The following is a 72,089-nucleotide window of genomic DNA, read 5'->3' as shown; positions in this document are numbered from 1 at the left end:
TATCACAGTAGACGAAATAGTATTTCCTTCAATAAGATCAGCTGCAAAACAGTTCAATATTCATCCAACTGCAGTCAGATATGACACTAATGGCACCACAAAACCAGCTATCTCATAAACAAGCGGATATATAATCTTCTTTCGATATTCCTTTGTTCTTTAGCATAGCAGCAACATCGCTGTTGCGGAAACAGCAGTTAACATATTTGTTTAGAGCTTCTCTGTTGTATTCGATGCAAGTCTTACAACGGGCGATCAACATCGAAGTTGTTAAGCAAAATAAAATTATTTTTTCTTGTTCTATTCGAAGTGGGCCATCGCATTAACATCGCCACCAAACATGTCTTTGTATAGCTTCCTCAAGTTGATATGTGTTTACAACATCAGCTCGAGTAACAAATCGTTCTATGTTATTCAACTATTAACACAACATTGAGTTTCACTCATACAACAAACTTTATAATATCCTTAAGATTTTCTCGGGTCAAGCAAAAGTGAGTCCATATCATAACAGTTTTCCTGTCATACCTCACAAATATCATTTTATCTTTTTTAATTTCCGATACCTCGGAATCTGTTAACAATACCTTAAATGCCGAGTAAGGATCCAACGATCAGATTAAAACGTTTGAGCTCCACTGTTTTGTGAGTCAAAAAACTTTAACCGCATCAAACGACAGGTTTATATTTAAAATTTTAGCTCTGACAATACTTCTTACTTCGTCTGGCGTTTCTATTATTCATGGTAGATAAAAGTTTAATCTATAATATCGCTGATACAAAATGATGCTTTAAAGATTGTCTATTGTTCTAGCTGATATGGATACAATTGAAGACTAATCAACTGACAATATCGCATCGGCGTGTAGAACAATCACAATTTGATCTTAAAACATATTTGTTTCCTGTACGTGATGATCAATGTTTCAATGAACCACAACACGAACAACTTTTGGTGCAGCGTTATCACGATATAATGTCAAATATCATCTTGCCTAAATGATACAATAATTTGATTTTTCTGTGACAGATCATCAGATATGTTGGACGATGCTCAAGTCGTTTATGTGCTTTGGACAACTTGAGGTTTGAGGCCATCAAAACAAATATAATAATTGATTTGTTTGTAAAGACTTTAAACGTGTTTACAGATTTAGCACAAGATCGAAAACAACATTTAAATGCAAATCTGTTCTGCTAAAATATAAAAAGATCTACGGCGATCTAGTAGGATCTCTAGCAATTTAGTCAAAGATCTTTGATTTCACTAGTTGGAATCCAACTGTTAAAACTATCTCCGTAACCAGGCCATTTAACAAGACTTCGATTACCACGTCTTTTTATCACTCGTTCGATAACAAATATATCTTATGTTGTTCGTTGAAGTTCCTGTTAATAGAAACTTCCTATTACGTTTCCGTTTGCAAGATGTTTTACCTTGTATGCTACCGGTATCGTCATTAGAACCTTGTCAATGACAAATACTTCCTCAGCACAGTTCGGGGTAAAATCTTTTTCAAAACTGTTTTGTTAATGAAATTCTGACACGATCACCTTCGTGAAACTTGTATCTGCGACGTATGTTCTCTTTTGCAAAACTAGGATTTCGTATAGATTCTTTCGGTGACATACTTCGTCCGCGTGCGGATATTATCTTATGTTTAGCATCATTGTAATCTAATATCATTGCTGGTAGATCATCAATATAACTGTTGATGTTGCTCAGTTGTAAGACATTTGTAAATCTTTTTATAATACGATTTACGCGTTCGACAACGACACTCCTTCCTTTCTTACCGGTAACATATGTTTTTATATTATTTCGTTTCAGAAACAAATTATACCGCTTTTTTAAATGGTCTGTACACATTTTATTTGGTTTTCGCTTCCTCTTAACAATAATATCTTCTGACGCATTTCTTATCGTCGATCCAGTTGTTTCAGATACAGGAACACTAAAAAACGTGTTTGCTAAAGTCAGCAATGACGATAAATGGATACCGCTTGTTATCGTTGTACTGTACAATGTCATGCATATCAGCGAGACCTTTTTACGTCTGTGAAGCTTATGCGTTAGCTAAATTGGCGCAAGTTTCTGAGGTACTGTGGATACTTGCATCAGAGTGCTTTGCATCCCAACGCCAAATTTATATTTTGCTCTAAAGATACCTTGTACTGGTTTTCTGTCAAATCGTTATAGCATATTATCCGGTTTCGTATCTCGTAGTTCGTCAAACATGACATTGCAACCTAGTTTGTTGTCGACGTGATAATGATAACACATGTCATGAGGCATCGCAATTGCATTAACGGCGTTATTTTCCCGGTAAGGGAGTATCGTTTCCATCGACTTGCCGATCAACTGGATTCCATAGTCCATTATATTTATATCCTGCCTATGGTAATTTGCCAAGAGGTTACCATATATTCAATCCTGATCCGATGAGAGCTATATGACTGCAAAGCTGGCAATAATCAATTATCTTATTTTGTTCAAGGAACAGATCTTTGTTCACATCTTCGCAATTTCATTTCATTTATTTTTAGTCGCCCACTAAAATAACTTTATCGTAGGACTTTATTCCCGGAGTGCTTGCACTCTGAATTCATATTGCACAACTACCATTATTTTTTATCACCTGATTTATCTTGTTTAAGGAACAAACTCTTCATCTTACCATAGACATCACAGATACGTTTTATCATTTTTCTGTTATCTGCGGTTGTTTCTATGGTTTCATTGATTTTATTGCTTTGGTTCTGCATTGAGACAATACGTTGTCACTTTTTGTACTGGATATCAGACAAAATTAATGTTTAGATTGTTAGCGATCCAAGTACGTCTTTCCGATAGCTACTGATACTTGGAAACGGATCAAATCGCAGAATAAACTGTAAGAAATAAGAACTTGTTGTCTCTAGATTTGCTATCGGATGCCTATTTTTGTATGATAAACATAACGCAATAGTAACCACAAGCTGAAGCTCTAACAGGTTGAAGTTCATTTGAATAGCTAATTGTTTATATTTTTTAAGATGTACTGTTTGATAACATCACTAGGAGGAAGACCGTACGAATCGAAGTAGTTGTTGTTGTAAAGAGCTACCCAATGAGTTTCAGATCCATCTTTGAAATTTTGAATATTGATGACGCAGCTTTGATATGTTTCTATCAGATAACTCATCTTTTGCAAATACTCCGATAAATCCGATACCGTCTTTAAGTTTATCAGCAATTTCAAAATTATTTAACGCGGAAGATTTAATTTTCGCGTTCCTGGTAACATTAATCCTCGTCCTAGACTTCTTGACGTCCGACTTCGATAAGTTCATCTTCGCATTGAGTGTGATTGTAATCCTCGTCCTATCCCTCATAGTTTTGGTAATAAACTTCCTGCTATCCCTGCTTTCAGCGGGCATATAAACTTGCTTCTGACCACGTTGCAGTTCATTCTTGTGGTTCGTCTTTGTTTTAGTCATAGGTGTTTTTTTTTGCTCGTGAAATTGACATTGTTTATAGTCATTCATCAGATAAAACTGCACTACAATATATTTATAATAATTGTTTTATATCGTTTCCTGATACAGCTATTTTGTTGCTCCTGATATCGTACCTGACGTTGCTGCCATACCTAATGATCTAAGAATAGGTAATGTGTTTGGCAATGAAGTTTGCTAAAGTAGCTATCGTTGTTCCGATTGATCCACCAAGGATCGCTTTCGATCTGGCAAATGTTGTTTTTTGTGACACTGAGAGATTAAGTATATATGGTTTATCTTTGTAAAATATTTTGTTTACCTGTGGTTGTGTAAGAAGTAATTTTGTTAATATTTATGAAACGCGCTGAGTTTCGAAATCTACTTTTAGTGAAACAGCTTTCCCTTTGGATGTAGTTCGTGCTAGTGTTTGTCCCTGCGACAAATCAATATCATGCATCATTCAATATTAGTTTTATCATGCATCATTCAATATTACTTTTATCAGACAAAATATGTTTAACACTACACCTGTACAGTCATTCCACCTTTGACGGCATCAAATGCCATGTATCTGTCAGATGTTACAAGAACATAAGCATAATATATGTTATCTGGAGCAACAGGAACCACTTCCAACATCCATGTTACTTTAATGTTAGCTGTTGATCCGTCAGCACGTTCGCTGTGGTTACTAACATCCAGATTAAATATCTGGTAAATATTCGAAACTCTGCGACAGATATTTGAGATCCAGTATCAGCGTCCTCATACTTTTGCGTCGCCACCATCAGATACAAATAAGCTCGATATACATTTATGTTCACATTATTTTCGAAGCTGCATTAAATCGCTCGTTCAGGGTATTGCTTCGAGTTTATTCTAGCAAATATTCGCCTTACGTCAGCGTTATAAACAATCGAGCTGTTTTGTAGTTGATTAGTACTTTTATTTTGTCGCTGAAACACAAAATATATATGTCCTGGCAACTGTTCGCTAGGCGCTGTTTTTATCCGCCATGTGTTCTCAGTTGAATTTGGTACAGCTATTTCATGACCTGTTCGAAATATATTTTTCTGCTATAAAAGGTAACATTGTTTTCCGTTCCATTAATTTTAAAACAGATACAACAACCCGAGAGATCCATAACGCCAATCGTGAAATCACAATCTGACAATCAGCAATACCAGCAGCTTTTATAAGACAGTCGTTTTATCAGCTCGGTCAAGTATAAGAGTATGATTTATACCATGAAAATCTTTAGCATAGTCCCAGCAAAATCCAAATATTGTGCTTAACGGAAGCATCATTACAATTTGACGTGATTCAGCTATATAATTTCTTCATTTATCAACAACAGCGTTGTATTTTCGACGATTGATGACACGAATAATACTTTGAGTTTTTGCTAACAACACAACTGTGTTAGCATCATTGGCTGGTGGACCAGTTCCAATTACATTACAAAGAGATATCAGAGCATTTCCTATATTTATTTCTGCATTATTTGCAGCTGCTGACGTTCAATATTGATTATGAAAACTCAAGCAAAAGTTGTTTATGGTATGCGAGTCTCTGCATCGTTAACACCAGCAACAGGTGTTTCACCGATTCGAGTCAGATCCAGATCAGAATAATTTCCTACTGATGTATTCTTTATCCACATCATATTTATTGTAACGGATCTCGAGTAATCGTTGCTGAACTACACAATATTAAAATTGGTATTTACTATCAGCTGGACCATGGAAATATCTTCTACTGTTTGATTGGCAAGTTGATATCTGGCACCTTGAACAGGCTCCAACCGTTGGTCACTAATGTAATATTTGCACCACCACCAATATCACCATCCGAAGTTGTTCTTATACTACCTTTTCAAGTACGGCTTTATTCGGCAGCAAAACACATCTCTTGTATTAAATTTTCTGATACCCGCCTTGTTAGGCTCATTAGAGTTTTCGTCGAGATATGCAACGTACTCGAACTCTGTTTCAGAGTCATCTACGGTTTTGTTATCAACAAGATCGAAATAATTTTCAATAGACATTTGTATTTTAATCATCAGACAAAATTGTGATTATTTTACAATCAGCTGAAACGCATCAGTATGTTGTTTTGCCCAAGCTCGTGTTGTTAACTTTCTAACAATCTCTTCGCCGGCCGGAGACAACATTTTTGGTGTTGTTATCATCGCACGTGCTGTTTCTGATGATGGATCTTTTTTTTTTTTAAAAAATGTTTTATATCATGGTTGCAGCGAGACACGTGAGACCGCTTTGCAGTCCATCTTTAATTTTATCAGTGATATTTTGTCCGACAGCCGTTCCTCCTCCATATGCGGACATTGTTCAAAAAGCCTTTCACGCGTCTGACGCTATTGGTGCAACTGTGTGAGTTATCCCAGGGAGATTTTCGATTATCTTTGATATTCCCGAAAATTCACATAAAATTTCGGTGATAGATCTTTCTTTGTTTCAGTCTTGTTATACAATATAGTTGGATAAAACTGACTTTGATTAGGTAACTAATTATGGTGTGCTAGCGCACTATGGTCATTTGACCAACCGCACATGCAAATAGTAAGTCATAATTTCGTTGCAAAGATCAATGTGACGACCTGACTGATCGGTAAGTGTCGTTGTGATAGATGATATTTGATTTTTAACACTGACAGGATAGTACATTTTGAGTCTCGGATTTACTTGCATCAGCGAAACAGGTGAAACATCAGGACTAAACGAATTCATTGTCTGTCATTGGCTACCTCGTGCCGCGTATAACTCAGTTGCAATAGAGCAGCTCATCAGCCGTCTACATCTGCGATGTTGACGGCTGATTCCCTGTCATGTGATATTGTCGCAGATGTGTCAGTTTCATATTGTTGTTTATCAAACCCTAACTATGATCCTATTGTGTATTGGCGACTAAGATCTATAAACATTTTGTTTTGTAGTGTTATTCTAACTCGTAACGTGTAATAAGTCGGAATGATCTCGAAAGTATCAGATGATATACCACTACTACCAGTGGTTATAAGATATTTTATTGTTTAGTTGATACATGTTACGTTGTATGCGTCTTGTAGTATCTTTATTGATTTCCACTCGATGACACCATTGGTTTTCACTCTGAACATAAATTCGTCATTGACGTTAGTTTTAACATTTGCTATAGTGCCAGACAGTAGCAAATACTAATCCGATCTCATATTGCTTCAAGTTCAATAACACGATGATAGAACACGGAAAAGTATGCGCTGTTTGATGTTGTCTGAGTTTAATCGAGTAGCAGCAACATAAACGACATTTTTCTTTTGTTATTCGCATATAAAATCATAATGACTGGTTTGCGTTAGCGAATTAATTCGCAGCGAATCAAGTCGTTGTGTAACACATGATACCCGTCCGTCGTTAAAGATACGTTAGATCTTAGATGATCAAGTAAGTAGACTATTGAATTATCGAATTTCGTGCTAGTGTTTCCATCCTCTGTTGATGAAACTAGGAGCATCAGTCGATAAAAAGTATCATCTGCTGAGTTAAAGATCTTTAATCCTTTACCGGATGTTTCTACCCCATTATCATATTCAGAATGTTTCTAAATTGTTTGACATTCGTTTAGTCCGTGATCTTATTTTTCGTGTTTATTCTTTTCAAACGTAACATGTCTCTTGTCAAACTTTAAGCCAAATATTCTGAAATAGTAATTTTTCTGTAAATATATTTCTTTTCCTTTTTTGTTTGTTTGCTTCCTCAAGGATCTTTTGTTTTTCTCGTTGTTCTCTCATCTGGTTATTAAATTACAAATATTTTTCTTTCATTTTGTAAAACCTCAGCTTGTCGTGCATCAGGATCACCAATTCGTGCAACAAGATCTTTAGCAATTTTCTTTTGATCTTCCGCGAGTAGTCCTCGCAAACCTTTTTCTTTTATTTTTTCTAAATGTTCAGGTGATACTTTATCAACACCGCGCTGTTTGTCAAGTACAGACTTGGTGATAGGCAGTTTCTTTTGCTTTCTGTTCTTGTCGAGGACGTTCTCGCTCAACTTTTTTATTAAACGCAGCTCCTGTTTCCACATTTTTATTCAGAAGATTTACCCGCGCCTTTTCCATTATTGTAAAAGAACACATTCATTGTACGCTTCTATACAACTTAAGAATTTGTCATTTCCACATCGAAACATCTACTTGGTATCTCTGAAAAGAATATTGAATAAAAAAAAATCCTGATTCCCTTGATCGGCTTCATGACTCAGTTCAGCAAATTTGTCTATGGAAACATCACCGCATTGTTCTCTGGTTATTTTTTGCACGTCAATATTGTCCAATCGGTTAAACAATATAAAACAACCTGTCCTCCTTCTGATGAAACTATCAACGTCACAAAGACCCGGCGCAAGGTAAATTGCATTACATCTTCGATTTCTTTACAAGAAGTAAGATTTTATCTTTTCCATCTCAGCATAACTCAACGTAATATCATAACCACTATAAGCTTATGTTCGTCTGAGCCTAGCTTGGGAACAGGAACAAGATCTTCACGTGTCCTTATAGTACATACATCTTCGCCAGCACCAAGTTCGTTTTTTAGTTTACCGTTGCAATTCGGAAGTTTCAATTACAAGGACTATTAAATGCTGGTGTCGTCCGCATATACACCTGGAGATGAGAGGGATCAACATATATTACTACACGGAGAACTCTGTACAGCGCAACGGGAATTTACATCTCAACGAGTCAACGGTTTACTATCGCTGATGTTAACACGGTTAACAAATACATTTACTTTCGGATGTATGTTATCAACGCAAAAAGTCCTTACCCAGGTTTGACAATGTTTTAGTTTTACGCTATTGACGATTTATGCAGATATAATTTATAATGTATGTTGATCCTCCGTCGATCAGACTCGTGAAAGACCTTTTTGATGTTATATTAAATCCTAGAACAGAAATGATGGTGGTAGCTAATATTGATCAACTTGACCCAGAGAGTGCAAATAAGGCGCGAGATGCAGGTATAATTGCTAAAATGAAACGTTTAACACTAGAATCACCCTATTTAACAGATAACTAAGACAATTTTGTCAGAGTTTCAGGTATGAGAGGTCAACAACTTAGAAAAGCTATCCGAGAATTTGATATTATTAGTAAATACTGTCATCCAAACGATTGCGAGGATCAGCGACTAAAAGTTGACAAAGAGATTATGTAAAAAATCAATAACTACTAACAGATCTAACCTTATGAAAGCAAAATCTCCTGGTGGTAAAAGCCAGAACAAGATCGAAAAAAAATTTACGAGGAACTTAATGAACTAGCTGCACTAAAAATATCGACTCGCTAAATATCGCAGGATAAGTGACAGCTTTGCTACACGAAGAATGTTTCGCGAGCTAGGTATGTACTATCCTTATAAAAGAACATTACTCAAGGTATTATATTATCATGAAAACTCTAATCCGCTGGCCACATCATATCTGATATTGGTTGACTCGCTAAAAATGTTGATTTTAAACAATATTCTGATGAGCAGAAAAATGCGGTACTGATAGCAGTAGATGCTATTGAGTCAGCGATTGAATCTTCTATAAGATACTTGATGATATAACAAGTATTATCAATTTTATTAAACCCGTTAAACTAGATGTAGCAGCTGGTGATATTCTTCACAAAATGATTTCCCTTCAAGACTAAAAAAGGGTAGCTGGAAGGTTACAAAATGGAAAACAAATATAAACTGCCGGCAAATGACATCAATTTGAACGTTGAAAAACGAGGACTTTTATAGTTTGCATCAGCATATGCAATGCTTAAAAACATATGTTAACTAATACTCTTAGCGACTTTGATTTATTTATATCAACAGGTTATATCGAATTAATAAAAGATGTTTACCATGATATTTTGAATGATGTCAACCAAATACAAACACTTTTTAATCCACCATCTGTACCAATCATAACATTTTTTAATGATCCTAGATATAACGATATATCATTCGCGGTATATGGTGGTTACATAAATTTCTTGCTGATCCTGTTAGTAGTAAATTTACTGATCTGGTTGATAAAGCTGATGCTAAGAAAAAATTTACTTTTGCGCTGTAAAATTTGCTAGTGCAGATCAAAAATGACTAAAAAAGATGTGATCAACCTCAATCTAATATCATCGTGTCTCTCAGACAACGACAGCAACGAGCTGATCAAATATTACAGGTACTATCATAAAAAACACTTTACTGTATCAGACGCACCAGAAAATATTACAGCAGAATCATAATCGTGCTAAGCTATATCCCGATTGTGTTAACAACAGAAGCAACATCATCAGCATGAGGAACAGTGAATCCATTATTGCTGATAGTATCTTGAGTAGGTATTGCGTTGTCAGCGATCATCAAAAAGTAGAGCCAAAATATGAGAACAAGAATGCATCATAGTAGCAGCGACTTGTAATAAAATATTGAATCAACTTCGAGCTTATATTCGAGGAGAAAAGTTTATCATGCTAGCTCTGATACAAGAACTACGGGTCAAAGACGACCTTCTTGTTGATATGATACCAAACAGAGCTTTGAAATATGGGAAACAGTATTCAGCAAATTCTGTGCGAAATATAAAATATAATGGAAGATATTGCAGTGGAAGATACCACATTAAAGATGAAGAGAATTCTCTTTCAGGGTAAGCATATGACGATTATACTTAACAACAAGAAGTATAACACGTACTTCAAAAACAGAAAGCAAGTTTATCAAAATACTCCGAATAATCATTACAAACAAGAGACAACTTTCTGTTTTTGAAGTGAGTGCTATACTTGTCTCTTGTTTGTAATGATCATTCGGAATATTTTTATAAACTTACTATGATCACAAAAAGCTCTTTAAAACTGTTGACAATCTTTATAATCCAATACCGCAAAACAAATACACAAAAAATACTGTAGATCATGACTTAAAAGATGCTACGTGAATAATGCAATAGTTTTTCATGGAAACCTTATCAAAATGTTAGAACCGGTTTCTCTTATCGGTGGCGGAAATAAATGTGTATTTGTTCTTTCATGAAGAAGAGAGGTATATTATAACACAAGCTGAAACTTCAAAAATATTTCGAGAAATATCTAGAGTTTTGTTTGAAATTTATAAGTAGTCTTGGTATATGGGCGTTTCTATATCAAACCCCTATTTTGTTTGACGACGGCGAAGATTCAATGGCATATCCTCGAATTGTAAATGATTATGTAACAAACTGTATTATCTCAACAAATTTTGTTTTCGTATTTGTTTAGACAAACTTGAGGGGACCATGAAGTTGGAAAGAGTCATATTGGCGCAATTTTCAAAAGATGGTTTAAGGCCAGAAACCTCTTTATAAGAGACTACTGGTATTTTTGGATTTTATGAAAGATGCGTGTTAGTTGAAATACTCATGTACCCAAACAAACCATTCCGTAGGTCAGACTATCCAGCTTTTGATATTGGAACTCGTGTGTAGCAAGATCGAAGCAATGAAAATTATACGTTTTACTGTAGGGATTCAAACATGGACGGGCATATGCGGAGCATTCTAGGAAGTCCAACAAAAACTTGTACGCGACGATGAAACATAAAGGGTAGCATCAATAAAGTCGGATTTGTCAACAGCGGCATCATGGCGTTGTCCAGCAGCGCACGTTATCTCATCGATGGAAAGAAAATTGAAGCAATTCCTGACAACGACGACGTTGCTGTAACAATACTTGGATTGCTTGTTACGGTGAAGATTATGCAAGGTCTCCTAATACGTCTATGACGTTCATCAAAGACAAATACCAGTCTTCTGGCTTGTACAACATACCAGGGAGAACGTCAGAACCGCAGCAGGAGATGTAGTAACACGCTCTAGTTGATATCAGTCCAAATTTTAACGACGAATTTGCACATCATTGAGCACGAGCGCGGGTAGTTTTAATGCACGATTCAACTCTCACATAAATGTTGGTTCTGTAGAGACTTTCAAGAGGTCATTTTCTATACCAAACGCACAGTCACTGTAAATAAAGAAGTCAAAAGACATTCATGCAATATCAAATAATGATACAGTTGTCAACGACGGTAAATTGGTGTTATGTAAAGTTACACTTTGGATGTCATCAATAAAGTCCATCGGTGGCCAGTGAAGCGAGTTTAACATTATTTAGGGCGTTAGGTGAAACATATATAATATAATTTCTCGATGACCACAAAGTCACACAAACGCGACACTCGTGGAGACTTCTCATAGAAATCGAGTACTCAATGAGGTACTAGTGCACCACTGCACATGTCTACAGCATTACAAAGCGTGACCCATCTAACAACCAGCTTAAAAGTCGGATGGTATTTACAAAGTTACTGAGGTCTCGCTACGGTTAATCTGTCACCATGAACCCACCGAAAACATTTTGCTCACCTTCAATAACTATCAAATCACTCGTGCGTATCATCCCTGATACCTGGACCTACACCAAAATGTTGACACAGGCCTGCAGATTTCGCAGCACGACTTTCATACTTGTATTATATGTATTACATTTACCTCGAGCACCTTGACCTGATTAAATAGTCAGTGGTAGAAATGTTCTTCGAAACACGTATAGGTTCTGATGATACGGACTAAAGATGCATTACTGTAAATTCTGTAAGACGAAACTCAGTTGTTACTGTGTTTGAGTGGCCGAACGAGGTCTACTGACAAGCCTAAAGAAAAAAAAAATAGTCGAACTTATAACGTTTGCAACAAAATGTTACATCTGCTTACACTTGTTGTGGTGAGGCGAGGTAAGCTCGAAAATATTTTAGTCACGATGAAACAAACAAGAGTTCATTTGAAACATTCCTGAGATAAGTCCGTCAAAGAATTTCGAGGTGTCTTTTTTTTTTGTTTTTTGAGGGATAAACTTGCACCGATGGATTCAACAACAGGACATGGAACGCAATGGCTCGCATAGGTGGTGACTCCAAATTGTCTGGGTTTGTTTTACTCGTATTGATTTGTACCACCAAATGAAGTTGTTGATTATTTCACCCCGGGCGGTGGACGAAAATCGCTGTTTTATTCAACACTGTCGTTGTAGACTCGGCTGGAGAGCCCCCATACGCCATGCGCAATTATTTATTTTATATTAAAGTACACTTAATTTGATGGGGCCCCGAGTGGCCGAGTGGTCTAAGGCGCTCGCCGTTACGGATCATTGCCATCTCACCTCTGTCTGCGTGAGTTCGAGTCTCAGGTTCGGCTAACGTGGGTACGTGAGAAAGCCAGCCAGTAGCTTCTCGTGGGTCGGTGGTTCTTCCCGGGTTTTTCCAGGGTTCTTCCTCCACCAATTATACTGGCCGCCATGTATAGCCTATCTTGTGCTGAAAAATGGCGTTAAACCATACAACAACAACAACAACAACTTAATTTGATAGTAAATGCCGTCTTTAGCCGAAGACGGGACTCTGTCCAGGTGTGTCACCACAATAATACATATGAAGAAAACCCATCAAAAGGGATAGGGAATATAAAAGTCAATAAATAAATAAAAGCAATCCCGTGACTCAGAGCATAACGCAATATAATGACATCCATGTGGCTCAATTAAGACGTTTTAAGGTAGAAAAAAAACTGATTCACTTCTTTAGAATAAGTGTTCATTAATGCGGTCAGTTTTTAACAATCTGGAGGGTGGGTGGTTTTAAAAATAAAAGCAGGATAATGTGGATCAAAAAGAAGCGTTGCTGGTGAATGATTTAAAATATAGAGGATACGAGGGTTTGTGATGATCTAGTGTTTATTTTGTATCTGGTTGGGCGTTTTTATTTTTGGTTGGGTGGGGGTGCACTCGCAGGGAGATAATGGGTTGGGTTGTGCATAATGCCATAAGAAAATGTGTACAAGGGCCACAACGACTTTTGCCTTCTTATTGTTCCCGTACCCTTTTAAAATATCCACGCATCAACTGTTTGCACACGGGTCTGTTGTTCTTCCACTGGGTACTTTTTTTGCTAGCAGTCGTTATGTTACGTTGGTGATAGTTTGGTTATCGTTATCTAGCGGAAGACCGACTAAGGTGTTATTGGCTGGACAGAGGTAGTAATGTTGTTGTTGTTGTATGGTTTAACGCCATTTTTCAGCACAAGATAGGCTATACATGGCGGCCAGTATAATTGGTGGAGGAAGAACCCTGGAAAACCCCGGGAAGAACCACCGACCCACGAGAAGCTACTGGCAGGCTTTCTCACGTACCCACGTTAGCCGAGCCTGAGACTCGAACTCACGCAGACAGAGGTGAGATGGCAGTGATCCGTAACGGTGAGCGCTTTAGACCACTCGGCCACTCGGGGCCCCAGAGGTAGTAATAAAGCAAAATATAAAATTAATGGATGGAATAACATAAATCTAAGCAGTGATATTAAATAGAACAACATGAGCCCCCATATGTAAAATATAACAATTTAATTAATTACATAAACAAAATGAAATTGAACATGACATTTGAATGATACACTTTCCCTTAGAATAAAATTACCAAATTTGTAAGTAATGCTATTAGCCGTTCTTATATACTGATAAAATAGTTTGCATCATGAAATCGACTGAATGATGGAACTCAATTGACCCGGCATGCCTGCATAACATAGTTACTTATGGTCCTTCCAAATTCAGCGTTGGTGACAAATCAGAGTCGCTGTATGTCCTCTCTCTCTCTCTCTCTCTCTCTTCTCACAGACCGTAAATTGCTTGTCTGCTTCTTTTCCACACTGTATGGTACATATATGGAATTACTGTCCCTTTCTGCCCTCTTTAGACTCGCTCTTCCTAAGCAACCGAATTTCCTTGTTTCTTTAAGTTCCGTGTTCCTCAAGCTTCCAGAGGCCCGTCCCTTGGACAATTTAATCGAAAAAATATACTTGCTTGTTTCCCCCATAAGTCAGCTTCTTGACTCTCCGCGGAAACTTTGATTCTCTAATTTCGCTAGGGATATTACTTGTACATTAACTTTCGTCTGGGGAAAAATACACCCATTACTTAGCATAGCCAATCAGAACTAAGTTTATCTAACCAAACATTAACCCACTCATATCCAGGCTTAGTAACATCTCACATTTCTTAATAACTATTTCTGGAAAATTTTATCTTTTGACCATTATTTACAATGGCACATTTTGTCCCAGGATTATTTCAACTTTTACATTTTTCCCGCTAATTAGCCCACATTAACCTGGCCTCCTCTATGTCTCTAACTATTGTCTCAATTAAAAATTGATTATGCCCCAGCAGGGACATAAAAAAAGATCGCAGGCGAGAGATTTATTGCAGGCCTAGCCCTTACTTCAGTCTTAATCGTTATATGTCACACAGCCCGCGACAAGGTTCGATCAGTGATGTGTTCCATCTTTCGAAATTTACGTTTGTACACATTATTTATTCTTTTTGAGAAAAAACTCTGCCAAGCCTGAACCTGTGCTTTGTCATAATATTTTCTATTTTATTTTCCTGAGATCATTATAAGCTTTCTAGTATCAGGTGACTCACACTAACACTATGAAACAAAGCAAAAATATACAGTGATCCCGAAAAGGAACTTCAGTTGTAGCGATAATAGTGGGGGCCATGGGAGTATCTACCATAGAGCAAGAGCATGCAAATCGTGTAGGCCCACAATTATGTTTTGAACTATAGATTATGCAGCGGTCAATCTGTAATGTTGGAATAGGAACCAGCCAAAATTGTCTAGCTACGCCACTGGTGGGGCTACTTAGAGTAACACCATAAAAGTCAGAGACAGTCTAAAAAATACCGCTAAAGACTGAATGGAGGATTTTCGGAGAATACGAATACTCCACAATGATCTTGAGAGGTATGAAGCTACGAGATGAGGCTAAACTTGAATTAAAAAGACCAGCTTGAAACATTATCGGTAGCAGTGTGAAAATAATAATAATAATAAGAAGAAGAAGAAGAAGAAGAAGAAGAGGAATATATGACGCATACTGCGGTGATATTTAATGGGATATTTTACAATAGTCAATGAACTTTCCTTTCGAGAATTAGGGGGAGACAACTCGTACAGCCTTGATCCAAGTACCGTAAACGTGCGATCTACTATGTTTTAACATGAATATATTTATTTTACAACCAGAAATGTAAACGTTAAGAAAGATGACTAATGGACTAATTGGTGTTTAATGGCAAAACTATCAATCCACCATATAAAAAAAATCTAGCTTGCAAGGCAATATAATTAGTGCACTTACTAAAATGATTACTGCGATCATTTAATGTTTCACAAACATCCATTTGATTCTATGACCATTTAGTTGAAAAGAATATGGTCTTAATCAGAATACATTTCCCTTACTCCATTGCCGCCTACATTTATTTTCATTTAGAGATTCAACACAAGTATTTTCCTGAGAATTGCACTGATAACTGTCTGTCTTTTTATAGCTGTACTGTCTTATTCTCGACGCCGCACTTGAACAACGGTCAACATCTGAGTGCTCCAGAGAGAAACATACTGTATGTATGTATGTATGTATGTATGTATGCATGCATGTATGTTAGTAGCTATGTATGCACGTATGTATGTATGTATGTATGTATGTATGTATGTATGTATGTATGTATGCATGTATGTATAGAAAATGCAAGAAAAACCTGCATTCCACGGAGATGCTGACAAAATATGTTTACCTGTAAAAATTTCTTTTAAACTATCTCCATATAATCTTGGTGTAGTTCTTTACAGAACCAATATCGAAATGAACAAATTATTATTATTTTAATTTGTCAAAGCACATATCGATTCTCGTCTACTCATTCTTATGAAAATGCATGATTCAAATATATCACTTAGCCATACCTTACATATTTCAAAATGCGGAATAAGATCACATCATTATATTGAACAATGACGTACTAAAGAAACAAAACGGAGATATTACCTTTTATTTTATATTAAGTAACATAATAAAAACTATAACCCCATGTCCATCTCTGTCCAGCTGACAACTGATTTGAATCAATCGGCTAATATTCAGAATAATTATAATAATTATAATAATTCAGCAGTCATGCTTGTTATTTGTTGCGTTTTCTAATCTTAACAGTGCAGTCAGTATATTTCTTGTGTTGTCTTTTAAATAATTTTTCAGCTCAGTTTAGAAGAAAAAGTTCCAAGTATGTTAGATGACATTGTAACAGGTATATGTGGATTTCTTATTCATGCCCCACCACGATATTTGTAGGGGCACATATTGCTACCTTTGCTAGTCCGTAAAGATATGCACAAGTCAGTCCGTCTCAACATGGTTAAATTCTGTGTTAAGGCAATTTCCAACCCTTTCTTGGAGCTTTTGTATCCCGTAAACATATTTTATAATTATCGTTGGAAATAAACTGTCAGTTGTGTCATACCTGCACGTTTTATTTAGTTTTATGGGGCAACGTTCATGACTTGGACATTACCTGTAGTTATGAAACTCTAATTGATTAAAATGTCACCCCAATCAACTTTGCTCGTCACAATTACCTTTCATGCATTTTTATGATATATTTAAAAAAAAATACGCGACTTACTTTTATCACCCCAAAACATACTGGCTTCAATGTAATGTTGCATTAGCCAAGTATTTTCTTGACCAGTACAACGTTACATTATAGTTCCGACTTGTATGCTTTATGGATCGATATAAATACTTGTGTAAAACCCAGCACTTGTACACACGTTCTTGACAGTATAATTCGAGCATTGTGTACTTCAGAGACATAAAGGTACCTGCAATGATAACTACACTATATTAACATAGCCAATCTTATCAGTGGCATCAGTAGGGTTGGTGTTATCCAGTGCGTTAACTCATGGTGTCATACCCATGGACCCACTTCCTGCACAAAATTTCAAACATTGTATGGACAGTCATGTGCGGTAACTCATGCTGTCACCCCAATGGGCCTTCTTCCTGCGTTGACGTTTGACATAGTTGGTCGTTTGAGGACTGATGACAGCCACGGTGTTTTTAGGTATGAATCTTTGCCGGTACACTAAGGAACACGCTTTGGCAATGGTGCAAGCTTCTTTCAAAGGATCGACCCCTCCGTGTTCCATGAACAGTTCTCGAAATTTTCCACAGCAACGCCGTAAAATGTCCACGTCGGAACGACAATACTTTAGCATTTCTTCCTGAAAGTCAAAAGGGTCGGAGGCGTGAGCCTGGTACCAAGCGTAGAAAGCTTCTCGTTGTTCGGTACGCATGTTGTCGGGGTCGTAATAGTGAGCCTCAGGCAAATGGGGTAGAACGGCATGTTGATTGGCTTCGGTATTGAAAAAGTGTGGAAAATACCCTTTATCCATTTCTGTCATTCCAAACGTTTTAGGCATTCGACTCAAAGGCATGGCCAAGTAACTCACCGAATCTTTAAACTGTACTTGACCCACTTGCATGAAAATGATTTTGGCTCCGTTCAAAATGACCTTAGGACCCTCGGTGCCTTGTTCCGTATAGTAACTGAGAAGAAACTGTCCATCGTATAGGGAGAAATTGTGAGCCATCACTGTGGCATGACGATGACAATCTCGATAACGTTCAATGTCCTCTTGGTTCCACGTCTTGTCGATGGGGTCTATGATCCATTGAGCGAAATCGGCTAGCGTGTTTTTTCACGCCCTCCAGGAATCTTACTGCAGTGAGGGCAATGACTGAAGATAGGTTCTTGAATGCACTTCTCACACGCTCGATGAGCCACGCAGAAATTAGGAATGTGAATGCCAGTCTCTTGCATGCATTCGAAATCGAAAAAGATGAAATTGCCTTTCTTTTTGTGACCATCCTCTTTCTCTTGTTGGGGTTGGTATTTTTGCATGTAGCATTGATGTTCCAAGTCCACGATTTGGTGACAAATGTGACATTTTTTCTTTCCTCGACATACGTGTGTCTTGGCAGTATTGGTACGTAGGCCTTGTCCACACGTGGGGCATAATCTCAGCAGTTGACAAGTACATTTCTGCTGTGAACTTTGCGTCTTCAAATGTTGTTGGTAACAGGTAGGACTGACAAAAGTGCGCAGACAAGCAGGACAATGCACTCGTTCTTGTCCTTGGTCCAGACAGGGTTGAGAAGCCAAACACCCTGAGCATTTCGATCCACAATGCTTGTGTTGCTCTCGATCGTTATAGCCATAGTCACATTTCTTACAGTAATAACTGTATCCCAGGAATTCGGTGATACTGGTAATGGTATCGAAATGTTCATCGTGATGATAGACATGAATGTATTTTCCATCCTTAAAGTCTTGGCCTCGAAACAACAGAGGCCCACACATTTCTTGAGGGTGCACTTTCAAGGTGTAGCGTGGAGCTAGGACATCTTGCAATGTTTGCTTTTCAGGAATGTCACAGTGTGTCTTTGGATAGGTCAGCTTGTTGCAACAGGAGTTCTGCTTCGTTTCGTTGTTTGGCTAGGTCCGATCGTTGAATGTTTTCCAGGTTCTTTTCCATTTTACCGTGTCGTTCTTGTTGGCATAGGTTCGTCCCACCACGATGGCTCGGGCTAAACACACCTGGTCTTGAGGGTTGTTAATTCGGACGAGACTTGTTTTGGTGTTGCGAAGGTCGTTCACCAATAAGACCTTATTGCGTCCAGTCCCTTGAGGAGGAGAGACGTGGGTCATGTCCAGTGTGGCTTTTCCATCGGTGATGTCAAACTGGTCATTGGATTGTTGCACGTGCTGAATCTTGTCCATGACTTTGGAAGCGGTCAATTCTGCAGGGCTGCTAAACTCGATCCAAACAGGGGATTTCAAGCGGTCCTGTTGTATGTAAAGTTTCTTGCGATCGTATTCTTTGGGTTGACATTGTCGCTTGAGTGTGATGAGCAAAGAATCCCACATCTCGGTGATGAACCCTTCTGCTTTCTCTAACGGTACTTCGGACTTGAAATCTTTAAACTTCACCGTGTATTTGTAAGCCGTGGTTCTACATTTTCTAGAGGGACGCTTTTCCGTCTCTCGAATGGAATAGTACTTTTCAGGGTTGACTGGTGAACTTGGGCTAGGTGCAGACTCTCTGGGTTTGGATTCTGGTTCACTCATGTCCTTTTGAAAATCACTGACATGAATTTGTGCCAAGACTTCAGCCATGGTACGAGGCGATAGATCACGTTTCTGTCTCTTACTTTCTTATTCTTTCTCCTCGAATGGATTGGATCGTTTCATCTTGACTGCAAAACGTCAAAATGACTAAAGTTTAAACACCATGGGTTACTTTATAGCCATGACAAACCAGCGTATATAAAGGGTGTGTGTCTTGTCCTTCCACTATTCATTTCACTCTCAAACCGAGCAGAACGATGGACAAGACTAGACAGATCGAATTTTTCATCAGAGCTTTGCGAGGGGTCATCCGAAAATTTTCTTCAGACCAGCCGACGGACTACTCACCCTCCTTTCGAGATAAAAGTCAAGATACTTGCTATATCTGTCAGAAGAAAGGGCATTGGTCTTCAGCGTGTCCAGACCATCAAAAAAGCAAAACAGGGGCTAAAAGAGACAAAAGTCAAGATACCTGTTATCATATTCAAGAAAAAGGACATTGGTCTTCAGATTGCCCTAAGAAACAGCAGGAGCAAGAAGAAGAGGGGAGTGATGGAGAGGAAAAAGAGGAAGAAAGCAGACAGGTGAAGAAACAGAAACAGGAGAAAAAAAGAAGGGAAGAAAGTGAGAATGAAGAGGAGGAGAAAGCTGTGAAAGTGAAGACATTTTAAAAAAAGAGAGAGTGAAAACAGATAAAGAAGAAGGAGCTTATGAACTTTTTAAAATGTTATGTGGTGTTTTGATTTGGATTGTAAAATTTGTACCAGAATAAACAGTCTTAAAAAGCAAGTGTCTTTTGATTTTGATTTTTAGAATAAGAATCTACACTCACACATTCACACGTACACCAGGGTAAAAAAAAATGCGTTTTTGAGTTTTAATTGATGTTGGCTATTGAAATACTATCTCTTTTCGAGAGACATGGGTGGCCCTGAAAAGGGCCTTTGAGTCTTGGTGGGTTTTAAATAACAAAACGTAGGAAGCAATCAACTTTAACTGCGTTAAGCCTTTGCCACGGCCAAGGCCTACTTCTGGACTGCGTACTGTCGATGATGATGGTGATTTGGTAGAAATCACTAAGGGTGGTATGGTAGGTGTTGTCACAGGGTTGGGTTGTTTAGCTCGGGAAGGTCTATTTCTCTTCGGTCGTAATAAAGAAGTCTGATACACTTGTTTTAGACTTCTTAACTCCGCTAAAATGTCTAACAGTACCGTCACGATTTGACTTTCACCCTCTTGTTTCTTTGCTGCTTCTTCTTCTTCTTGTTTTCATCTTACCTCTTCTTCTTGCTGTTGCTGTAGGAGAAAAGCTTTTTCCACTTCCTTTTGATGTTGTATAAATTTCTCCAATTCTTCTTTCTGTCTCTGTTTAAAATTCTCCACGTGTGGCAAAGAAGGAGAAGGTGGCAAAGGTACTGGTTCCGGAACAAATTCTTGCGAAAGAAAATCCACAAAATCCCAATTTACCTCTTCTGGAAGTAAGTCCGGGTTCCCTTGGGTAGTCTGCACGGTCGATGCACCCCAATTCATGGTCTTCTGAGTTTCCGCCATGTTTATGCTCACTGTGTCGCTTGGATTGACTGCGCACAAACGCTAGTGCCTCTATATAGGGAATGTGACGTCACGGACTGCTCTCTTCCGATTGGACAAAGGGTAACTGAATTTTGTAACGCGTGTTTGGATTGGTCAATGAACTCAATCCGTTTCAATCCTCCCTCTCCCTATAAATAACCGCCGTTCACTTCATTCCTTCACCTGTTCTCGTCACCAAGATGTGGACCAACGTGGAATCGTCTACTCTCGTCTCTTCCATGATGTTTAGAACTGACTTGCCCATGTACGCCCGATCGTCGTGGGTCATTGTCAAGAGGACGGATACCTGTGTGTGGAAAAGAAGAATATACGTCGAAAGGCAAGGTTGCTTAAAGAGGGTCTTGATTTACGGCCCAGATGTAAGACAGAGTTTAAGGACAAGAAGAAGACCAATGCGGTGCCCTCTGTTTTAACAGTATGGTATGTTAACATAAAACCAAAGGCCCTTTTCAGGGCCACTCATAGGTCTCGAAAAAGAGATTCCTTTCATGCCTACTTTTTTTAAAAATAAAAATGTCTTTTGTCTATTGTTTGTATTCTATCCCTCTCCCCTGTTCCATTTCCATTGTCCCTAGACAGACCCAAAATATATTCCCCTGTTAAATTCTCATTGTCCCTATAATGCCTTGCTGGTATTCCCCATATTAAATTTACATAGTCCCCAGAGGGCCGGGACCCTGTTTTTAATGGTAAGTCCCATTGTCCCTAAATCGCCCCCATTCACTACTAGTAACACCATAAAAGTCAGAGACAGTCTAAATAATACCGATAAAGATTGAATGGAGGATTTTCGGAGACAGTAAGACTACTGCACAATGACCTTGAGATGTATGAAGCTACGAGATGAGGACAATCTTGAGTTTAAAAGACCTGCTTGAAACATTATCGGTAGCAGTGTGAAAATAATAATAATAATAATAATAATAATAATAATAATAATTGAAAAAAGAAGAAGAAGAATATGTGATGCATACTGCTGTGATATTTAATGAAAGAGTGGGATATTTTACAATAGTCAATGAACTTTCCTTTCGAGAATTAGGGGGAGACAACTCGTACAGCCTTGATCCAAGTACCGTAAACGTGCGATCTACTTTGCTCAACATGAATATATTTATCTTACCACCAGAAATGCAAAAGTTAAGAAAGTTGACTAATTGGCTAATTTATGTTTAATGGCAAAACTATCAATCCACTATCTAAAAGGAAATCTAGCTTGCAAGGCAATATAATTAGTGCACTTACTAACATGATTACTACGATCATTTAATGTTTCACAAACATCGAGTTGATTCTATGAACATTTAGTTGAAAAGAATATGGTCTTAAGCAGAATACATTACTCCATTGCCGCCTACATTTATTTCCATTTAGAGATTCAACACAAGTATTTTCCTGAGAATTGCTCTGATAACTGTCTGTCTTTTTATAGTTGTACTGTCTTATTCTCGACGCCGCACTTGAACAATGGTCAACATCTGAGTGCTCCAGAAAGAAACAGTGTATGCATGTATGTATGTACGTATGTACATATGTATGTATGCATGCATGTATTTAGTTGCTACATATGTATGCATACATGTATGTACGTATGTATGTATGTATGTATGTATGAATGTATGTATGTATGCATGTATGATGTTGTTGTTGTTGTTGTAGAGTTTAACGCCATTTTCCAGCACACGATAGGCTATACATGGCGGCCAGTATTAATGGTGGAGGAAGAATCCGGGAAATCCCCGGAAAGAACCACAGACCATCGAGAAGCTACTGGCAAGCTTTCTCACATACCCACATTGGCCGAATCCTAGACTCGAACCCACGCAGACAGAGGTGAGATGGCAGTGATCTGTAACGGACAGCGCTTTAGACCACTCGGCCACTCGGGGCCCCTATGCATGTATGCATGCATGCATGCATGCCTGTATGTATGTATGTATGTATGTATGTATGTATGTACATATGCATGTATGTTAGTAGCTACGTATGTATGCATGTATGTATGTATGTATGTATGTATGTATGTATGCAGGTATTTTAGTAGCTACATATATCTGTAGTTCCGACTTGTATGCTTTATAGATCGATATAAATACTTGTGTAAAACCCAGCACGTGTACACAAGTTCTTGACAGTATAATTCGAGCATTGTGTAATTTAGAAACATATAAAGGTACCTGCAATGATAACTACACTATATTTACATAGCCAATCTTATCAGTTGCGTCACTAGGGTTGGTGTCACCCAGTGCGTTAACTCATGGTGTCATACCCATGGACCCACTTCCTGCACCAAAAATTCAAACATTTTATAGACAGTTATGTGCGTTAACTCATGGTGTCACCCCCATGGACATTCTTCCTGCACAAATATTCAAAAAATTTATAGACAGTCATTTCGGTGTCATCCCCTCTAATGGTGTCAAATTGTACAGTCCGCACCTCCCTAGTGACGCTACTGCATGTTATGTCAATATAATGAAGCCTATATTACATACTTGCTTGAAAAATGTCTGCCACATATTGAATTGAACTATTTTCTAAAAACAAAAGAATGCGCTTGGTCACTTTATAAATAGTCAGTTATTGAAGTATTGTTTAGAAAATCAAGAAGTATATTGTTGCATTACACTAAAGCTGTAACTAATGATCGATAGATTCCCATTTACCTGTAACAAAAGGGGTCAATGGTTTACATTTGAGTACTTGCAATCCGAACGATACGCGTTTAACAATCCTTTGTGAAAGCGGTACTCCGGAATATAAGTCGGCTTTTTAGTGGAAGTTTGAGAAGTTTGAATATATTATGATGTATCAATTACACATTGTGTTACAAAAGAGACAAAACGGAGATAGTATCTTTCAAAGTAACTTCAGTAACTTAATACAAACTGCAACAAAGGTATTACAGTAACATCAACACGATATCCGATTCAATCTTTTCCGAAAAAATAATAACCCAAATGGAACAAGTCACTTAACAATCAGGGTCATTTATGAAATGTATTTATCACTGAGTTTCACAAACTATGTAAGCCCTAATCAGATCTCCTTTCAAATATAACGGAAGGAACGAATGGTTGAAATGTAACTACTGAAAACCAGAAATTGATCATCGTCTAATAAAATATTGAAAATATGCATAACGTATACCTCATAGATATGAGTTCTTTTTAGTGAATACTTCAGATGGTCGGAAAAATTCCCATTTCAATATCACACATGGACTTACAAAAGAGGCAAAATGGAGACAGTATCTACCATTTTGAATTGTTTAACTTAATACAAGCCAAATTTCAAATAAAATAGACACGCTATGTCCGTAATCACTCATCCAATCAGGTCACTACAAGATGAAACCAATTAAGCTACATTCAGGGTCAGTTTGGAAATAAATGAAGTATACTACTTGGTCGGGCTTATTCCAGTCAACAATACCAATAAATGTATGTCCATTAATCTTAACTACACAGTCAATTCTTTTGGATAAATAATTATAAATTATAATACATTAATTATCACAATGACCAGATAAATTTAATGCAAATGACAGTATGACGACTCTATTTCCAAAAAGGAAAAGAAAAAAAAAAAAAGAACAGGAATTGGCATTGATTCATACATATAAACATAGTGTTTTGGGCATGTAAATGAATGTAATATAATTGAATACAAAATGCTAGTGTAAAGAAACATGTTATGACAGACAGGAATATAAATATCACCAAGTCTTCCAAGTTGCATTTTGCATTTACGTGATGTTATTAAAAATGATTTTTTTTTTCAATTGAGAAGCAGGCTGTATGTACAATTGACGCCCGTTAGAAAATCTCATATCAACACACTATATCGGCTGAGCTGATCCGTTCCACAATAGACCTCTCGTCACAACACTTATATCAGTTTGAAGTGAGATAAATATAATTCAAATTCCAAAGTTTAATTGGATACATGTACTACAAATTACATGAAATTTAAAAAAGAGCTTCTATTTTGATTATTATGGTGGAAGGGGGGCGGCACCAAAGGTAATGGCGGATATTGCACATTACAACAGGGTGCTCAGAAGGTTAGTGCTGGATTAAGGTCTTCCAGGGCCCTAAGCACTGAACATATTATGCTGCCCCCCCCCCCCCCCCCCACACACACACACTACAAAGTGTGAAACTAATAAAACAATTATAAAAGCTAGAAAGGTAGGATAATACCAGTCTTGCCATCATTCCAAATCAAAATGTTCGTACATGCAGACCGAAATAGTCATATATAATTCATTCATTTGTATCATCAATAATTAATTCGATTTTATTTCTGGTGCCCTTGTTGGGCTGGTGCCCAAATCACGTGTTTGGTGTGCTTATTTGGTAATCCAACAGTGCAGAAAGTACACATGCAACAACTGACTTAGCTCAGACTTCCAAAGAAGTATATTAACACGCAGTAGTACGAAAAGAGCGCTTTGCCTTATTCGCTACCCTATGGGTCCACGGCCAGACAACCTCGCATCTGACTCATATTACAAGTTATCCCCTATGTCGTCTGTTGTCTGTAGTTCACTTTTGTCCTTCTGGAAGTGGGAACCTCGTGTAATAAACATATACATGACGCTGTTCATGTCTCCAAAGGTTTACAAATAAGGTCAAATTGCCACTTTCGTACTACTCAAGTCTGCAGTGATTTTCCATTTCCGCCAGTATGATTTCAAACGTGGCCGCACTGAATATTGTATCACTGACTGCAACTGAGAACAATTCGCTGATCACATATAAACTGTCTGTGTGTCTGCAAGCAATTTTGATTAGACACGTACTCGCAAATGTAGTCGCATCGAAATAAACGTGCTCGCGATGAAGAGACACCAGTTACTATCGATATAGCCCCGACAACAATACCAGTTGGTGCACCTACAATGGTGGATGTTGTCGTGATTCCATTCACGCCAAGACCAACAGTTTCTGAAGCAGAAAGACCAAAACTAGCATCTGCAAGCAATCAAACCCGTTTCTGTTGAACGATCAGAGCGGTTCTCTTGGCAATTTCATATTTTTATGTGTGAGTTCATACGAGTGCTTGGTAGCACCACTTACATGCCGATATGCCTCGACAAGTATAGCAAAATTGTAATTGATATCAACATCAGCTACCAGTTGGTCCAACACCCCGTCGATAAAATCCACAACTACATCACTGCGGTCAGATTCCATTGTGTATATAATAACGATAAATTTTATTCTTAAATACAAACGTCACAGACGGTTAACCAACCGTCTGGATAAACGCTTAGAGCTTCGAGCTGAATTTGATATCGGGTCACCAATGATGTTGAAGAGGCAACTGCGCAAAATTCCATAGCAATGCTGTTTGACATCGCAATTTGTGATATTACTGTTACAAAATAAGTGTCTAAATGGCGCATACGATTTTTCAGCATTTCCACTGACCCCACTTGTCTTTGGTTACAGTTATAATAAACAAGTATCATCCAGACTCGCACACCTTTAAGATGTAACTTTCAGGTCTGTCAAACCCATTTTCTATCATAGACTTTTAGGTCTGTCAAACCCATTTTCTATCATAGACTTTTAGGTCTGCCAAACCCATTTTCTATCATAGACTTTTAGGTCTGTCAAACCCATTTTCTAACAGAGAACCTAAAACAAGTCGACAATTTGATAAAACTTTTTTGTCAGCGTGCTCATCTCCTTCTTTGCTTGACTATGCTCCATAAAGTTATTACGCTTGGTGGTGAGGGTAATTATTAATAATATATTGCCTTGTTACAATATTCCCAATATCTACGTAGTCCTTCATAAATACAACCGACACGCCGTTGTCTCTAATTAAGTCATTTTCCGTGACTTCAGCCAGGTTCGTTGCGACAGCGCCTTTCAACTTGACAATGATATCTTCAATGTCCACGCTTGACGTGTTCAGTTTGCCAGATTGATCTTAAAAAAAATCACAAGCACACCTGGGCCGACACCAACAACAACACGACTGGTAAACTCAGACAAATCAGCTTTGGTTGCAAATCAGCCCACATCCACATTAGCGCCGTGCTGTCGAGCCGAGTAACGTCAGTAAATGTTAATAGACATGGTTGTAAATATTGCCACACGTATTTTAATGTGAAATCAATAAGTGTTTGAGGGGTCGGTGAACGCTCCAGTGCACGCAACGCTTCCACGTCAAGATGACCGCATATGGGGCAATCCAACCGCATTTGTACGGGCATAATTGAATGAAACACGCTCGATTAAATAATTAACCACTTCGACTTGGGGTGTAAGTCTATATGAGTCAAAATTGAAACGACGTTGAGTTGTTACCACTTACCTGACTATGTGAGCGCCAGGGCCTGTTGATGAATCCAGATTGATGATGCCAAATTCAATTGTGCAAGCTCATCTCGCATCAAAACACCACGAAAATATTTAATCGATTTTGCCATCGCAACTAAATCAAGATTGGTCAACGGTGCGATTTTCTGCTACCCGGTATTCGAAGACCATTGCCTGAGGGTATTCGACGACTCGTGCCTGGCAATCGATGGCCTCTTGTTTTCCTATGCATTTTTTTTAACCGCTGAAGCCGCTGCTGCCAACAATGATGGAATGACTGCAAGAAACGGAAATACTTCACCGGTCCTTTGCATTTGTGGCACCTCTGACTTAGATAATTTTAATGTTAATGAATTGTTTTTGTGTTTGGCCGCATAAAACTGGGCAAGCTGCTTTTCGATAAACCACAGGGGGACATTTCCTGTTTATATATATATATATATATATATATATATATATATATATATATATATATATATATATATATATATATATATATATATATATATTGATGACATCACCGTTGTAAATATAAGAAGATAACACCACCCTATGTCGGACTATCTTCAGCCCAAGATTCCCCTTTAAGGCAGTCGAGCGGCCTATCTGAACACCAATATTCACCCGAGTCCTGTTTTATCTTATCTACGTTGTTCTCAGATTCGTTTAAAATAAGCGGACGTGCCTGTCTTCATTTCCTATCGAATCATGTATCCAGGAGCGACGATGCGAATCTTTCATAAAAGGTTTTTAACATCAGTCTGATATATATATATATATATATATATATATATATATATATATATATACAGACAGTAAGTTTGTATGGTGTTATTCCAAGTGGTCCAACTACAAGTTCATTGGACGGATCACTATTAATTTGTGCATTGTTTTACACTGTTTAAGCGTAAGAGTCAGCTGACACTATTCTATCTATTAAATGTATAGGAACATAAAATATAATTAGTGACGAGACGCACCAGCTTAAAACCAGTAAGTGTATCTTCTCAAAGAGAACGAGAGAGAGAGAGAGAGAGAGAGAGAGAGAGAGAAGGCACTAACAGGGAATGTTGGTAACCGAGGAAAGCTATAAACATACGCATGAACATGTCAGACCTTCTGATCAAACAAGGACGTATCATTTTGGTTGCATGAACTATATGGGATTAAATATTTGTAATATTGTGTCATGTGAATAACAAGTTTATCGGCAATACCATGTGCGTCATTGTCATACACAAGTGGGTTTCACCCCTGAAAATTCGATATGGGCCTGCCCTACATGAATATGGAATCTTAATACGAACATGTCGATCGATTTATACGATAATACGAGTAATCTTGGAATGTGTTTATCTCATATCTTTGCTATCAAGGAGATTCAGGTAAACAGTGACATGCACAGATTTGCAATGTGCATTTATCTTACAGGAATAAAATTACTAAGTATTATCAATCGACATCAGTTAATAACCTATGATAATATTTTTTTTTCTTAACGCTTGATATTATTCTCTGGAATGCGTACTACAAAAACCAGGTTAATTGTACTACAAGTATACTCTGAGGAAAAATATGATTCTTGATTAAAGATTTAATTGATCATTGATGTAAGCAAAGCAAGCTTCATGTAGGAAAAGCATATATACATCATAAATGTAACGGTATACGAGGACGAACTAATTTGGACATATCTGAGAATATAACGAGTTCAGAACATTTGAAATTAGGGCCACATGGTCGGCTTGCCACACAGCTAGCTAGTAAACACTTTCTGAGCCGTACCACTCATGGCAACCATACACAGGTCGCAGTGAGTTTGTGGATTGTCTGCAGCTTATTTTACAAGACAAATATTTTCTCCGTCTTAAAACCCACGAGTACTAAGAAAATGTGATCTAAATGAGTTTATAGAATCGCCTTTAATTCAATGTAGATTTCATGTCAAAAAACCTAAGTTGAAACGTGTTAAATAAAAAGTCAGTATATCATGTGACAAGTGTTTGGAAAGAAGACGAATTGAAGATGCACTGCGTAATATATTTCAGAAGCTATCGATTAATGATAGTTTAATTATGTCTGTAATATGGGAAATAGGCAGAAAATGTCCAATCTTTCTTGAGTCAGGCTGAATTGTTGTCGATACAGAATAAACTTTTTTTCTTTCGTCTGTGTCTCAGGCTGCTTTTACGTGCTCTCAAAAGTGTATTTCTGTCGTGGAACACATCATAGCAGCATGTAGGTTTCCTATACCAGACCGTAATAGGTTTGTTGCCATATTGTTGATAAATTCGGTATGCATGTTTACATGTATTTAGATTTGCTCTTTTATAATAATATCCAGTTATTTATTAGTTCTTTTAAAGCCCCGATGCCGCCGTTGCGTGCTAAAAGTCAGATATGCCAATCTTCTAAATAGTACTGAATCTTGAAAGATATTGGTAAAAAACATCATTGAGTTCCATTAAAACCAGGTAATATCGACGTGTCGTCACATGATCAGCCATCTAACTTCTCCCTCGAACTGACAAACTCAGCCATTATTCCCATGTATACGAATTAATCCATTGATGATTGGCGACATCCGTGGATGAACCAATTTGAGTCGAATGCTTGAACACCAGATTTGATGGCATCACCGTTGTAAACATAAGAAGATAACACCACCCTATGTCGGACTATCTTCAGCCCAAGTTTCCCCTTTAAGGCAGTCGAGCGGCCTATCTGAACACCAATATTCACCCGAGTCCTGTTTTATCTTATGTACGTTGTTCTCAGATTCGTTTAAAATAAGCGGACGTGCCTGTCTTCATTTCCTATCGAATCAATTTGTGCGCCACCTGCGAATGTTGCTGTTATTAAATTAATCGTTAACGGAATTTGTCGACTGTATCAGCAGCAGGGGGGGGGGGGGGGGGCGAATCCGACATTTTGTCCAAACGTTATTTGGCTTAATTGTTACTTTCTGCACTCAGCGGATCCGGTGTCGTCAGCGCCTGGTAAAAAAAAAACGACGTCGTCGTCGTTGTCATCGTCGAGGGGCCAAATCGACAATTGTCCGGAACGTCATTTGGTTTAATTAACACCTTCTGCGCGTCGATCCCAGCGTCGTCAGCGTCCGGTAAGCACATCGACGACCGCGTCGATGTCATCGCCCCCCCCCTGCTGCTTACAATTTAGCCGAATATTTGGTCAAGTCCGATACGATATCGTGTCCGAGGGTCATGTAAATTTATCGTTACAAATCCATGTGGGGTCGACTGAGCATGACTAAAAAAGTTTCGAAAAACATTAAAGTCCATGTCACCGCCGCACCATGTCTGCCAAATATTTCGTAGCGTGTGTGTATCAACGCCGTTGAATACAGCAAGAATATTACAGTTGTCTCTGATTACTTTTGGAATCTGAGTGTATCGTTGAGTGACATATATCACGTCAGTGTTTTTATGCCTGCCTCTGGAAAATATCCTAGCTGGGTTTTTTTGATTGTCTAACATAACATCATCATACACGACTAGATTGTTAACGTCGCCATCAATATCATCAATACCTGGTGCATCATTGATATCTGTAATAAACTCAATGACATTTTTTTTAGCGATCGCTGATGCATTCTCGTTGAAATCTTTCAACACCTCGTAGCATCGTTGATCATCTACGCTAGGGGTGATTAAATACAACTTATCCCACTTCATCCATCTCATTATTAAATTAAGTAACAATTGCGCCTTGCCGGATCCGGATGGTCCGATGATAATCATCCGGATCGAGTTTGGTAACGCTGCAACATGCTTAACTGGTTCTCTTGTTTTAGTCGCTGAAAAGTCAATTATATTCATGTCTCTATACATAAATTATGGATCTATATTGTGTGAAGTGTAGAGTACGTACTGGCACAAATGATATGACAACCGCTACAACAAAAAATAACAGATCGGCGCTTACTGGTAAGTGTGTACAATGCGGTACAAAGAAATGTAGATTTATTTCTATTAAACCCGGAGATGTTTTAAAAAAAAGCGAGGAGGTGATATTGCAGCCAAGTTATCAAAACTCCCCGGAACACCGTGGGCAAAGTATCCAGGAGAAAAGCACCTCCCAGGATATAGCTACTGTGGCCCGGGAACACGATTAGATATCAGACTCGATGATCAAAATCAGCCCAAACCCGGTGAGTATCCAATAAACGCTATCGATAAGGCGTGTCATGCTCATGATGTTGCTTACTACAAAAGTAGCGATCTGCAACAGCGTCATATCGCGGACGTAAAATTAATTCACGCGTTAAATGCTATTCCTGATAAATCCTTCAAATAAAAATTGGCCTCATGGTTGGTAAAATCGGCTATGAAAGGTAAATTAATGATTGGAAGCGGAGCTTCTCGCGCTGGTAATTGAAAACGCTAGCGTTTATAATAACAACATGGAATCCATCTATTATTCTCCGAGAGGATACTGGAAGGGGAAGGCCGCAATTGGTAAGCTTGCAAGCGCTGCAAAAGTAACGAGGGCCACTGCGGCTAATTGGTTATCCAAACAGGTTATATGGCAAATCTATCTACCACCGCCTAAACAAATCAACTTCTCGCGCTTTGATGTCAGCGTACCTAATGAAGTTCATCAGGCTGATATACTATTTCTGCCGCATGACAACGGTTACAAATACGCGCTAACCGTAGTTGATGTTGCGAGTCGATATAAACAAGCGGAGCCGTTGAAAACAAAGTCGGCAACTGAAGTAGCCGATGCGTTTAAGCGGATTTATCGAAGAGGTCCTCTGCGCTGGCCAAATCTATTACAAGTTGATCCCGGTAGTGAATTTCGCGGCGCTGTTTTATCAACGCTGAAACACCATAGCGTCGCGGTACGACGAGGTCATACTGCGCTACATCGTGATCAGGCAATTGTTGAACGATTCAATCGGACTGTTGCTGAACGGTTATTTGGATATCAATACGCGAAGGAATTCATCCAAGAAAAACGATCTCGTGAATGGGTCAAAAGGTTACCAGGCGTAATTGCAGCGTTAAATAACGAGATTACCCGAGCAATCAACATGAAGCCCAGCGACGCGATTAAATACGAGTATATACCCGGAAGATCAAAAATAAATAGCGTTTCCAAGCCGATTCTCGGCGATGTCACCGTGAGATATCTGTATGAACCAGGAGAGCTTGAAGGCGGTAAAAAAAGAGCTACTGATCCTATCTGGAGTGTTACCACACATAACATATCAACGATAACACGATCAACTGGTAGACCACCGATCTATAGACTGGATTCAACTGCTCCTCAGCGCGGATTTACACGCGAGCAACTACAAGTGATACCTGACGATACTCAATTGCCTCCGCGTGGTCTTAACTAGCGCCGTTGCGTCTATTGCACTCAAGACAGGTCAACCTCACATTGGTTTTGACATGACCGAGACTGTTATCGATTCTGTCCACGGTAAATTGGCGAGCGTCTTTATCCGAATAGCGCCAGCGCATTACACAATTACAACTCGCGCAGTGATTATTCTGTTGTTGTCGTAACGCAATTATTAATTCGGCATCAATATCAAAACGCCGCTGTTTTTTTTAATCCTGTTGGCGGTAACCGGAGAGTTTTCTATCAATGACGCTTGCATCGATGATGTCGTTGTCGTCACTGACCTTGTCAGCGACTCCGTCACTGACTTCGTCAACAACAATTCTTCGAAGCTGATTTATCCTCCGTACTCTGGACACCGCAAGATAGACTAGATTCGACCATTCGATGCGATTATCAACCATCCAAACAATTGTGTCCGTGATAGTCAGTCCCTGCGAGGAATGTATTGTTGTTGCGTATCCTAGCGTCCACGGGGATTTATCAGCACGTAGCGCGTCCTCGACGACGCTGATATCAACGAGCACAATATCATTCAGCACGAGAATTTGTTTTTCTGTCCGGCCTGGAATTTCAACTTCAATGTTCTGCCGCCGTGTATCCGCGGGTCTATAACATAACGGCACTGGACGCGTTGGAAACTTTTCCTTATGCAACGTAAACAACTTCCGCTGAAGTGTGTCTCTGACTATCTTTCTACTTGCTACAATCAAATCGTTTGGTCTCCATGTTTCCCAGAATTCATTTAACGGCGTTTCCGGAATCACCTCGCGGATTATTTCACACTGAATTCTATCCGGCTGTAATCTGATTAATTTTTTAACCCCGCGCAGTTGTTCATCAAGTGCCCGGTAATCAGTATCGGTTTCTTCATAATAGTCCACAAAACCCCTTAACCAATCATGTGGACCCTCGCCGACAAATGGTGGTGGTTGGCCATGATCCCCACACATGATTACCGCTGTATTCGCGAGCAGCAACCAATCAAGAAACATTCGTAAAACATCTAACGAAACAGTACATATCTCATCCCAAATGATAACCCCAGGAATAAATTTTTCACCCATTCGATCAGGAGTCCACTCGCCGCCGCTGTATCGAAAAAAGCTGTGATAAGTAACGGCGTCAACATTTCGTTGTTTTATCTCTCGCGCTAGTCTATGGGTCGGTGTAAGCACGATTATACTTGCCCGCGTTCGAAATAATTCAATTGCCCGAGTCGTCTTTCCTGACCCGCCACAGCCGCTTAAATAAACCGTCTTGTGTCTACAAATTGGATCAGAACACGGTGGTGCATTAGACCATTCTGATAATTTATCACCGCGTAAGTAATTGTTTTCAACGGTGACATCTGCTGACGGGGAATAATCGCGTCGTATTTCATTTTTAATTCTCCATGTACCCCAACTCTCGTCCGGACTAGTAAACCCGGCTACGTTTTCCTTGTACGCTACGTCTATATAAAATGAATCAACGGCTACTCTAACCGCGGTGCCGGGGAATCTATTTATCATCGAGAATAAATTGATAGCGGCGTAACCCAGCATAGACGCCCTCAAATGCGGGTATGCCGGGCTGTCTCCATCGCTGTAGGTAACAACTGTACCCAACCTTGTTCCATTGGACAAGAAAGCTGTTTCGCAGTTCGCGTATCTATTTTTTGCCACTGCGTCCTTGATTACGAAATCATATTCTGCGTCATCTATAATCAGCCGTGAGCAATATCGTTTGTAATCGCAGTTTTTTCCACCTTGTGTGAACTTACCAATTATTCTTCTACCGAGATCTTTTGCCTCGCGGTTTCGTTGGTTAAATATCTTTTTGGACCATTCGACGATATATTCCTCGTCGGCATCGATGTGTTTTCTGGATTCGTCAATTATGCTATCTAGACGCTCCGGTTCTGGTAACCAGACTTCAGTCTGCGCTCGGTATGATATAATCGCGTCACTGACAATCAACGATACAAGCATGCTACAATCAATCATGTACCGTAGCAGCGCTATTGGCAGCCACTTCTTTTCAGCCATGTGTCTACCGATCCAAATATAGCAACAGCGATGAAGTCCTGCCGCGAACTCAAATGATACTACGCGAGCGAATCCGGTTAAATCAAAATCGGGCAGTGGTCCATTAATAGCAACACGAGTCATTTCATGTCTGGGGTGTCCAAATCGTCTAAAGTACTCAGCGGCGGATCCATACCCGAGAAAACTCGCTGGATAACAGGCAACCATATCAACGGAAATCATAGCGTCGCGGTTGTATTCAGTGTTCCATAGTCCACCGTGATAGTATTCCAAACAACTGGATTGTACATCCGGTAGAAATTCCTTGCGTGTTGGACTCCACGCATTTTTCCTCGCTGCAACATGAGCCGCAACCGATGGAATCGTAAAACAATTTGTTAGCAGTTGTTCATCATGCTCTTCAAATTCTATGACGGTTTTTTTCATCCTGTTGTGAAATGCTTCAGTGCGGTATAATTCACCGTTTGGTCTTACAAACTGATCAAAGGTATCAGCGCTGCGAAGTAACCACACTGATACAGGGTCGTTTTTACACAAATAAGCGATAGCATCAAATAGTTTCCTCTCCGCGAGAAAACCATCCCGGGAGAATTCTTCTCCTAAAAATTCTTCGGGAATATACTTTACTGTTCTATCCCGTGGAAACACTGTGATCGCGGGCGTCCATGCGTGTTCGTTATGATCAATAATTTTGATTGGGGCCCCATTTGATTTGTACTTTGATTCGTATAATACTTCACCGGTTATCGTTGTAACGGTTATTGGAAATCTCAGCGATGTTTCTAATCTCGCTATGTCGCTGATGGTTGCTCCACGCTCGCGCACTGTCTCCTCCCACTGGTTGATTTTGCTACGTCGTAAATCAGTCAATTTGTTTCCTCGACATGCATTTGTAAAATGCTCTGTTACTCGTTCTGCTACACAATTTATCCCCGTTGACTGTTTCATTGGTTTCAGTTTTCCGATATCAGGTTTCTTATTTAACGGGTATATTCCATAAACAACTGCTGTTTCAGGATACGCTCGTTCATAGTATGGTCTGTCAATTCCGGTTAACAGCCCGGGCTTGGAGTCGCGGCTAACAATGACTGTTTTCTTGTCGCTGAGAACTGGTTCAAATTTATCACGTATGATCCAATTACCTGATTCCACCCGGACAATGAATTTTACTCTGAAGAAATACTTTTTACCGTCAAGTTGTGATATTATCGTTGCTGCGCGGTTGTCGTTCGTGGTAGCATCAACAACGCCATCAATTCGAAATGTTGACCAACTATGAGATGCGCCATCACGCTTGAATTCATCGATACAATCGCGTATTTTACTCAACAGGGTTCTATCGTTTATTAACGCTTTTGGTGCGTCCTTGAGGACTCTATCGAGATTGAACTTAATATTTTTCCAGGGCTTAATTGCTGCTAATCTCTCGAACTCATCCATATAATTAAAACAAGTATTTAAATGAAAGAATATAGTATAATGAATCACTGCAAATGGTTGATGATTGGGTCGACAACCCCGTGCAATAAATCATGTAGAGGCGAATTCTGCGGGTATCATTTACAAAGCGTTCGTAATGGTTCTCTTGGCCCCCTCCCGTGCTTGGTTTGTCACGTCGGTGTAAGAGGAAAATCGCAGTTGTGTATCAATTGTGGCGGAAAGCGATACAGGGAACTAAAACGCTATTATGACAAGCGAATTAAAAACGCCGTCATTGACCCCACCGCCGACTTCGTCATCAAAACCCCCCAAGACTACGTTGAAAGATTCATAATTAAACCAAATAATAAATTAGACAAATAGTATTATTATATAAATGGACCAAGAATTTCAGCCGCATCCTGTGCTCGTCAATTACGAGGCATCTCGCGACGGCATTGTTAGAAACCGCAAACTGAAGAAGCCGGTTGGTACCGTAAGTAATCAAGGGTATCTGGTGTTTGGTGCCGGAAAGAAGAAGTACCATGTTCATAGGGCGGTATTTGAGGTATTCAACGGATTAATCGAAAATGGACTTGTGATTGATCATATTAATAATAATAAGACTGATAATTCTCTTATAAACTTGCAAGCTGTCTCGCAGAGTCAAAATACCAAAAAAGGCCAAACCGGTAAATACCCAAAGAAAGCAAAACCCGTAAAGTCATTTGATACAACAACTCACGAGGAAAAAATATTTCAGTCGATGAATGAAGCCAGTAGATACTTTGACATTTGTATCGCCTCAATACGAAAAGTAGCAGAACGAGTATATCAAACAGCAATCTCAAAAAAGACCGGGCATAGAATTCGATTTTCATATATAGATACGAAGTCACCGGCGCCTATGGCGCTGACGAAGTCGCCATGACAATAAATTGTCCATTCCGGAAGAAAACAAAGTATTCAGTATTGTTGAACACCTCGGGATCGATACACGGGGTTTCATTTTTTTTTTATTTAAAAACAAGATGTTCTATAAGAATAATGAATATCGAAGACATCAATAATATATTAGCCGAGATTTCAAAATTAAAAAATCAAGGAATTGAATTATCTGATGGTCTCGACAGTGAAAAAATATTATCCGATTATGAGATTATTAACGAACAATCGAAACGGGGGCGTTTTACCCTGGCCCGCGAGTACTTTTTTATAAAACGATTACAACATACGATCAATGAAAACTTGTACCACAATGACGCAAATGCATTCATTGGACTATTCACTGCCGTTGAAATAATACGAAAAAAACTCGGACGTGTTTATGAACGACGCCGGGAGATTTCTAGTAAGATCAAAAACATTAGAAGGATTATAGACGGAGCCCCCGATGGCACACTCGGCGGGAAATTAGAAATTGCTTCGCAATTGCAATAATGGTAGGCGAATCACTTACTACTCGGCTAGCCAGAGAGCGGCTAGCAGCGCTTAAAAAGTTCATACCGTTACGAGACAGGGTCCGAGAACAACTTCAAACGCGGAAGCAACTACAAACCGATTTTACTGTTGGAAGCGAACAACTCTTTGCCCCGGTAACTAAAGCGACCAAAGATGTTACGGCGGCAACTGTACCCGTCCTCGATGCGCTTGAAAAGATAGCGGCTCAGACCGAACAAACAAAAAGGTCTTTAGAAACACTAGCGGCTGCTACAACACGGAGGCCACCACCACTCGCTATAACCGAACCACAAGAACCTTATGTTACAATGGCCGACGAAGAAGAACTAGGTGCTACCGCAAGAGAACCAGAAGAAGAAATACCGGAAGAAACATCGGAAGAAATACCGGAAGAAAAAGAGAGAGAGAGGAATATACCCAGTAATATACTCAAGAAGGGCATACTAGATCAAATCAGGGCCTTCAGCGATGAAGAATTAATTGATTTTGCCGCCAACAATTTTGCTAAGAATTTACGAGATAGGCATATCAATAGCGGCTACGAGAAAAATATAAAGTCGTTAAGGGATTGGACAAGAATAATGTATTTAGCGAGTAAACACAAGAGTGCATTACTACGTGGTGATGGCCCCGATTACGACGCATTCCACAATAAAGTAAAAAGTAGAATACCAAAAAAAGGAAAAGGATACTCTGTTGGTAAAGAATCCTACGGCGTTACCTGTCCTAACAGTGTTCTCAGTGATATATCACGGCTAGAGGTACTAATCGGAGGAAAACGAGCCGGAAATAACTCTCCGGAAATAATCAATGAGGCCGCTGATATTTGTAAGCGGTTATTTACGGGCGGTATCATGGACGTTAGTGCGTATCGAACGCTCATAGACGAACTCGTGGATGATTAAAAAAATTATCGTTTTTGTTAATTCTGGCCGTTTTTGGTCTTTTTTGGTCGTTTTTTGACCGTTTTTGGTCGTTTTTTGCCATTTTTCGAGGGCAAAAACCCCAGGAAATCATTTAGAGAAAATCGATGTTTTTGCTGAAAAATCGAAAAAAAAACGACTATAGGCAACCAAAAATGACTAGAAATCAAGAAAAAACCGGAAAAAAACCGGATTTTTATCGAGGGCAAAAACCCCAGGAAATTTTGATAAAATTTATTCCGGTTTTCCACACGGCGGTGGGAAGGGGGGTCAATTACTGGTGATCACAATCACTAATTGGAAAACCGGTGTTTTTATAATAAAGATGATTATACATTACAACCACGATAAACCAGTACTCGTCTACGTGGTAAACTCGCGATTGCCTGTTTACCGCGCGTACTATGGAGATGGTCTCGGTAGCACCATTGCGGGGTTATTTACAAGAATGGCTCCAAAAGTAGCGCCGTTAGCCAAACAATTAGGAATGAAGGCTATTGATGTTATTCGTGATAAGGGTATTAGTGCTATTGGAGACGTTGCCGGAAAGGCGCTTTCTGCAGCAAAGGACAAACTAATGTCGTTGGTGAGGAGAAAAAAACAGAAACCACCGGTGATGCCATCAACGACAGTGATGCCTGCGAATGTCAGTAAAGTAATAAATAACGCCGTGGAAGAAAAATTAGAGTCGTTGGCGGCTCAGTCATCCACCAACGCGCCCATAAACGCAATAGCGGGAGAGTGGTCTTAAACAGAATTCAAAGAAAATCGCAATTGAAAACATCAACATGATAAATAATAGAAATGTTTGCGCGAACCGCTGATCCCGCGTTTGATATGGATGCCCCAGTGCGCAGGGATGATTCTGTCCGCGATTATCAATATTATTCTTATTATGCAGCGCAACCTGACCTACGATCGCGAATTGAACTTCAAGTCCAAGATACCAGTAGATACTTTCTGCCATGTGAAGCGTTTATCGAAATTGAGGGAGAACTCGTGACAAATGCCGCCGATAATGCACCATACGCAGATGACAATCATGTTCGAGTTGGTTTCGTCAACAACGGTATCATGGCGTTATTTGAGAGCGCCAGATATCTTATTGACGGGCGAGAAATTGAATCAATAGAACGCGAGGTTGATGTTGCAACGACGATAATTGGGTTAGCGAGATACTCGGACGATTATACGAGATCGGCGGGCCCATCTATGATGTTTGCGAAGGACTCCGCCGATAACGCTGATCATTTTCAGTACGTTAACGTGCTGACGAAAAAAGATATCGCAGGTGATCAGGCTGAAGCAGCCAATCCAGACCGCAGAGCAAAACCGGACGCTGATTTCACTGTTATAAAAAGTCTTAACGATAATTACAATATGGGATTCGCAGCACGAATGTCGATGCTAGAAAGACCACGCCGGCAGTTTTCATGCGTGATTCCACTCCATCACATATTTGGATTCTGCAGAAATGTCAGGAGGGTTATCTATGGGGCCAAGCATACAATCGCGCTAACGCGAAGGGGCGATGATAACAATGCAATATGGCGTGCTGCTGGCGTCGCTGCCGGTAAAGTCATTTTAACTAAAATGGCATTGTGGATGCCGGTGCTGACTCCATCAGTTACCACGGAAGCACGATTGTTATCATTTATGGAACAGGGAGGAAAATCGTTGTTGAGTTGGCTAGCGGTAACAACTGATGCTAAAGAGGATAACGTCGCCGATACGTTTACATGGCACTTGGCATCAAAACAAGGCGTTTCAGCCCCGCGTCATATTTTTATAGCGCTTCAGAATAGGGAACGATTGGGTAATCAAGAACGCAGCCATATGATATTTGATCAATTAGGAGTCAGGGATGTTTCGCTGAGAATAAACGGACAACAGGAACCATCCGAGGATATACAGCTTAATTACGGCGACAACCATGTCGCACGTGTGTACCATCGATTGCTGTCATATATGGGTCGTGATCAAAACGTCGACACTGGTTTGCAAATATCACAACATGATTTTAAAAAGCTGTATCCGATTTATTATTTTTCGTTGGAACATCTTGATTTAACGAGACAATCCGTCGTTGATATACACTTCCGAGCTCGTATAGCCCCGGCTGGTGTTAATTATAGAGCGGTTGCTGTCATTCTCAGCGATAAATCAATGCTGTTGGAAGGTGTTGGCGGACGAATGAGAATCATTGATGCACCAGTGGAAAACATGTAATTGAAAGCACAAACGCGTTTACAATAAAATGTCGTATAGTGTCGTCAGTGTAGAGTTGACTGATGGTCAGGTCAAGAAATTACGATCAAAGTCGGCTAAACAATGCGGAACCACAATAACGCTGAAGCCGTCACAGATGGCAGGTGGTAATCATAAGATATCGTTGACGGCGCGTCAAATAAAACATTTCAATGATGCGATGAAGAATAAAAAGGGTGTTCAAATAGATTTTTCAGCCGCAGCGATCAAAGACATGGAAAAGACCGGTGGGATATTTCCGTTGTTAGCCGCGATTCCGGCATTGATTGCCGCGGCGGCCCCAGCAGTGGCTAAGGCGGCTGCGTTAGGAGCTGTTGATACCGCGGCGGGGATGGCATTGAAGAAGGCAACCGGGAAAGGCTATAAAAAAAAACGATCCGTGGCCGGAAAGGGTCTAAGACTACCGGGAACCCCGTATTCATGGTACTCGGGAAAGGGTCTAAGACTACCGGGAACCAGGAGTCTATGACTCCAATGTCTAATTTTGATTTAATAGACGCCGCAGACGCGCTAGCGATAAAAAACTTCAGAGGTGTTTTTATGAGGGATCAATTACCGGCGGCACCAAGGAATATTGAAACCGGCATAATTAACCTCGATGGGTCCTCCGGAGCGGGAACTCATTGGGTTGCATACGCGATTGATCCGCGTGCGATCGTCTATTTTGATTCATACGGGTTAGCCCCGCCGAACGAGTTTATGCGGTATATCCGGACGTGTTCAGCCCGGGTTTTTTATTCCACGCTGCCAACACAGCAGTTAAGCGACCCGCCGATATGCGGCCGTGAAGTATTGAACGTACTCGCGGCGATTTCATCATCGCGAAAACCACCTCATGTGGTTGTAAACGAATACACTAGTGGGGTCGTAGAGGCCCGGCGGGTTAATTAGAAACGCTGTTTTTTTTTTTACAATAACGATGATTGATATTTGGGGACGACCTATTTCGGCGCTGAAAGGATCCACGGAAACGCCCGCCACCGATGACATAAAAAAACTAATCGAGGATGAAATCGCTGATACGTTGAATTTAACAAGTGTTGACCCAGGTGAAATAGTTGTATTTCAAGACCGCCAGGGTAAATTGAAATCCAGTAATGTGTCGCTGGATGACGTTTTAACACGACGGCGTGATGCCGCCGATGACACTATCGCGCTGTATACCAGCGACGGACGACTCAAGCCGGGTGAACATCTGTCGACGATAACATTAGTCAAAGACGGTTTTATAAGGTTGAATAGATCGGTGACCGAACTTGACGCGCAGGTGAAAAAATCTGTCACCGAGGTGAAAAAATCTGTCACCGATATACAACTCACTACCGCTAGTTTTTTCGGGACCCCGACGGTAACCGAACCGAATCTTGCAACAATAAAAAATACTATTTCGGAGTTTACAACGCTGTCGGGCCAATTTTACACGTTACGAAAAAATGTTAACAGGATCGATGACAACTTTGATAAATTCTTTGGTAAAAAAAATACCAAGCTGGATGAAATCACAACAACTATAAATGATATCACTGCGTATGGACAGGAAATAAAAACAATCAAAACTGATGTTGCAGCGAACAAAAGGAGTGTAGACGTGCATGAACGGGAAATAAAAATAATCGGCGCTAATGTTGCAACGATCATAAATAATGTAGACTCGCATACAGGGGAAATAGGAACGATCAAAACTGATATTGTAACGAACAAAAGGAATATAGACGCGCATACACAGGACATAATGACAATCAGAGCTGATATTGAAGCGAACAAAAAGGGTGTAGACGTGTATAGAGGGGAAATAGGAACGATCAAAACTGATGTTGCAACGAGCAAAAGAAATATAGACGTGTATGGACAGGAAATAAAAACAATCAAAACTGATGTTGCGGCGAACAAAAGGAATATAGACGCGCATACAGGGGAAATAGAAACAATCGAACTTGATGTTGCAGCGAACAAAAGAAATATAGACGCGCATACAGGGGAAATAGAAACAATCAAAACTGATATTGTAGCGAATAAAAAAGGTATAGACGTGCATGAACAGAGAATAGGAACGATCAAAACTGATATTGTGGCGAACAAGAATAATATAGACGCGCATGAATGGAGAATAGATACACTCATTACTAAGGTTGCAGCGAACAAAAAAGATGTGGAAGCGCATACACGGGAAATAGATACACTCATTACTAAGGTTGCAGCGAACAAAAAAGATGTGGACGCGCATATACAGGAAATAGATATACTCATTACTAGGGTTGCAGCGAACAAGAATAATATAGACGCGAATTTGCGGAGAATAGAAATAATCGGAACTGATGTTGAAGCGATTAAAGACGGACTACCGAGAGTAGCAGAGCAATTCGAAAAAATAAAAATCCCTCATGAGAACATCATCAACACAGTATACACAATTCGGCATGGATCATTCGATTGGCCTCCTACACAGAATACAGTAAATACTACCGCAACTGTTAAGGGCATTTATCGATTGACACTGGTTTCAATGATGCAGTTTAATATATTATCGTCGAGTTCATCTGGGTTTAACAATACAATATCAACAATTATAGACAAGAACGCAACTGAACAGTTTACAATTTATGCTGTTGATGGAAATTTAGCCCGGGCAAACATCACATGGTATGTGGAATTTGTAGCGAATCTAAGTAATTTAAAACACTAGCTCTTTTAGAATAAAATGACCACCAGGGTAATTGAATCAGAGGTATCACCGACGTCACATCAATATCGATTCGATACCGCAAAAGAATTCTCCGCGAATTTGAAAACGCTTTCCGAACAATACCGCGCAAAAATAAAAAAATACCGCAGAAAAATAACCACCATCGACGCGGTCGTGTACTCGGTGTCGGGTATAGTAGCTGGCGCCGGTGTTATTTTATCCACGGTGACCACGATAGCCCCGATCGCTGTTCCAATCGCTATCTCCGCGATGACAACAATTGCTGGAGTCGCCAACGCAATCACTAAAAAGATATCATCGTGTTTTCAGAAAAAACTCGACGAGTATACAGTAAAACATCAAATAGTATCCGACGCGTACTCGAAATTATCCGGGTTGATCTCGTTATCGATTGATAATTTGTTCATATCCGATGTTGAATTCTCCACGATGGTCCAGTTGTATAGCTCCGCGATGTCAAAAATCGAGGATTTTCAACTGGAAGCCGGAACCACCTGGTTGTTGAAATTAGACACTAAAAACAACGAATAATAATAATGTCGCTGAACCCCGAAGGGTCTCAAGTACTTCAGCGGATCGCGGAGAACACCACTCCGGTACAAACAAATATGATATCGATAACGTCAACGAAACCAGAATTCAGTGTGAACTTCCCGTCGCCGGTTCCAGTGAAGGAAATAACACTGGCAAAATTGCGAATATATCACAGTTGGCCTAAGATTCGAGCGGACGCATTTAACCGACAACAACCTAATAACTCGCTGGTTTTTGCACGGACAAATAAACCCGATGGGACCCCAGACTGGGAGGAGGTTACAATACCAACTGGGTCATACCAAATAGAACAAATCAATAAGGAATTTCAACGCAGGATAAAATCGATCACAGGAAAAGAATCAAAAATCGCTATTACGGTTCATGAACCGACGTTATCGTCGACGATTGAAATAAGCACACCGGGGTATATGGTTGATATTTATAACAGTTCAATAAGAACCATACTAGGATGGCCTAAGAATCCACCCGCGGACGCCCCCCCCCCCCATCAACTATCCTCAGATACGATAACGGAGATGGTGGTAGGCATATTGCTCCATACAACGTAAATATTGCATCGGTGATAGCGATTAATCTAGTGTGCGATGTTATCGAAGGGAGTTACCAGGTGGATACCAAGCAATCAAATCAGGCTCAACAGGGGTATATCCTTTATTCGTTTTCACCAACAGCCCCTCCGGGATTTTTGATCATTGAGAGTCCGATTAATCCGGTCTATATGCGATGCCATGATCGGTTTTTAACGAGAATTAATTTTAGAATTACCGATCAGTCAAATAACCTAATTGACCTACAAGAGGAGGAGTTAGTGATCACTCTGTTTGTAAGATCATAGCAGCAGGGGGGGGGGGGCCGATGACATCGACGCGGTCGTCGCTGTGCTTACCAGGCGCTGACGACGCTGCGATCGGCGCGCAGAAGGTGTTAATTAAACCAAATGACGTCCGGACGATCCCCTCGACGACGACGTCGTTTTTTTTTTACCAGGCGCTGACGACACCGGATCCGCTGAGTGCAGAAAGTACTAATTAAGCCAAATAACGTTTGGACAAAATGTCGGATTCGCCCCCCCTGCTGCTGTATCACATCACTACGTTTGGAGCACTCCTTCAAAGGAATGGAATTACGAGTAATTTCATTGACTGAATTAAGAGGTAGCACCTTTTTATTCTAAACTGAATATTTTTCAACGTCATTTAAACCTAACATCGTGACTATTTCAAAGATCGGTGTATGTCAGATATTTTTAACAAATCATTTCCTTCCTTCCAAACTTAAGTGAGATTGGAAGAAAGTTGAATTTCGATGGCAGCATTGGGCAGTAATGATCAAATTATATATTTCCATCTTCTTTGCACCACAAAAATTGCTTGAATGTGGAAAGGTTATATAGGAAATGTGCGACTTTGCACCATGGTGATATCTTATGCATTTTGATACTCCTGTTATACATTTAAAATTAATGTTCTGATTGGACTGATCTCAGCTAGGGTAATTGTATCTACTAGCTGATTTCAAGTGACTATTCATATTTGCCCACTTCTGTAAAGGTTCTCGATTATTCCCGTGCTGGATGTGCAACTTTCACTCAATTTTTTCTTAACAAAGGTGGCCCCAGTGGCTTAGTGGTGAGAACGTCTGAGTCGGATGCGGTAGGTCGCGGGTTCTAACCCAGGTCGAGTCATACCAAAGACTTATACAATATGGTACTTAAGCTGCATCGCTATGCGCTCAGCATTAAGAGGTTAGTGTTATGACTGGTCGGCCTGGTGTCAGGATAATGTGACTGGGTGGGTCATCATGCTACGTGTCTGCGACATGATGTCTCAGTGCTAGACATCACTATAAACTGCCACACTGCAGACATCATGGCGATATGACTGAAAAATTGTTAAAGCTACGTTAAAAATCCATATCACACACACACACACATAGTTAAGAAATGTAAGTTCCTATTGCCAGAAGATGCATAACCACGACTTACTCTTTAGCATAATTAATGATATACAGTCAGTATATTTTATGTCCATACTTACATTGTGTGAATCAGTGTTAATTGGATAGTGCTAACTGAAACTGGTATGACAAATAAATGAAAACTAACTCGGTTGTAACATTTTGAATGTGTTCATGATATTCAGTGTGGGTCAGAGTGGACAAGGACATTAAGCCTAAAAGTCCATCAATGCGCTTCTTCATCTCGTGATGCTCACACATTTGAAAGTGATTAATTTTCGGTAAGTGATATACGGCAGCACATTAATTTTTTGGTTTGTTGTCAATCACTCAGTCATACCTGTTTATACTCTGCTCTGTCGCAAACGCCATTTGACCGAACATAATATTATATTTTCTATATAGGCTTAATTTCTGTTTCAATTGAACGCATGTAACATTGTGCATTCGATAGCATATATGCAGGAAAATTCATAAGAAAAATACTAATGATTGTCTAAAGGAGTACAATTGCATATAATAAGATTTGTGTGGCCAAGATCAAAATGACCCGAACATTTAATACCAGATGTATTCCTAAAGTCTGAACGCATGAAGCAACTGACATACATTCATCGGATTTGCCGATTATATAGTTGAAAGTGTGCGGGACATAACGCAATCTATAAACCATTTAAAGAAATATTTGTGATCTGAATATGTTGTATATTATAAATGCATCAAACATTGGTTTTCCCAAGTACATATCTCTTCTCTATAACAAGTTCAGAATATTTGTTTTATTTGTATTTTGTTTTCTGCTTTTTTATACACCCGGAAGACAGAATGATGGGATATACTCAGAACAACAAAAGTGAGAAATAGTGTGTGTGTGTGTGTGTGTGTGTGTGTGTGTGTGTGTGATTTGGATTCTTAAACGTAGCTTTAAAAACATTTCAGTCATATTGCTACGATGTCTGCAGTGTTGCAGTTTATGGTGATGTCTAGCACTGAGCCATCATGCCGCAGACATGAGGCATGATGTCCTACCCAGTCACATTTTTCTGACACCAGGCCGACCAGTCTTAACACTACACTCTTAATGCTGGGCGCATAGCGAGGCAGCTGTGTATACCAATTTTATAAGTCTTCGATATGACTCGGCCGAGGTTCAAACCCGCGTCCAACCGCATCCGAGGCGGAAGCTCTAACCATTAGGACACCAGAGCGTCTACCTGTCTACAATGAAGAAGCAAAATAGGTTCATACTAATAAAATATGACTATATCTTCTAAGAGTTGTATAGTTGCTGGGTAGATATGGAAAGTTATCGAGTTTCATTATCCTGCCTCAAAATGTTATTTTAAATAAGTGTATAAAATGTGGTACAATAAATTAATCGTCGATCTTGTCCATAAGATACAATCTGACTGTGAGACGCTATCAAACTGAACAGCACGAGTATACCATGATTCATACATGTATCTCGAAAAGCTTTTATGATATGAAACATATACATAAAAAACCTGAAAATTTGTTCTAGAGTATGTAATTTATAGATACATTGGGTTTCATATGTTAAAATTGAACCTTGATAATCTTGTTATTTTACGTTTATTTGAATCACGGAACACTGAATCGGAAAGTTTTATAAATGTTTCGAATGAAAGAGTAACTAATAATTATATTTCACAAAGTTGAAGTTATATAAGTGGGCTATCACTTCGTCTAGAAATTGAAACGAGTACATGGATAAATCTTGTAACAAAAAGCAGGTGAGATAAAATGATGTTGACACTATAAAAGATGAAGATGAACTACATGTTTTATTCTGTATAGAAATGCAAGAAAAAGTTGCATTCCATAGAGATACAAAGAAAATGTTTACCTCTACAGTTTCTTTAAAATATGTCCAATAAATTCGTATCGTTGTTTACAGAATCTGTCTCAAAAGGAATATATTATTATTTTTTTACTTTTTCCAAATTACAAGTCAATACTCGTATAATAATTAGTATGCTAGTGCGTGATCCAATATATAACTTAGGCATTCCCTAGATGTTTGATGAAAGATCTGTATTCGCAATAACAATAAACGAACTCTCTATTATGAAAACTAATAAATGATAAATAATCCTGGTGTCATAAGAATTGGAATGAAGCAGGTAACAAGAAAGCAATTACGTTGAAAGGGTCACCTTATGCAATTTTCACATATATCACCCACCCCTCGCACCACACTCCAGCTTTCCTCTGAAAAGAAACTTACGATAGATAGATAGATAGATAGGTAGATAGGTAGGTAGGTAGGTAGGTAGGTAGATAGACAGACAGACAGACAGATAGATAGATAGATAGATAGATAGATGCAGAGACAGACAGACAGACGGGTGACAGAGCAACGACAGAGAGTGAGCCGGCATTTTTGCGCAAGAAACAATTAAATCGGGACACCTTGCTATAGGTTGGTTAAACTTAAGTAACTAAAACAGATGGCATAACCTCACAGAAACAATCAGTTTTAAAACTAGTACTTACTACTTACAAATTAATATTGGATTCAAAGATCATATTAGTTGTCATGTATGGCTATTTAAACGGAGAGCAATGTGCATTACTTAAACATAGTACAGAGTAGTAATGTGAGTTTTATGAATTTCGGGGAGGATGTAAAACTACATGACAAATATCACTAATTTTCAATTATTTATTTATTTATTTATTTATTTTATATATTTTTTTATATTTTATTTTATTTTATTTTATTTGAACCAGACAACTCCCCAGAATACTTAGCGTATTAGGCAATATTATACATTTGGTAGACTTACTTGTGTGGTACTTTCATGATTATCATAATTAACAATAACATCCCTTTTAGAATGCATACAGTTTCACCTATTCATTATATTGTCGAAAAAAGCATTAACGTTTTGTTTGAAAATAAAGCTGTTAATACAGAAGGGGGGGGGGGGGCGGGTAATTACGTGTATATTCCCCTGCTGTAAAGACAATGTCATACGTCCGTAATTCGCACTTGGATCAAGATTATTCATCTGCCAGCACTTCTTGCTTTGTCAAACAAACATAAAACGTTACCCATACTGCCATTATATTTTATGGAAGTACGCTCTTGGCCAGTACACTATGACATTGTAATTCCGACCCATATGCTTTAGAGATCGATAGAAATACCTATGCAAAACCCAACACTAGTGTACAACTTCTTCACATTAGAATTCTAGTACTGTGTACTTCAGAGTCAAATAGAAGTAAATGCAATGATAATTGACATGTGTTTACTTAATGTAATATCAATAAAAAAGAAGCTATAGGCCTAAGCAATATCTGGACTATATAATTTATGTGTGTGCATGAATTGAATTATAAGAAGGTCTTTCTAAAGTCTATATTTAATCTGTACATGCTTGTGGAGCTCTTTGTGTATCAAATACACTCTGTATTTGTGTAACATCGTGAACTGAATTTACTTTAAAAGCTGTCTGAATATGTTTCGTTTGCACATATTGTCCCCAACAAAGAATTGAAGTAAAGGCTGAGGGTCCTCGGCACATTATGTAAATCTATGTAAGATGTCTGATTATAACGGGCATACAAATCACATGAAACATATCACATACAAAAAATTATAAGAAATACTTATCTAAACATACTCCAAACATAGAAGGAACCATTACCTGTATGAATAACAATACATATGCGTGGAGGGCTGGGGACTCAACATGTACGTTGCGGAGATATCCCCTCAGTATCTGTGTTATTAACGTATACTTTCAACTAACTACAGTGATACAAATATTTGTTAGAGAAGGCAAGAGCGTCCCCTTTGTTAGACCGTTTATAACATGGTGGCATATGTATTTTATTTTCTGAAGTAAATAGTACTCGATCGTTGATCTATCTCTCTTAATTTGGTAACGAATGTTTAACCAGAGTATCATAATACTATATGTTGGAGTTAAGATATAAATATAATGGTGTGCCCAACAATACTGGACTGTCGTTTGCATTTTGAAACAATACAAACTTTTGTTTCAATGGAGTACAACCTACTCTGACACTGTAAGGGAGCAATTTACACGCTTAGAATACATTTTTAACGATGTCGTCATGTCCTCTTTCCGCTTCAGCATATGTGGAGTCGGGAAGCACTCACAGCTTCAAGATCAATGGTACCGTTCAAACCTCGGAAGCCAATCTTTCTCTCGCAGAAATAGCTGAGGCGATCCCAATGAAGAAGGCCCGCGGGGGGGGGGGGGGGGGAGGGGTCCTCCGAATATATCAGATGCAAAGTAAAATCGATGCTCTTGAAGAAAACCAGCAATAAGTTGCTCCAAACAGAATGCTCGCATGTGTTCCATCAGCTTTCGTCTTCAGTCAGATATGAGGTTTATAGTGTAGGAAAAATTACTTCAGAACACTTTATATGATTGTCTATAATTAGATTATTCATGTTAGCAGTTTGGAACGACTCTTTAATGAGCATTACTGTATACATTTCATTTTTAATTTGTCTGATTCAAAATGTAGAAAATCATGAAATTAAAATTTTGTTCAGAGTAACAAAGTTGATAATCGTCCTTAAAGATGATCAAGCTTAAACATTCGTAGGGTTTTCTCCGTTCAGAAATAGAGCATACTCGTCAGTACAGGTAAATGTGGTCACAAGATGTTGTAATGTGTACTATGGGCAACATATTTGCCAAGGAGTAATGCACGTCGTTTGCTTTTCGATGGGATCGTGAGGAACAGTCAGTTCGTTACCCAAAGAAAATTTAAGCCATAACCTTTCTCTCTCTCTCTCTCTCTCTCTCTCTCTCTCTCTCTCTCGTTAGATACATCGATCATTATTGCTGGGGCAAACTGCACTAGAGGCTGTTTATCAGCAGTTTCCTGGTACTGTTGCATGTATTAGTTGCTGTGATGTTGTTGCGACTGCATGTATACAATCATATTTATCACTTTTTTTACACCGCAAGAGTGTAAATCCTTCCTGTAAGGACCTGTTTTTCTTGTAAAACTGAATATTCTTAATTTTTATGGAATTTATATTATTTCGTAGAAAACATAATTCAACAGAATTTCCTGTTGATTAATTGCCAGCACAGACATTCAAACTTTTGTCCAATATAGGTATGAAAAAAAAAATACATCTTTCATTTGGATCGAGTTTCGTGCAATATTGCATTCTTCTTAGTCTTTTCTAAAATACTAGTTATTTATTCGTTTAGTATATAATGATTTCTGCAACAAATCCATTCACTACATACTCGTATTCTTCGAAACCGAAGCGATAAATTGTGTCAGTGCGCAAAAACAAAAGTATTCGATCTAGCATTATTTTCTTTAAGTGTCTACTATTGTGAACGTTATTGTGATTGAGCTAGTGGTGAAGTTCATAAAAGGTTTGTGCATAGATTAATAAGGTGACGGTGTGGAGAAAAATATAGTACTTTGCTGATAAATCGGTCAAGGACCAATTGTATTCATTATTGTGGAAATGTCTATTTGCACCCTGTACACGAGCTAAAATTGTCATGGGCTTTCACGTTCTCAATCCATATTATTACAAACAGGCAAACATTGTCTAATGACTTTAACCTTCGATTCCAATCTGTCCTATTTAAAAATCTGTACTGAGCCAAACATAAGTGTAGTGCGTTAAAGGTCAAGTAGACCTATTGGAGACATTTTTATTGTACCTGGTAACTGCGCATTTAGTAATAAGTCTGAATAATACCACGTCTCTTCGCCAGACCAAAGACTGAATTAGAAACAAGTCGCAGACATTCATTGTATAAAGTGCTTCCACTAATTTGTGTCAAGTATTATTAAATACTTTGCAAATGTAATCTCTCATTTACAAACCTTCTTTAAAGTTATGAGGTTATAATAAAATCTAATTCCTGTAAATTAGGTATCTACTCATTGTTTATTAGTTTTAAAGTTCTATAAATGCATTTCCTATCAGTAATATTCGTGAATTCTTATTTGAGTGTCGTGCGCCATGTGTGAATGTTGTTGTTATTAGATTAGTCACTAACGGAATTTGTCGAATTTATCACATTACTTCTTTTGGAGCACTACATAAAAAAACTGGAAATGCAAGCGACTTGCATGAATGAATTAAGAGGTGAAAACGTATTTCCAAACTGTATATTTAAACGACATTTAAACCTGACATCTTGATTTGAGAAGGGTTTACGTAAGACCGCTTTTTAATCAAATCATTTCCTTTCTTTCAGACGTCATTTAAACTGGAGTAATGGTGAAATTTATGAGAAACGGAGGCACTGGGGCGTTAATGCATGAAAGCAATGATTAAGGCATATATAGTGTAGTGGCCGACCGAAATTCGGTTTCGGTTTCGGCGCCGAAAGTTGGCATATGGCCTCTTTCGGCATAGTTTCTGTTTCGGCCGAAGCCAAAAGGTTAGCTTTCGGTTTGCTTTCGGTTTCGGTCGAAACTGATATTGACTTTCGGTCAAAAGCCGAAGATCTATTTTAACTTTCAGAACGCAACGCTAGTGCTGCGTCTATTACCCTGCTTGTCCGCCGGTCAGTCGGCGCTAGGCAATTCTAGGCACTGTTGCATTTCAGTCTACTCGCGTGTTGAATACAGAGATTTCGAAGTCTGACAATATTGATAATTTCAGTTAGTTAAACTGTAGCGAATTAATCTGTGTGAAGTAGAAAATTGAAGTTAATAATAAACGGATTAGTTAATCACCGCAAATAATGTCGGAAAATGCAGTGTGGAATTAATTCACAAAAATCGATTCTGACGCAAGCAAGGCGCGTTGCAAAGAATGCAACAAACTTTTATCACTTGGCAGCGATAAACCAAGACATCAGACAGTTTCAAACTTGAAAGGTCATCTGGCCAGCTGCCACAAGGAGCTCCATCGTACGTATCTCAAGAGGTCCATGAACGGTAGAGCAGAGCTTGCCTCGAAAAAGATGATGATGGAAGAGAAAGTGACTAAAAGTGCATTGCCGAATTTTGTGCAGACCTCATTGACATCAATGGTCGAGAGCAGAATGGTCTGGCCTGATGACCACGTTGCAGTTCAGCGAATTGATAAGTGCATCATGGACTTGATCGTTGTCGACATGTTACCCTACTCAGTTGTTGAAGTGTAGCATTGCATCATGACCCAGGCCTATTTAATAAATCTTGTGTTCGGCAACTTCGGTTCATCTTTCGGTTTCGGCGGAAGGTGTAGTTAAACTTTCGGTTTCGGCTGCGGTTTCGGCCAAAAGTCAATTTATAACTTTCGGTCTGGTTTCGTTTTCGGCCGAAACAAGACATTTAGTTTCGGTCGGCCTATAATACAGTGTATGTCAGGAAAAAGAAACACCGCGAGGTATATATATATATATATATATATATATATATATATATATATATATATATATGCGCCTACACATTTGAAACAGACATTTTGAGGGGAAAGCATATGTGTGCGAGTGTATGTGTGTGTGTGTGTGTTTAGAATTTGTATCGTTGCTTTAACAATGTTTCTTTCATATCGTTACGATGTTTACAGTGTGAATGTTTATAGGTGTGTCAGGCACTGGAGCACCATGCCGCAAACATGCAGCATAATGTTCCACTAAGTCACATTATCCTTACACCAGGCCGACCAAGGGAGGCAATGTAAGTACCATTTTTATAAGTCTTTGGTATAGCCGGTTGTGGACGGAGAAGTTGTACGCAAGCAAATGTGTTTGACCTATATGGATTAATACTAGGGGTATTATCTGGTTTCGTCTTGGAAATTTAACTTCACAGTGGGTGACGGTTTTTAAAATTCTTTTTCGCGACAGAGTTTTTCATTCATTCGTGCTCATCCTGCTGCATTTTATACTTGGCGGCTTTAATACTACGTCGTCTTATTTTTGGGGTTGCTAATAGGGCCTCTATGATTTCGAGATCTAATTCTAACACGATTAGATCTATGATGTCCTCGATCTCCTTGGTCAACGCAGTGAATTATCTGTTGATACAGAACTTCGTCACATCATTGCAATTATCAAAATCATGCTGTAATTGTTGATGTCCCATTTACGCCACGGACACACAATTTTTGAAAACTCCACAGTAGTGAATAGGGATAGTATAGCGTCAATGGGACTTATCATTAAAAACACCCTTGGGAACATATAGCGTCAAGGGAAATTTAACATGGAGAAAAATCGTGGGAACATATAGCGTCAAGGGAAATTAACATGGAGAAAAATCGTGGGACTGTATAGCGTCAAAGGAATTTAAACAGGGTGGGACTGTATAGCGTCAAGGGAAATGGAACATGGGATTTTTTTTTTTAAATTTTTTTTAAAAAAAAAAGGGTAGGCAATGGAAAGGCTATCTCTTTTCGAGAAATATGGCTGGCCCTGAAAAGGGCCTTTGGGTTTTCTTCTAATTTCTTCTTTTCCTCCACCAATTTCTTATTTTATCTCCAACACTATTTCTCTTCTTTTCTTTCTTTTTTTTCTCCTCCTCTTCTTTCTTCTTCTCTTCCTCCTCTTCTTTCTTCCTCTTTTCATTTTCTTCCTCTTTTTCAATTTTTTCGTTCCATTTGCGTATTCTTATTCTTTCCTCTTCATCCTCCTTCTCCTCCTTTATCTCTTTCATAACGCAACTAATCTTGTCCTTTGCTTTTCTTAAGTTATTAATTTCCATCTTTACACGATGGGGACTATAGGAATAATGGTCTTCAACCAGTCTTATTAGCATCTGTTCCATTATTCCTAAGTTGTCTAAAACGTCTTGCAAGGTTTGTATTTTGTCCATTTGGTTTGACGCCATCTTCTTTTTATTCTTTGCAGAATGGTTTGAACGACGAATACTGTGGGTTCTTATACGAAAAGCGCGGACGTGATGGAAAACATCCCCCTAAAAACATAAAATGGATCTTACCTAGATGATGACCCAACATCGCGCGGACGTGAAGGAAAACATCCCCTACTTTCTCATTTAATATAATCAAACCCAAACTATACTCTCCACATACGCTAAGAAACAATAAAGAAACCCATAATCTACTATTCACACAAACTTACGTTATCACTTACAAACACAAACACAAACACACAAACACACAAACACATACCCTCACAATATCTTAATAAAGAGTTAGTGTTTATTTTCACACTACTCTACCTACACACATTGGCAAATCGATAGTTATTTCTTTTCTAGAGTATTGGGTAGCCCTGAAAAGGGCTGTTTTTTGAACTCCTGATGCACCTATCTAATGGTTGCACCGTCCTGGCCTGGCGCCACACACGCATCTTCTTCCCCAGTCTTCTTTCATCTTTCTTCTGGGGAGCGCAGAGGGAGGATGATTCGCTTCAACACCCCAATCCTCTGTCTCGGGAATATTGAACGACATCCTCTCTTCTCTTTTCTTTTCCTCTTCTTCCCTCTCTCTTCTCTCCTCCTCTTCCTTCTTTACTCTTGCTTCTTCTACTATAGCCTCCGCTGATAGTTCGTTTACTATGCGCCTGGCATATTCCAGGTGCATCTGGAGTTCTAACAGTTTCACTATTCTGCTATTCATTCTTGTGTTGATCAATCAACAAGGGTAGCTGGACTGCCCAGCGAGTTTCAATTCATACTGAAAGCGCGGACGTGATGGAAAACATCCCCTAAAAACATAAAATTCATCTTACCTAGATCATGACCAAAAAACAACAACGCGCGGACCTAAAAGAAACACTCACTCACTTTTTTATGCTACCCATCACTATTGTAAAAAGTTTTTATAATTCACTTCAATAGACTATTTACATATGCAAAGCAATCCAATCTAACCCTAAATTTACACCTCAAACAGCCCAAAAAAACCAAACATCATTTTAATCTACTATCCACACCAACCTACTTTATCACTTACAAACACAAACACACAAACACACAAACACATACCCTCACATTTTTTTAAAAAAGAGTTAGTGTTTATTTTCACACCAATCTACCTACACACATTGGCAAATGGATCGTTATTTCTTTTCTAGAGTATTGGGTAGCCCTGAAAAGGGCTGTTTTTTTTGTTTTTTGCTATGGCATTCTTTTTTAGTTTCTAAGAATGCGATGTCCTCTGAGGATAGACTTTCTGGCGATAGGTCTGCTTCTTCGGAAAGAGAAGAAGAACTCTTTGGTGTCGATACGACAATCGACAAAGCCTCTGTCAGCTTCAGGTTGTTGCTGCTGTTGTTGTTGCTGCTGTTGCTGCTGTCTCTGAAGTCTGTACTTCTCTGTCCATTCTTCTTTCTCCCTGTTCATTTCTTCTCTGAAGAGCTCTTCTATCAGGTCTTCAGTGATTTTTAACATTCTCACATTCTCTATTTCTTCTGGCTTCGGTATCAGACTGTGTCTGACCCTATGCAAATTCACGTAGGCTTCGTTGAGCTTAGCTAGTTTGGAGCACATCTTCGTAGGAGGATGAGTCGACAATGGATGGTTAGACTGGGAACAACTCGGTTCTTAAAGTCAAAGCGCGGAGGTGAAGGAAAACATCCCCCACACGGTTTTCGAGCCGCAACGTTCATGAGAAGGATAGTAAGAAATGAAAGAGCATCAATCCAACATTCTTATAGCTAAACAAAAGACAAAGGCATTTTTTTCTAAACACAACATTTTTTATTCAAAAATCACTTAACACTAAACATCAACATTTCTAACATTTTTTAACAATTATCCAATACTATAACATCAAACAATCTTTTTCAAATCACAAACATTTTTTTCTCAATGGACAATCTACTTTAAACAGGGCTGACGACGTTGTGAATGAAATTGTGATTTCCACTGTTGGAAATCATTAGGCCATTGATGGACACTACGTTTCCTAGCTTGAGACAAAAGATAAGCATAATGGTCACAAAACCATCGATCTACTTTCACATCGTTTCTAGCAGAAGAACGAGGATCGAAATGAGTCACTAAATGTTCTAAGGAATAGCCCAGGCTGCGATGATGCAGAAAATACACACAATATTGTCCACACACCAAGGAATCTGTACCTTGTAATTTCACGTTATTGAATCGGGTAGTCTGAGCATTTCTTCCCATAAAGTCGATGATATCGTCTTCCAAAGGGGGCAATCCGTACGAATCGAAATATTCCACACATCCTTCTTGAGGAAAGTAGACGGCTACCCAGTGGGTTCCTGGGAGATGACTGTCGTCCGTGTTGATCACGTAAGCTTGATGGTCTTTAGGTTTGCGATGAGGGAGTTCATCTTTAGCACAGACGACAGGATTCCAAGAAGCCGTATACGAACTGTGGTTCAAAAGGTAATAAAGTTCCCAGGTATCCATTGTTTTGTGTTTTCTTCTTCACAGGTAATAATAAGTCGTCAATTCGATCCTGACTTTTTGCTTGAAAATGTCTGACGAATAAACGGTTATTCGTTCTGTTTCCTCACTCTGATTCAGGAGAGCTTCGATACGATGGATCTCTTGAGTGGTTAATGGTGGACAAGAATGTTCACGCAAGTCTTTATACCACTGGTGCAACACGTCTTTGTTCGAGATGAGACTCCAAGCTTCGTCCAGATACTCTTCCAATTTTTCTTCTTGACTTAACATTAGGCATTTATCGTGTTGAATTTGACTGGGATGATCGTTTTGACATCCATAGCAATTTTTCTTGATCAATTCCGTCATTTTATCGACCAAGTGTTTGGCAAAACAGGAGACTAAATGGGCTTCTTGTTCTGGCCATCTCGACTTCATTATGATCACTTCTTCTTCCACAGTCTCCTCACATTTCATGTCCAAAGTTTCTCCACTAGGTAAAGAGGGATAACAGTCTTCCATGACTTCTAGTGATCTAGAATGACTTCTCTCAAACTGTTGATTTCTATGGTATTGTCAAATTCTGCATACAGGATGACGTTCACTGTGTGATCTGGAGGTGGATTTGCAAACTGAAGTTCCACACGAATCTGGCCTGATTTTATAGGGTGGAAATGTCCCTCGTCGCTGCCTTGGTCTGGAGTGAAATCAAAACCCCACAAAGCATAGCCTCCTGCATAATCGTCGTACGAAATACCGTGACTGGTGTTGGTTCCTAACTGTCCCGTGGCTTCGTACAGGGACAAGTACGATCTCAAATAATTCTTTGCGACACCAAAGTTGGGCTCAAAGGGTCGGGTACACAAGGTCTTGCCGTCGCGACTGACTTCGATCTTGGACACATTGCAATGTTGAAACTCAAAAGGATTTTGATCGTGGGTTCCGTTGAAGGCTGAATTCCTGACGATACCAACAATCAAACGTTTGGGTAACTGTCCTTGGAACAGATGATCTTCGATCATAGATCGCTGTCCAGCAGGAATGGTGAACGTTTTCACTTCTACGCGTCGTATCGGATACTTGGCAGTCGTTCTGCTCAACGTCTGACTGACGTCGTTTCCCACTTTAGGTAACACTTCCACACGACGCACGTAAAGTCGGGCTTCTTGAATGATAGTTTTGTATTCGTTGGCATGGGCCATCAAATGGAAAGTGGCACTGCTACGATTCAGTCTCAGACGGATATCCACCCCGTTGAGCAAATACTTTTCTTGTAACCACATGTCCAAATGCAAACGATCCATCAGTTCTAAACTTCGCCCTTGCAGAATTTTCTTACGACGGTCGTTAAACCCCACATTGTGAGGATTGTCATCTTCTGTCAGGACTGTGTCGCTAAACGTGCCTACACCTGCTGTGTCAGGTTTCCATACCACGCAAGCATCCAGATGAGTATTCTTGGCTTCTTTTCCGTACGTCAAGAGATTTTCCAAGTAGGCACGATATGGGTAAGTATCCATGCTGCTGCTGACCAGTTTGTTATTCAAGTACAAGTCCACTTCGCTAAATAAGGAATGCATGAAATTGTTGACAGGAGCTACTCTAGCATCGCCTCCTGGATTGGTGTTGTCCGTTTTGATCACTTTCACTTTCAAATACAGGTAACTGCTATTCAGATCGATGTAATCTTCGGGTTGTCCTTTGATTTCAAACTCGATGGGAGCTGATTCCGTCAAAGAGGAGACGGGATGAAATTCCACCCACTGGGATTCTTGCATGGTCATCATGGTGGGGGGCATGGCAAACAGGTCCAGTTCCGTCTTGGAACAAGCGCAAGACTCTCGGTGCATCATTTTTTTCTCTTTCTCAATAATCGAAAACGTCTAAGTCTCGAACGGTTCTTCTTTTCTTGGCCTTTCTCGCTTGAAGTCTGGTGAAAGGGTGTTTTCTTCGTCGTCTCTTTCTGCCTTGTCCTTGCTGAATGCCTGACTCGGTAGCGTGCAGGGCATTTATAGGTGTGTCTCGTCGGCCCAAAATGTCTTTACCCGTTTGCAGCAAGACATTTTTGCCTGCCCTCATGAAGGCTTCTTTAGGGTTTTGTTTGTCGATGATGACATTTTGGAGAAATTCTTTGCCTTCCGTCAGTGCCGCATCTTTCAAGGCGTGCAATCCGCGTGTCACCATCGGTTTCAACACCGGAGCCACCGAACGAAAGGCCGATTTCAGCATGTCTCCTAAACCGTGTCCTCGCTGTCGTGCAACCCCTCGGTACACTGGATACATGACTTACTTACGAATCGTGAGAGAACCGTTTTCGAAAATGGAGTTTCACCGTGACTTTTCCTTTGGTGAATGGAATATTTTGTCCTAAATCTCCTTTTATAGTAATGTTGACCGTGTCCAAATACGACTTGCTGACAGGCAAATAGTGAGGATGGACAAATTCGCGGTGGACGTGATAAGTGTTTCCACCTTCCTCGTCAGGTTTGCGGCAGAATCCACTTTGAAAGGAATGACACGCAGTAACGGTACGGAGGTGTGTCCCACCACGTTATACTCCACCACATCGGAGTACACAAACATCAAATTCAGTCCTTGGTTCAGTTCTACCTGGGTACGAAATAACTTGCTAAAAGACTCGTTGTCGTAAACGATGGGTGATTCGTTTTTCTTCATCATGGCCATTCTCATGTCCATGTCTCCGCCCAACATGTCAAACAATTCAGGACAAAATAAAATGGACAGGATTTTACTCCCGTCAAATTTCATCAAGAAGCGACGAGCTGTTTTGTGGTATTCCATGGTGACACTTTTTTTGACACTTTCCAAAGCTTTCAGAAACACGACATTAAACCTGGAGGTAATGGTGCTCACCAAATGTTGACCACTAAAATAATACCCTGGGGGAATGAACAAGTGATAGGTGGTGTACTTTTGATTTTTTGTGCCAGGGGTTTTCTTGCCATATTTGCCATAGGTATCCAAGTACTGTTGCAATTGTTCGTCATGAACTTCCACATCAAAAACATTTTGATTGGGAAGGACATTGAGGACTTGGGTTGGGTGAATCATTTCCACTAAAGCCACTTCCCAATGGGCTTCGTGATCTAAGGGGATGGTCTGAGGTAATTTGGCCGTGTAACAGCACAACGTGTTGTGGGGAAACACCTCCATGGAACTGTCACTAGGTAAGGTTAAGTAAAATTGGTTTTGGTGTCTCATAATTCCAGAGTTCTGTGGCTGTCCGAGGGGTTACTGGACATCAGAGGCGTGTCTCCGTCCAAAATGGGATTCTGGTTGTAGTTGTTGGAGTGGTGACTGACACTGGCACTGGACACAAGGTTCCCGGGGTTCCCGTTCGAGGAGAATTTCAGGGAGGGATTGGGAAGCAGGTAACCGATGCAACTGCTCAATAAAATGGTCCACAATTGTTTGTCTCCTTGTTGCAAACTCAAATTGGCAATGGCTGCCCCGATGACACAATACACCACGAAGATTTGGCAGAAAAAGACGATTTGCGTTTTAGGCACACGTTTTCCACACCACACCCACAAGGGTTGTTTTTGTAAATCTTGCACAGAAGAACTAGGTGAAGAAGGAGTGGTCGACGTAGCTGCGTCTGATGTGTGAAAGGGCATGATGGTCACTTCTTCTTTTTATAGTCGATGACTTGCGAAGCGTCGATCCAAGAATCGAAACTGGGTGGATATCCTTTCCAACGTACTTTGACTTCTTTGACACGTCGTTTGCCCACTTTACGGGTTCTGCGTTCGAGAATGCTTTCGATGTCGTACACGTCGTCTTCTTTTTTGGTGACACGTTGTAACTCGGGCAAATAAAACGTTCCTTTGAGTACTTCTCCGTTCATGTCTTCCAATTTATAGACGGTAGGATGACGGCCATGCACTCGTCCAGTGACGCGAAACAGTTCGGTCGTCCAGTTAGGTAAGTAACCTTTGTCGAAAGTGCGTTTGGTTTTGCCAATGCGCACCCAATCTCCTACGGCCAACTCTCCACTTTTCTTGGGGACAGCCCTCGTCGGGACGTACCGAACAGGCGCTCAAACACCAGCACTTCGTTGTCGGGAGTCACGTCTTGCGGGGCACGTCCGATGCTTCGATGGTAAGATTGGTTGTACGCTTGTACCAGGTGCGGTAAGATGTCGATGTACTTCAGAGTGTGGTGATGCGTAAAATATTTCCACATGCGTTCTTTCAAAGTGCGTTGAAAACGTTCCACGATGCTGGCTTTGGTTTCGGGATTCTCGGTGGTAAAAAAATGAATGTCACGTTTCTTTAATTCTTTTTGGAAAGCTTGGTTCAGAAATTCGGTGCCTTTGTCCGTTTGCCATCGAAGAGGGTGACGACCGCTTTGTTTCAGCACCCGTTGCAGGGCTCACACTAACTCGCTGCTCGATTTGGAAGTCAAGGGCACAACCCAGGCAAATTTGGAAAAGACGTCGATGACACAAAACAAATATTTGTAGCCGCGATTGTAGCTGGCCAAATGAGAGACATCGGCTAAATCGGCTTGCCATTGATGATCGATGCCTTCCACTTGGGTGCGACTTCTGGCAAACTTACGTCGAATGGGTTTGTGTAAAGTGTAGGTAGCTTGTTCTTGTAACCATCGTTGCACTTGAGGTAAACGGAGACTTTTCACTCGCGTTTTGGCAGCACGACACAATTTTTGAACTCCTGCGTAACCTGCAGGATGGGAGGGATCGTAGTAAATGCTAGCTAAGACTTTTTCCATTTTTTGTGTTTGTGTGTTAATAAAGCACCCACTCTTGGAAGACGCTACTCTTTTTCTCTTGGGGTATTTTCTTGGATTGCAAGGCTTTGCGTGTGCGACCAGCAATAGGTGTCGAAGAGGAGAAGGATGTCTGAGCGGGGGATACCTGTTCTTGTTTCACTTCTGTCTTCACTTCTGTCTTCACTTTCTTTTTCTCTTGTGAGGAAGAAGGGGTGGCCATCATCTTTTTAATCCATCCAATTCTGGAGGTAGGTGGTGTTGTTACCTTGCGTACTTTTTCTGGTGGAGTTTGAAACCCTTCTTCTTCTTCTTCTTTTCCTTTTTCTGTCTTGACCACTGGTACCGGTACTGGTACTGGTGATGGTGCTGGACTTTTCATCAAGGTCTTAAAATCTTTCAAAGTGGGTAGAGCTGTTTCGTCTAAAGCTTTCTGGTGAAAGAGTTGCAGTCGTTGCAAGAGTTGACCGTACTTTTGCGATTTTTCTGTTTCGGACAAATCTTGGCGATCCATCAAGGACTGCAGTTCGTGTTGTAACTGGGACATCTCGCTCAAATTGGGATTGGGAGGTAAATGCGGGGTGCGTTGTTCTTGCCAACGATGGTATTCCATCCATCGTTTGTAAGGCACTAAAGCTAGTTTTCGTCCTTCCATGGGGTTGTCAGGGGTCGATTCTGAGATTTTGGGACTTCCGAGGGCCTTTTTATCTTGCTCCCATCAGTCCTCCCAACATGGTTCCCAAGACTCCTTTCAGTATGGGGCCTAACAAGAGGGGCAAAATGCCTCCACGTTGCACTAACATCTTCTTTTTTTGACGAATGGGAATTTTCTTTCGAACCATTTGGCGAAGAACGTGACGATGTTTGCTTAAGCATTGTTTCTGGTGTTTGGACAAAGGGATCGTGCCTTTCAAAACGTTCAAACAACATTCGCACACGGTATCGATGACCTCTTTGGAGGCTGTTTGAATGAGTTTTTTTCGTAGGGGTGGAGAAGCTTTGGACAGGACAGATAACAGGTCCCCATGTTTGGCTAAACGTGGTGGCAGTCCTTTCCTTTTCTTTCCTTGGGGTTTTCTGGAGGGTGACATCTTTGAGTCTTCAGGAGCACCAGAAAAAACACTGATACCCTACTTGGTCACAGGCCTTTTTTATACTGGAACGCGTCGCCACTGATTGTCTTTACGTCGTATCAACTTCATGACAGGCATGACACGTCGTGCAGGGGTACGCAACGGACTAAATCGAGCCAGTTCTTGCTTGGACAAATCCAGTAAACTTTGTAACATGCCCGATCTTTCATGGACTTTGATTTTGGGAGAAGGTACTTTGTGAGCAGCAGCCACTGCCACTAAATTGGAGGGTCCTGCCACTGGGGAAGTTCTTTTGGGGGTCATCAACGGAGAAGTTCTTGGTGTGATCAACGTCTCCAAGTACTCTTCAGTTCCTGGTGACATCAACGGAGAAGTGGATAAACGTGAGGCTGCCGGAGACGCAGTCACCGCTGTGGCAGGTCGTGGTTTGCGAGTGTAAGGTTGCGTCCTGGCCGAAGTGCCTCTCTTGCGACTAGTTTTCTTCTGTGGACTTTTCTTTTTCTGAGGACTTTTTCTCTGTTTCTTTTTCTGGGGGCTTCTTTTCTTTTTCCGGGGTGGTGGTGTCTGGTAAGAGGAGGGTCCTGCCACTGGAGAAGTTATTCTTCTTGGGGACTTGGTCTTTTTCTTTTTCTTCTTGGGGCTTCGTTGGACTTTTGTCTTGGGGAGAACTTTGGGGGCATTAGGATCCCATCTTAAGAGTGAGCGAATGATGACCCCTCCTAGAGTACCGCTCCCTCCAGGTTTCAAAATGATTTGTTTTTTGGTTTGAGTGTCGATGCGGGGATCGGCCAGTTGGACCAAAGCGACTTTGTTTCGATCGAAAAAGCGTTGGGTTTGATGAGGAATCTGAATGATTCCTTGGAGTAATTGACGTGCCGTCACCGTGAACCATCGTAAGACTTCTTTGAGACTAGCTTCTAAGACACGAGCTCGTGTTTGTGGATCTTTTTCTCGACTGATGCCATACAAGGCACGAATCAATTTGACGGGAAGATGCGACTGAAGGGACGTCATGTTCACACTGTGTGAGACAGACGAAAAAGGGTCTGAGGTTTTTATAGATTTTTTTCATGGGGAGTGAAATGAAGTCGAGGACGGAGACGTGTACAGGACAGGCCCTCCGTCTTGGCACCAGTGGTGAAACAAGTGGGTACGAAATCGCAAATCCTCGGGAGTCGTAGGTTTCAAATCGACGAGTAAATAGGCGTGTGGAGTTTGAGTGGCATCGTCGTACGCCTGAGTCAACCAAGGCGTTCCTAACTGTTTGGCTAAGACTTGCACTTGCGATTTATCTCGAGGGCTTTTAAACAAGACCACGTAATGCGCATTGTGACGTATCGGATGCAATTATTCTTTACGTTTGACTTGTATTTTGACCAGCTCTCGGTAAATGCGTTCTCTCAACTCCACAGGCAAAGCACGAATGTTCTCTTGTAAAGTATCCATGAACAGATTATTATGGTAAAAAGTTTCTTCAATGTCTCGGTCCCACTAAAGGTAAGTAATGACAATTCGGTGACCATCGAGCATGTTCAACGTAGGCCGAATCTTGCGGTTCACAGTGGTGAAGTGACACACCGCAACTGAAGCACTTGACTTTATCTCCTTCGCCCAAGTAGAAAAATCCGGCTCTGGCTAATTCTTCGGGGGTCGGTCCTCCCAGATACTTTGGCCATTTTCCTTTGAACGATTGAAGACGATTTTCAAAGTCGCAGTATTCCGACAAACGCACAGGAAACGAATATTCGTTTTTCACAGGTTCGTTTCGATGAGGGTTGGGTGACAGGAACAGGAGTTTGCTCAGGGCTGGATGACATCCGTAGGGGGGTAGACGTGAAGGTGAACATTCCCCTTTAAACCCGGTAAAATGTCTAAGAGGACGAGCGGCATCGCTTTCGCATCCCTCAGGTTTGACACGCACAGCATCACTTTCCATGATAGGGGCAGTGAGAACAAAGTTCCCATGATGCTTTACGGCATCGCTCAGGTCACAACGTACAGCATCGGTCCCATCGCAAGGCTCACAATCGCACTCGTCTGCAAACTCCGTTACGCAATTACAATGGTAACCACATGGACAATCGCAGTTTCCTTCCGGACATTTTCCGTCGCAATGTCTGGGTCTTATCCATCCAGTATTAGTCACACTAGAGGAAGATACAACTTTTTTACAATCCCCAAACTGGAACGATGTCTTTTTCAAAGTATTCATCTTGTTCGCTCGGTCTTGGTAGTCACAATGAACTATCGGTCTTGCCTAGGGTTCCTTTTTTATATACAGACCAATACCGACGTGACCGTACGGTAAGGTGAAATGATTGGGAAGTCGAACTCGCTTCTGGTACACGATTTGATAGACTTTTTCCAAGGGCCGACTGACGATGTGGTGAGTGGGTAAACGTACAATCTTGTTCGGTTGGTAAGTGGTCACTTTAAAGTTTCCATCCTCTCTCGATTGCAAGGCTTCTTTCAATACCCCAAAGTTGACCACACGACTGGTACGATAATTCAGAGTCAGTCCTTTCACTTTGCACGTCGTGTGCACTTCTCCTTGTTTGTCCCGGTATTCGTAGCCGTAATTTTTGGGACCGCCACTGACGAAACTTAGAATCTTGTCGTCGGGATGCTCGTCTGTCCAGGCTCCTAAACGGTCTCCTTCGATGTTAGGGTGATGTTGAATCGGGTGATGGATGTAAATGCAACTGTCCGTGTCAAAGTACAGGACGCGTTCTTCTAACAGTTCTAAAGCTTCGTACAATTTTAAGCGAGCATGGGCTGTCACGTAAGCCGCAATGATGACATTTCCAAAAGGATCGTCTTGTACAAAGTCCAGATCTTCTTCGTAATTGACCAAGATCAAATTCTCTCGAACGACGTCCACGTGTTTCATGTATTTGGTTTTGTCGTGAATCATCTGGAAGTAGCGGGAAGGTTCTGTCAAATATTCCGTCTTGGGTAAACACGGTCGTTGTGCCATTTTACCCCACAAGCAATTTAACATCACTTTGGCAAACGATCGCCTGCCTTCGTTTTTCTCGATGTGGTCTAAAGTGATGCCTTCTTGTTCGTAATATTTCTCTTTGAATTTTATTTGGTCTTCGGGAGTGTGACACCAGGAAGGATAGCCGCTGGCTTCTTGCTTCAGTTTCAAAAAGGCATCCACGTAGTCTGCGAAAATGCCTTTCTGACTGGGATCACCCTTGCGGTACTGTTGTGTCTTGGGAAAGTGGCAAATCTCGTATACTTCTAACAGTTGGTATCCCATGTCCAGAGCTTTGAACAATTCTACGCTGACCCAGGTTCCCGTCAAGGCCCGTTCTTCCTGGCTGTGATGACAAGGCTGGTCTTGGTTGCACGTTTCGGCACAAGTACGGCACAAGGGAAACATCAGTTTGCCTTGACAATGGTGAGGTAAGACGGGATGGTAGAGGTTCGTGGGAGGCAAAACTTTACACTTGATCAAGCCTTCGTATTGTCGAATGTTTTTCAGGTCGATGTGTTCCGTTAACAATTGCGGGTGCCCTACAGGAAAGCGACAATATTTGCACACGTAGGGATACAGCAAGCACACGTCCAAGTATTTAATTTCTTCTCCTTTCTCTTCGTCGGCTTGGTACAGCAAACAGGTGGCATTGGTCCTTCCTCCGTACAAACTATCCCTCGGGTTCAGCGGGTCCATGAACTGGTAACTTTCCACGAGGCGTTTAAACTCGGGATCGGTTTTCATACGGTGATCGTACTCGTGTTCCCACATTTCCACCACTTGGTATCCTTCCTGTTCTAACTTTAGGCGCCGCTGACAAGTGTCCTGGTACAAGTCTTCCATGGTTCGTTGCAAAAACTGATTTTTAGTGCCACGGTCAGGGTAACAAACAGGACATCCGTGAAATAAGCAACCGTTAAACTCGTACACGATCTTGGGGTTTTCTAAGTCCCAGCCATCGACCGAATACGTTCCGATGGTCTTTTCGCCCCCTCCGTTGCGGGCATGCTGAATCCACTTGTCTTCCTTGTCGCACAAGTAATGTAACCAGCGTAAGGCTTTGACCGAGTATTGACGTTTGACAAAGTGGGTCGTTTGAGGGCTGATGACAGCCACGGTGTTTTCAGGCATGAATCGTTGTCGATACACTAAGGAACACGCTTTGGCAATGGTGCAAGCTTCTTTCAAAGGATCGACCCCTCCGTGTTCCATGAACAGTTCTCGAAATTTTCCACAGCAACGCCGTAAAATGTCCACGTCGGAACGACAATACTTTAGCATTTCTTCCTGAAAGTCGAAAGGGTCTGAGGCGTGAGCCTGGTACCAAGCGTAGAAAGCTTCTCGTTGTTCGGTACGCATGTTGTCGGGGTCGTAATAGTGAGCCTCAGGCAAATGGGGTAGAACGGCGTGTTGATTGGCTTCCGTATTGAAAAAGTGTGGAAAGTACCCTTTAGCCATTTCTGTCATTCCAAACGTTTTAGGCATTCGACTCAAAGGCATGGCCAAATAGCTCATCGAATCTTTAAACTGCACTTGTCCCACTTGCATGAAAATGATTTTGGCTCCGTTCAAAGTCACTTTAGGACTCTCGGTGCCTTGTTCCGTATAGTACCTCAAAAGAAACTGTCCATCGTATCCGGAGAAATTGTGAGCCATCACCGTGGCATGACGATGACAATCTCCGTAACGTTCGATGTCCTCTTGGCTCCACGTCTTGTCGATGGGGTCTAAGACCCATTGGGCAAAATCGGCTAACGTGTTCGGTCCCCGAAAGATTTTTTCACGCCCTCCGGGAATCTTGCTGCAGTGAGGGCAATGACTGAAGATAGGTTCTTGAATGCACTTCTCGCACGCTCGATGAGCCACGCAAAAATTAGGAATGTGAATGCCGGTTTCTTGCATGCATTCGAAATCGAAAAAGATGAAATTGCCTTTCTTCTTGTGACCATCCTCTTTCTCTGGTGGGGGTTGGTATTTTTGCACGTAACATTGGTGTTCCAAGTCCACGATGTGGTGACAAATGTGACATTTTTTCTTTCCTCGACATACGTGTGCCTTGGCAGCATTGGTACATATGACTTGTTCACACGTAGGGCACAATCTCAGGAGTTGACAAGCACATTTCTTCTGTGAACCTTGCGTTTTCAGATGTTGTTGGTAACAGGTAGGGCTGACAAACGTGCGCAGACAAGTGGAACAAGGCACTGGTTCTTCGCTCAGACAGGGTGAAGAGGCCAAACATCCTGAGCATTTCAATCCACAATGCTTGTGTTGCTCTCAATTATTATAACCATGGTCACATTTCTCACAGTAATAACCGTATCCCAGGAATCCGGTGATACTGGTAATCGTATCGAAATGGTCATCGTGATGATAAACATGAATGTATTTTCCGTCCTTAAAATCTTGCCCTCGAAACAACAGAGGCCCGCGCACTTCTTGAGGGTGCACTTTCAAGGTGTATCGTGGAGCTAGGGCATCTTGCAATTTTTGCATCTCAGGAATGCCACAGGGTGTGTCTTTGGACAGGCCAGCTTGTTGCAACAGGAGTTCTGCTTCATTTCGTTGTTTGGCTCGGTCCGATTGTTGAATAGTTTTCCAGGTTCTTTTCCATTCTACCGTGTCGTTCTTGTTGGCATAGGTTCGTCCCACCACGATGGCACGGGCTAAACACATCTGGTCATGAGGATTGTGAATTTGGACAAGGCTACGCTTAATGCTGCGAAGGTCGTTCACCAATAACATCTTTTTGCGTCCGGTCCCTTGAGGAGGAGAGACGTGGGTCATGTCCAATGTGGCTTTTCCATCGGTGATGTCAAACTGGTCATTAGATTGTTGCACGTGTTGAATCTTGTCCATGACTTTGGAAGCGGTCAATTCTGCAGGGGTGCTAACTCGATCCAAACAGGGGATTTCAAACCGTCGTGTTGTATGGAAAGTCTCAAGCGATCGTCTTCTTTGGGTTGACATTGTTGCTTGAGTGCAGTGAGCAAAGAATCCCACACCTCAGTGATGAACACTTCTGCTTTCTCTAACGGCACTTCAGCCTTGAAATCTTTAAACTTCACCGTGTATTTGTAAGCCGTGGTTCTAAATTTTCTAGAGGAGCCCTTTTCCGTCTCTCGAATGGAATAGTACTGTTCAGGGTTGACTAAGGGTGGTGAACTTGGTTTAAAGGTTTCAAATTCTGGTTCACTCATGTCCTCTTCAAAATCACTGGCATGAATTTGTGCCAAGATTTCACCCCTGGTACGAGGCGATAGATCACGTTTCTGCCTCTTACTAATTCTTCTTCTTTCTTCTCAAATGAATGGGATCGTTTCATCTTGAAAGCAAAAAGTCAAATGACTCAAGTTCAAACACCATGAGCTACTTTATAGTCATAGCAGACCAGCGTATATAAAAGGGTGTGTGTCTTATCCTTTCACTATTCATTTCACTCTCAAGCCGAGCACAACGATGGAAGAGACTAACCAGATGGAACGTTTCGTCAGAGCTTTGCGAGGGGTCGGTAGAAAATTCTCTTCAGACCAGCCTACGGACTACTCTCCTTCCTTTCGAGATAAAAGTCAAGATACTTGCTATATCTGTCAGAAGAAAGGGCATTGGTCTTCAGAGTGTCCAGACCGTCAAAAAAGAACAAAAACAGGGACTAAAAAAGACAAAAGTCAAGATACCTGTTATTATTGTAAAGAAAAAGGACATTGGTCTCCAGATTGCCCAAAAAAGAAACAAGAGGAGTCAGAAGAAAAGAAGGATTCTTCAGAAGAATTGAGGGATTCTTCGGAAGAAGAGAGGGATTCTTCAGAGGAAGAAGAGGAAGAAAAAAGACAATTCTATTTACAAGAGGCAAAGAAACAGGAGAAGAAGAAAAGAAGAAGGGAAGAAAATGAGGAAAAGACGGTGAAGAAATTTAAAAAACAGAGAGAGTAAACAAGGAGAAAGAAGAAGTCAATGAACTTTTTATTAAAGTGTTGTGTTGTGAATTGGATTGTAGAAATGGATAAAAGAATAAATGAATGATATAAGGTAAGTGTCTTTGAGTTTTGATTTTAAAATAAGAACGTACACTCACGCACTCATACACAGACACGTACTATAAGGGTAAAATGGGTGGTTTTTTTTTTTGAGTTATTGGCAAATTGAAATTGTATTTCTTTTCGAGAAATGTGGGTGGCCCTGAAAAGGGCCTTTTTTCTTCATGGTGAAGGGGTGAGTTTAAGCAATCAACTTTAACTGCCTTATGCCTTTGCCACGGCCAAGGCCTACTTCTGGACTGCGTAATGTTGATGATGATGATAATGATTGGGTTGAAATCACTAAGGGTGGTACGGTAGGCTTAGTCACAGGGTTGACGTGTTTAGCTCGGGAAGGTCGTATTCTCTTCGGTCGTGATAAAGAAGTCTGATACATTTGTTTCAGACTTCTTAACTCCGCTAAAATGTCCAACAGTACCGTGACCGTTTGATTTTCACCCTCTTGTTTCTTTGCTGCTACTTCTTCTTGCTGTTGTTGCTGTTGTTTTTTTCTTACCTCTTCTTCTTGTTGCTGTTGCTGTAGGAGAAAAGCCTGTTCCGCTTCCTTTTGTCGTTGTATAAATTTCTCCAATTCTTCTTTCTGTCTCTGTCTAAAATTCTCCACTTGCAGTAATGAAGAAGGTAACGAAGGTTCCGGAACAAATTCTTGCGAAGAGAGAAAATCCACAAAATCCCAATTCACCTCTTCTGAAAGTAAGTCCGGGTTCCCTTGGGCGGTCTCCCCTGCTGGCGCACCCCATTGGATCGTTTTCTGAGTTTCCGTCATGTTGAATCACTGTCGCATAGATTGACTGCACACAAGCGCTAGCGAATTTATATAGACTACGTGACGTCACAGACTGCTCTCTTCGGATTGGATGCGGGCTGACTGAATTCTGTAACGCGTGTTCGGATTGGTGAATGAACTCAATCTGTTTCAATCCTTTCTGTCCCTATAAATAAGCGCAGTTCACTGCATTGATTCACCTATTCTCGGAGCCTCAACATGTGGACCGACGTTGAATCTTCAACCCTTGTGTCAACGATGATGTTCAGGACGGACATGCTCATGTATGTCCGATCCAAGTGGACCGTTGTCCACAGGACCACCAGCAGTTTGTGGATACGAAGAGTCTACATAGAGAGACAAGGTTGCCTCAAGAGGACTCTGATGTATGGCCCTGCTGTAAGACGAAGTTTGAGGAAAAGAAGATGCCACAGATGCCCTTTATGTTAAGGGCATATTAACATAAACCCAAAGGCCCTTTTCAGGGCCAGCCATATTTCTCGAAAAGAGATAGCCTTTCCATTGCCTACCCTTTTTTTAAAAAAAAAAATTTAAAAAAAAAAATCCCATGTTCCATTTCCCTTGACGCTATACAGTCCCACCCTGTTTAAATTCCTTTGACGCTATACAGTCCCACGATTTTTCTCCATGTTAATTTCCCTTGACGCTATATGTTCCCACGATTTTTCTCCATGTTAAATTTCCCTTGACGCTATATGTTCCCAAGGGTGTTTTTAATGATAAGTCCCATTGACGCTATACTATCCCTATTCACTACTCTCCACCGTAATCAGGTTCATTAAATTTGTCTGGATTGATTTTGATGTCTACATGCAATTGTTTTCTTTTCCCGACGGTGTTTTACGCCGTTTTAGCCTTTTCGTCATCAGGCACATCAGCGTGCTCAGGCGCAAACCAGAGTTTAACGAAATTGCGAGCGAT

This window comes from Sinohyriopsis cumingii, chromosome 8 (genome assembly GCF_028554795.1).
Source record: "Sinohyriopsis cumingii isolate HCF-2022 chromosome 8, ASM2855479v2, whole genome shotgun sequence".
NCBI classification, from domain to species: domain Eukaryota; kingdom Metazoa; phylum Mollusca; class Bivalvia; order Unionida; family Unionidae; genus Sinohyriopsis; species Sinohyriopsis cumingii.
The sequence above is the reverse complement of the archived record's forward strand: the minus strand, read 5'-3'. Positions refer to the sequence as shown.